A 71,395-nucleotide genomic window follows, 5' to 3' on the forward strand; every position below is an offset into this window, starting at 1 on the left:
GATACTTTCCCAATTCACTGCATTAGGATTCAGTTGCATCAGGATAGGACAGAGAATTGGACTTCATGAGGCTGTTGGGAGCACTGACATGCAAGCCTGGTAAGAACAGGCAGGACAACACGGCTGCACAGACTAACTATAGCCTCCAAGAAAAACAGACAAGCTCTACTTTAAAATTGCATTCACATATGCTACAGTTCCCAAGCTAGCTGTTATCCCTTCTTACCTCTTTTTTTTTTTTTTCTTAGGGAAGAGAGAAACAGAGTAGAAGCTAATTTACTTCAAGGCAGTAGAAAGAAAAACTTGGACGCGAGACAAGGCTCAGCAGGACAAGCACAAACATCTGCTGGCAAAGAAGTCCCCCAAGATGACCATCGGAGCTCTGCTGGGGAGCTTGAAAGGGTTGCTCAGCTTATCTTGTTCCAGCAGAGGCTAGGTGCACTGGACACAGAACAGCATGGCATGGTACAGAGGCCACTTCAATGATTTCCTCTTAAACAACTAGATCAAACAACCTCATTTACACAAATATGTATAAACGGTCATCACAGCACTGATGGTATTAGTCCTCCAGGTGGGAGTGGTGGCACACAGATTGACAGAAGAAACAGAAGACAGAAGAAAAATAGGGTTTAATTCTATTTGTTAAATATATACTCACATACATTATTTTTTTGCATTTTTATCATTACTGAGAATATTTGCTGCTTCACTGCTAAGTGTCTCTGGCCCACCTGAGCAGAGGACCACTTGTGGAAACCTTCCAAAGTGCTCACAGCCTATCCTGCAAGAGGTCTACAAGCAACCAGCTCTGCCCTGCGTGCAAAGCCTGCAACCAGGGAGACAGACCCCAGCTATGCCTTCAGCAGAAGAGATATGCATAAAGCAGAGTTGCCCACCTTGGAGGACAGAAGAAAAGCCACGTTGCTACTGCTGATGAGCTGACACAAGCCAGAAGCTCCTGAGTAGCTGGGATAAGGACCTCAAATGCATCCAACAGATACCAGGCTTAAGGTCAATGTCGTTCTTTCACCACTGGGACCTCCACAAAACCCAACTGGGCTACAGCTGCTCAAAACCCATTCTCAAAGCAGCACTGGAAGATTCAGTTGCTCAATAATGTATAAACTCTCCTGAACTCCAGCAAGCCACAACTGTTCCATCCACAGAAAAGTCAGCACTACCATGACCTCAGATGGCAGCTTAAGTACACATTAAAGGAAGATACAGTTCATGTCCCATACTGCGCGCCTGACACAATCAGTTATGCCTATGCAAAGCGAATGTAAAACATAAGTGTGTCAAAACAGCAGGACTTTACAATTATTTTGGGCATTGTCTAAATCCATCATTTATATGTACACACAAACAGTTCAAGTAGACTCCTTGAGCAGGACACAGTGTTGAGCAGACAGGACAGACTGCAGAGAATGATCAGTGATGGATCTGTCAAAAGTTACTAGAATCTTGCTAAATACTTGGCAAGATCCCAGTGACTTTACCAGAACTTTGCAGGGAAGAAGGAGGGACAGTGAAAGGAGTAAAGCAAAATGAAGCATTATGGCAAAAAAAAAAAAACAACCACCTTTTTTTTTTCATCCTTATTAATATTACTTTTCACTTGGAATCCTCTTTAGTTTGGCATAGGAATATGCCTTATGACAGCAGATCAGAAATTAAAACGCTGTTTTCACTGATCCCACACAAGTATTCTCCTTCTCACCCACCCCAAAGAGCCATCTTCCAGGGAAACTTGAGTGAGTCAGGGGCTTCCCTGCCAAACTTTAAAGTTTCAGTCAGTTTCATATCAAATACTTTCGAGGAACTAGGATCCTATGGGACAGAGAGGACATCTCGGGTACGATGACATTTTAGCTGTACACATGCACCCTTGGCGCTGAACTCTTATCAGGACACCCCAAAAACATGCAATGTAAGACTGGAGCCCCACAGGCATTATTTTTAAGTATATTCAATTATTATCTTCTACAGTTCCACAAAACAGATTTACTTGAGAAAAGCTTCACAGCACCTGCCATCTATAGTTTCTCTCTATTGCAGGCACTCTGATGTTTCTCAGCAATTCTGAAACACAGCATTACTCTAAGAAATAACACACTATCAGAGAACAAAGATAAACATGCTGTTATTTAAGGCTACACAAGCAAGTCCAGCAGAATGCCTTCCCCCTTCACCATGGGTGTAGACAGACTGCCTGAAGGAGGACTTTTCCTCAACCAATTATTGGTACCAAGACAAGCATGGTGGTGCTGGCAGATACCGTCACAAACAGCAGCCACATGATACAGATGATCCTTGGTGAGATGTGAGGGGGAAATCTAAAGGTAGCACTGGCCTGAGCCATGTGAGAAAAATGAAGATTGCTGCCATGCCCAGCCTGCCTAAGGCAAGCCAGCTGCTGGCAGGGCTGCTGCTCTCCTGCCTTCACACATGGAGGCATCAATCAAGCCAGTTCAAACAACAGCACATCAACTAAGTTGCCATCCCAAAAACCTTAACTATTAATTCATGACCCCCTGGAGTGATCTGCGATCAGGAACAAGGACTCCTCATGCACTAGCATCCTTAAGTGAGGAAAAGGGAGAGAATGAAGAAAAGCAAATTAATGATGCAAGAGGTGCCTCAAACTCTGAGTCTATTTGTTATGACAGCCCAAGTTGTGAGAAAACCCTGAGGTCATCTGTGTGAGATATGCATGCAGACTACAGAATAACACTCAAGAGAGCTCTTGCCTTCATTTCAAGAGCTATCGTGTTATTTGTGGGTGGGGGGAATAGTTTACCCTGACCTATCCTTCTGGCCTTTGTGCTCTGCAACCCCACTGAGCTCCTGGTGAAAGCTGACCCGTCCACACATTCATCAGGGACCTAACACACGTATGCCAGTGGCACACAGTTAGACAAGTACTCCCCCTCTGCTGTGGCTGGGAGCAGTAACTCAGAGTTTATCCTGCACGTCTGAAAAGGAAATGAAAAAAATGACTAATTGCTGACAGAAGATTAATGGCACCCTGTCTCTTAAACCCCAAACCACCAGAGGAGCTGTGCGCTTGAGATGCTGCTCTGCCTGCATCTGCTGTGGTGCAACAGCACCTCTAAGGGAGGAGCCACCAACATTTCTCTTTGGCCTCACACTACTCCATGGCTCTTCAGCTGATTTGTCTTCTCTTTTAGAGAAGCTTTAGCAACTCCTAGCTCTAGGTCAGCCCTTTCCACTGCAGCCCCAGCCCAAGAAGCAACAGGATCAGGAGCTGTGGATTGCTCAAGCTGGCTGTGGTTGACTGGAAGAAGTTTCTCCGGGCTGTTTCCAGGGAATCTGCAGCAGGCAGTTACACAAAGACCCCACTTTGGGCAGGATCCCAAACTTCCACTGGGAAAGTTTCAGGGTTCTGCAAATTACAGTGAATTCAAGCCACTGTTTTAAAGCAGCCCTGACTGTTCTACAAAATACTCTAAACAGCATTTCCTCTTCCCCCCCCCCCATCAGAACATGGAGAATAGCCACTCCTTTGATGGCACTAGTTGAATAGTTATTTCACATAGGCCCAAGCAGGCACTGTCACTTCAGTAACTGAGGTTAATGGTTTGGTAAGTCAGCAGGGGCTAACATTTTTCTCTAGTGATGTTTCTTAGAGTGCAAGGGGCTTTCACTGGAGTAATTCAAACAATTATTAAACTATGTACTACTCTGGTAAAAAGGGCTTCAAAGGGTGTTTTTTTCTTCCTAAGCCTGTTCTTCACTATCACTGCAGGGCTTCAGCTCAGAGACCACTTGCAGAGCTCTTAAATGCTCATCCCCATCAAAATTCAGCCTTGAATGGAGAGTACCTGGCAAAGCATCTCTAGGCCAAATGCTCCCTGGGACTGCCTTCTGATCAGCCTCTCTTTTAGGAGTTTAATGAATAAAAATATATCTGGAAATAGAACAGAGTGGTGCCTGGAGAGTGAAAAGAGCAGCTCGCTTGAGCCACAGATCAGGGTAACACAACGCTGCTTGAACCGGTGGAACTGAGGCTGCTGGGCAGTTTGAAAGGTGTGACAGCACAGACAGCTTGCTAAAATGTTTGTGAGGAACAACGAAAAACATCCAAGCTGGCCAAATCATGAAACAAGCACAAGCCTTTTCTGGCTTCACACAGGGCTACTGAGGTCAGCATGCTTAACTCTGAAGCTTGAGTAAATTCAAATATTAAGGCACATGCCTTTTAGAACAATGGAGAAGAATACAGAAAAAAAAGTAAAAATAAAATGGAATTGAGAAGACAAGCAAATATACAAAGCAAAGAAAAACACTTATCTGATGAGAAAACATGGACAGAGCCCCCAGATGTCTCATTTGTACAAGTCTACAGGTCTACACTCAGTGAAATGTTAATCAAATGCTTGAAAGTGCCTTCACACAAACACCTACATTTCACAAGGACAGACACTTGCACATCAGCAAGAGTATTCAGTATCCATTAACATTAATTCTCCATTTTAAAACACACAGAGAACCCACAAAATAACAACAAAAAAAAAAAGGCAGATATAGCAAATGCTTTATGCAATCAATTACATGGCATGAATAGCAATAATCGGAGAAAACTCTTGGCAGATTCATCACAGATTAAATAAGTTCAGGCAAGTTGTGCAATAAAACCCCCCTCAGAAAGCCATTAGTGGATTGGCCTATAGATTGGCCACTTCATAAGAAAGGGCTCAGTTTGTTGAATGATCCATTTGCAATGAACTCTACCACCTGTAGTACCGAAGCACCTAACAAACTCTCAGCAGTGTGTTTGCTTTGAAGCAACACAGCAAGAACCTCTTGTACCCATTTGGATTGGCAGCTATTCTCTTCATGTAACGCGCGTTTCCTTTCAACTGGAAGAAGAGGGACTTCAACAAACTGAATATCCTAGTGAGGAGAAAAAAAAACAAACAAACCCAAACCTTCAAAATATAGAGGAAACACTTGGGCAAGATGAAAATAGTTTTCAAAACAGACAGAAGTGTTAATAGATGCAGGACAATTCACTCTTTCCTTCTCTATGGTAAGGGGGAAAAAGTGACATGAACAAGTCTAACCAGCATGTTCAGTCAGACTGAAGGTGGAATATAGTATAGATATGGTATAGATCTCCAGGGCTCAAAACACAGTGATTTTTGTATTATACACATATTATACACCAACAGAAAGCAGCGTAGGACAGCTTGCTCTACACAGGGTTCACAGAGGGGACACATTACTATTTACAACACAGCACATTACGATGACAGTGACACACACCACTCAGAAGTGATCATTATTACTGGCTGCTTAAGGGATGATTTGAGAAATTATCTGTAAATTTAATTTTTAATTAAGCCAGAAGCCCTAAGGGCCTTCTAAGTTCAAGCATTAAGGGGTGAAGAGGGGGAAATCAATTCCTGGTGATGGAGAGGTCTAGCAGAATCTAATAGGCCTGGGTAATATATCAAGAAGCTTTTAAGATCAGTCACACAGCTCAACAGAGGAAAGCCTAAAACCCAATTTCAGATAAAAGAATACACTGTAAAGTGGAATGGATAGCCACCATTGTTCAAGCCTCTGGTGAGCTACTGTCTTGAGTTCTGACACACATATTACTCAGAAAATAAATAAATTAACTCCAGTGTGCAGAACTTCACAGGGAAGCCCTCACATTTAGCTCCAACCAGCTTGGAAAAGCAGCTATCTCCAAATGACCTTGCAATTCCTCTAAAGCTTCGGCATGGGCAGAAATATCTACATTAACTGATGAGAACTAGTCATCAAAACATCCTGGAAGGAGGCTAATTTGTGCCAAGAGACAAAACTAGTTCCCTTGATGAAGCACAGGTCTATCAGGCTCATTACAGTGACCGTGGCTGGAAGAGACATGACACTGAGTCCATCTGACCGCCACAGTGCACTTTCAGTAACAGTTACAAAAATCAGAAATGGAAGATTTTTCATCCCATCTCTTGATTCCGAGCTCACAGAACCAGATGAGTTGCACCCAAGAGTGCTGAAAGGACCAGTGCTATAGGAAGGCCACTCCTGTAATCTTTGAGATATTGTCATGATTGGGGAGGTCCTCAAAGACCAGAGAAAAGCAAGTGTTGCAACCATCTCCAAAAAAAAGGCCAAAAAGTCTGGGGAAATCAGCTTTGCCTTGGTTGGTGGGAAAGTCATGGAATCTTCTTGGGCTCCTAAGAAGGCAGCAGCTGGGACCAGTCTACCTGGACTGAAGAGAGGCAAATCATGCTTGACCAATGTGATTGCCTGCTATGGGAGAACCATTGGAACTACAGGTTTCATTTATGTCTACTTCCACAACATTTTTGACACCACCTCTTGCGGTCTTTTATATAACTTAGGTTGTATTAGTCTGAAAGGGAAGAGGAGACAACTAGATGGGCAAAAAAACAGGTTGGATGGTTGGGCTCCAGAAGGTAGGGGTTTAGGAGTACCTGGAAGCCAGTAGCAAGCAGGGTACTGCAGGAGTCTGTACTGAGACCTGTCATCTTCAGTGTCTGCAGGAGCTGATAAGAGCCCTCTTGCAAAGTTTGTAAATGACGCCATATTGAAGAGCTGGTATACTCAGGGGCAGGGCTACCACTTGGAGGGAACCAGAGCCACAGGCTGTCCTCTCCTTGGGGATACATCTTACTCTATATACATATTTTCTAGAAGAAAGTTGGGCAGAAGAAATGAGCAAATGAGATGAATGGTCTTGTTTTCACAAACCTTCCCTTCTAAGAAACAAGTCATTTATCAAAGTGCTGTAATCCTACCAACTGTCATAACACTTGGTCTAATTACATCTGGAGAACAATAAGCTACATGTTCAGGAAGAAACTCTCTGCAACAAGGTTGACAGAGAAGCTCTGCTATGCACAATCTTAGATCACAGGTCCAAATGCAATAACAAACACCACTAGGAAGGGATTGGTGACATTTGTGTAGAGCAGCTTTATTGTATTTTGCAATTAAAAAAACCCAAACCAAACAGGTTGGTCAATTTCCTATGTTTTCATAAAATGCCAATCCTAGTGCATTAATCTACATCAGGGAAGGGTTTTCAGATTACTTATTGGGGCGAAGGTACAAAATGTGTCTTCTGGAAGAATACAAAACACATTCAAGATTTCTTAAAAATGCTAAAGAGCTGCTTAGACTGACTTCACACTGCAGCTTGCCATAGACACACTAATGTTATTATGGCTTTGAACAATATAACCACCCTTTAACTCCACACCTTGAAGACAATATGCTTCAAACTTCACACTATAAAACATGCTGGAGATGAACCATTCCTGCAGTGGTTTCAGTGGGACTATTTGGGAGCGTACACCACCAAGTAATGAACAGCAGCACCAAGTCCACAAGAGATATTTTTAGTATGGGGAGGACCTGTTATTTCTGTTCAAGCACTGACGCTTCTGGATCCGACACCAGATGCCTGAGCCTGCAACTGTACCAAGACCACACATATATTTCATTGACACACTCAAAGTAAAAGACAGAGGGGGAGACCCTCTTACTCACAGCAAAGCTGGGCACTTAGGAAACAGACTTCATTTGGATTCTTGATCAGAGACTTTGGGACCACTTGCAAAACAAGGTAACACTTGTATCCTGGATAAAGAGTAGACAGGCAAAACCAAAATACATATTAACGGAAAGCAATACACACACAAAATATGAGCACTGGGACCAAAGAAGACTGATTTTGATAGGCAGTATCTCAAAGGTGACTGAATATCAAGTTCTTTGTACATCTGGGGGCAAGCAGCAGATGTGTTAGGAGAAGGTTAGGCTGTTCCTGAGGTAATGTTTTATACTTAGCTGAAAATTAAGAGGGGAATATTATTAGAGCTATGAAGTAGTTATGCAGAGGAATGCCCTAGCTGCAAATGGAATAATAAAATCAGGCATGGTTTTGGAACAAAACCACTGAAAAACATGCTTGAGCCCTGGAAACGGAATACACACTAACCCCAGGGACCCTGCCAAGGCCTCCACTAAGCTCCCCACTGCATCATCAATCCCTTCACTGGGGCAGCTGGACCTGCTTATGGGCTGAAGATACAAGAGGCTTTCTAATCCCCCCAGCTGGGCACAGAGGCTGAATCATAAGAAACCTTCAAACAGCCAAACTGTGAATCCAGTCCATGGAAAAACAAACACCCACACAAACATACATTGAGTAATGCTGGTGCCTTTGCAGAACATCAGACCAGCCCCCAGGTTAGATAGACCAAGGAACCTGCTAGACCCCAGCCCCATCGCTCTGCCCACAGTCACAGCCACAGGCAGACACACAAGAGCAAATCAAGATCCCAGCTATACAAACACTGAGTACTAGGTAGTTTGTTTGGATTTTCTTTTCCTTGAGGATAAACCAGGATATATTAGCTTATTTTGCAATAACAGAGATTTCTTTGTCCCAAACAAAAACAAACAACAGTGGCAGCAACAAAATCCAGAAATATTCCTTTGCTAAAGAGAGTAATCTTGAGGCATCTTCTCACTGAAGAGCTGGTGGGACTTTGGGGTGAAGGAGGTAGAGTAGGGAACATCAGGTATTTGCAAGGTTAGAATCCTGTCACTCACCTTTTTTGAAAGGAAATTCTGATTTTATTTTTTTTTGTAGGAGACAGAAGTTTTCCTTTTGATTATGTTTAAGAACACTTTTCACTTCATTATTTTTCAATTAAGGTGAAGGAGAAAAACTGTTAGAAAATCTGATAAGTGAAAACTTGCTTAACCTTTTCTTTCTCCATAATTTTATTAGATAGAAGCTGAGAATGCCTCCTCCATAAACCCTTACATTTACAGCTATTCCAATCTTCCTGTGAAAGCATGACGGGAGGAAGTGAGAAAAAAACAAGTCCTAGATTTGAGGCAAAAATAAGATTTCTACAAAAAATTTATTACATAAAAATCCTACATTCAAGTCATTAATTTTTAAATTAAAACCCCGTTACGTGATAGCCTTTATTTTATTTATAGGTGTTTGACTACCAGTCTGGTATTCACTGATGTTATGCAAATGTAAATTCAACAGTCTCAAGCCCAAATTTACGCCTTTAGAGCTTCATTTCAGATGCATGGTATTTGTCATTTGCTGTTGTCCTGCTACAAAGGTGTGCAGCATCCAACCAGGCAGAAAAGCATCAGACATCCCAAGTAATCAAACTCAGCACAAGCGTTAAACAGCCTAGCTGTCAGGAACAGCATCATTACTCACATATCCCATGAACCTTAATGTCAGAGTCAGATTCATGACCTCCCTCCCAAACAAAATATCTTGGTGACAACTTATTACAATAATAATTATTTTATGAAATGGACTAACCTGCCCTGCAGGTGCTGGTGCACTCACATGCAGCCCTTCCTCTGCTTGGGCTCAGCCTGAGCTCTGGCTGTAGGTTCTCCTCCCCCACTCATTCATTTTGTGTGATCATATCTACCTGATTGGAAACATGTCCATGGGTCATCTAAGAGCACAACACCTACACAACAGCAGCTGAGTGATAGTTTTTTTTTTTCCATTTAAAAAAAAACAAACAACAAAAACCCCACCATATTGTGTTTCAGCTGGAAGGAGGACACCTACAATGAAAACTAGATGATGTGCCAGCAGGAACTGTGGAGTCTGAGCAACACAGACTGAATTAACCTCCTGAGGTGTCCCCATGGGAAAAAAAAAATCCATAACCGTTGCTTCTGCTTAAAACCTGCACTTTCCCAAATACAGCTTTAAGATCATAGAAACGAGAAATACGCAGACGCTTCAGGCTGCAGTACTATACACACAGGGTATAGATGCAGTCTGAGGCTCTTTGCACAACCCAGCTTCACACTGAAGTGTAAATGAGAAGTTAGAAGGAAGTATACACGTGTACCACATCCATGGGTACGATGCCAGGTCAGCCTAGATAATGCAGGTCTTTCGTTCACTCCACCTTAACTGTAAAACTTTTTGACTCTAAGATTAAGTCCCAGAAGAGAAATCCCCAACCCCAGGGTTATTTTCCTTCAAACGCACACGTAAGTATTTTCCTTTAACAAGGATATGGAGACCATAAAATACTAAGTTATGCTGATATGCAAAGAGGCCAACATGTGAGAATCCCCTGGTTACACAGCATTAGTGTTGCAGAGCTTGTAATTAAACTTCTATTCCTTTACAACTTCAGACAAGTTCCAGACAGTGGGCTGAAAATACATCTCAAATAGATCTTCAACAGCCAGGACCATCTGTTTCCTTTTTGCGCAAAGTATTTTTATTTGCCACAAGTAATGAGCTTAAATAGATTTTAGGAGGTTTGTTATTAATAAAGGAATGTGAAAAATTTGCAAAAGAGAGAAAGAACCACGTTCTGCACCTGGGTCTGCTCAAGAGCCTGCTCATTGCTTTGAAGGCTCCACTTTCTGTTACATCCTTAAATTCAGATTAAGGTTTCTGAATAAAACAGGTTTCATCTTCAGCCTTCAGATCACCCTTCATATAACACTGCTTAGAAGAATTATTTCCACATCTGAATCTTCATTGGAAATACACCGCTTCACAGGCAGAATGTAATTAGGCAGGCTGGAGTTTAGCCAGGACATTAGGGTTAATGGCCCTATTACTGCCAAGTGCAAACAGCAGAGGACCCCACCACAGGTCCAATCCAGATCACGGCACCTCCACCTGCCTCCTTGTTCTCCCACAACATCCCTGTGTTGCCCCATAGGGGCAAGGGTTTGCACCAACAGCAAGCAGAGACAGCACAGACAGTGCTCCTTCCCCTTGAACCTGTCACCTGTATGCACCCAGATGCTAGATGATACCATCAATGATGACAGAAAGGAATTTAAGCGCGAAATATTTCCTATAACCACAGACAGTAAAAACTTATTTTAAATTATGCCAAGAAGCTGTATCATCACTGAATATTCAGCAACAGCTACACGCAAGCAGAACAACCCTCAGTCAGTGCTTTCTCCCCATGTCTATTATTAAAGCTCTGTTTTGGCTAAGACAAACGTATGAAATACATCACACCAACTGGAAGAAAATGCACTTTTTACATCATAAAAAAAAAAAAAAAAACTAGTTAGTTCCACAACAGAAGCCTTTTGTTCAGAACAGCACAAAGGATTGAAACCCTCCTCCACATGCTTCCCCCAAAACCGTGCTGTACCAATTAATCTCTTGCACTCAACATGCTGCTGTGGTTCAAAATTCTCAGCATGAAAGCCTAAGAGGAGGAAAGCCACCAGCAACAACAGAGCCAAAGCAGCATACGCTGAGAAGGGGGAAAACTGCTTATCTATACAGCTGGGTGTTGCTAAAGCTGCAATCACTAATATCAGGGCCAAAGTATCCTGAGCCCCATTACTTGGTCATTCCTCAGCACCTGCAGGGAGCCGAGCCACCCTGAGGACTAAACTGAACTGCACCTGAAAATAACCTCACGCAAGGAAACAAGCCATCCTCCAGCTGTAAAAATAAACTGACCTCCAGAAAGCCACACTCATCAACAGAAGGGGACTCAGAGGAGCGAAGCTTCCCTAAGCTGTCTTGCATCGGGCTGTCCAGACAGACAATTCCTTCTCATAGCCAGACAACAAACCATCAAGCAAGCACCTTCCCTTCCCAGCTCACCATTAGGCCCACCTCAGCCTCCTCTTACTCTTTTTCCCTAACACAAGGCTTCTGCCACAGCAACCCCCAAGTCGCTCACTCCTGACAGTTGCAGCCTCCTCTACCATATTTCCAAGGGATGCAGCTGAACAACCAAAGGTCAGTAGTGGAGCTCTCCCCTTTTCTGTAGGGGCAGCTTTGTTCCTCATCCCTGAAAGCAGCCATAACCCTGCAGAGGGTGCAGCTCTCATTAGCAGCTTCTCCCACAAGTAATGAGGCCCCACAGGAGCCACCTGTGGGATCTGCTCCTCTGCAGGGCACACAACACAACACAACAGAGCTCCTGCAGTCCTGGTACACTGCTTAGGAGGCTCACTGGCCACTAAAGCCCCTGGAGGTTCTGTGTTTCATTAGCCCCAGCTGACCCTCCGTGAAAGGGACAGATACCCCATTTCTTAAGCAAGAGATTTACCATTCAGTACCTATCACCTTACGGTGCTGGAGAGAGATCTCCTGGCTGTGCTGTACACTTACCCCTCACAGCTTCCAAGACAAAGGCACCATTCTCTCCTACCTCTGCTGCTGTCATCCTCAATGGAAACATTAGCTTGTGTGGGGGCTACTTTCTTTGTATCGATATCTGAGCACCAGGTTAGGAACCAAAATTAGCATATTGGTGCAATAGCAATGAAGTGCCACTGTTTAATGCATCTGGCTAGGCCATATCAGCCATTTATTTACTGTAGTCAGTCTCTAAATCTGAATTGCATCTGCTGTCTGCATAAATAGCAAATAAAGCAATAAATCTCATAGGATTACCAAGCACTTTCCCTCAGCTTCTTCTGAACCTGTTAAATTCTGCTGTGATTCATTGGCCTGGCTGTGCTGCAGAGAGACACTTCTCGTGGAAGAGGGAAGAGGTATTTCTGTGCACTACTCCAGAGCTTCCAAAACCAATTCCCTTCCAGCTGCAATCCTGCTTTCTCTCTCATTTTTACTGGGGCAGGGAGCAACAAAGAAACTTTAGGACTACAGTATCTTACCCTGCTCCAGGTAAAGGTCACCAATTTTGAGACAGAAATCATACACTTAGAGTAGGTTTTCTTTTTAATGAAAATCTATGTTGTCAAGTTTTCTTTCAAGGCAATGACACCAAAAGTTACTTGTCACACTGACATGGTACTGTGGGGACATGCCACTACCTTCCATGAGGCAGGACCCATTTCCAGGCTGCTTGCCAAAGGAGGCTTTGGATGACCACAGCTTTTGAAGGGCCTTTGGCAGCAATACTAGGGAAAGGCTGATCTGTATGAAACAACAAGATAGGACTTGGTAGACCTAATATGCAGACAGCCTTCAGATAAATAGCTGCAAATAAAATAATAATTGTAATAAAAAGTTTTAGAAACATGAAGCCAGATTTGTATCTGGAAAAGTCTCTTCCAGCTTCAACTAATTGCTGTTTCTTGATTGCATAAATCACTAAAGCTTTGGGACTGCTATAACGGCTTTTACAACAGAATGACAGTTTACTGTGCCATGCATTTTACCATTTTCTACAGTCCTTATGCTTTTTTTGGATCTCATCACATTCATGGAATACTACATGCTTGCTCCAGCTGACTTATTTGTTAACAAATCCCCTATCTTTGGCATATTCTTTCCATTTCTCCACTGTTGAAAGAAACTATCCAACATAGCAGTAAAATCACAGTTACACTAATGATCAGCTCTGTAGCATGTGTTTTTCTTGTTTTATCATCAGGTTCACATGCTATTTCGTTACCTCTCCAGTCATGTTTTTCTATTTCCAAATAATTTCTATTCTTCTTTTACCTCAGTCTCTGCCACTTTGCACCTTACACATCATCCTGTCATCTTCATTGTGGCTTTGGGGATTTTTTGTTGTTTTTATCCTATATTTTGAGCTGGCAGAGAGGCACATTCCTAGAATGTGAAAGACATCAGGACTTGCCTTTTACTCTAGAGCACCAGAATTTATTTTTTGCCATCCAACTTCTTTATACAGGAGAATAAAATGATATGCAACAGTGCACAGGCTGTCAAGGAGACTCTGACCTGGGACAAATCTCCAATCTGTACTTTGGTTTTGAAACCATAAACACAACATGCTGGGAGCTCAGTCCTGCTCTGTCCTCCAAACAAGCATCTCTATTCTCAATGGCAGATGCAATCTGATCCACCTGACTGCACTTGTTAATAATAAGGAGGTAAGGTGTACTTTGTCAATGGATGTGAGTCATTGTCCTCTTCTAGGAAAGTCCAAAATAGATTTAACCATTACCCAAGGAAATTTGCATTTCACTTATTCATAAAGGATAAAGACTCCTTTTTCCTTTTTCATAGAAGCATTTTTAAGCTGTCGAAGTCAACTTGGGAGCAGGGTAGAAAAGATTTATGCAAAATTCTTAATAAAATTCATTTGGATCTATTTGCAAGACAGATTCTACTTAGCAGATATTTTTTGAGAACCCACTTAGGAAAGCAGGAACTACAAACACTAAGCTTAAAAAAATGTAAAACAGCATAGTGTTGTTCCCCACATATCATCCTACTTAATGGTGCTTTAAATCTTTAAATTTAGCTGTGAAATTCTTTAAATCAACCTGAGTAAAATGGCATAGTCATTGCACTAATGCCCAGTGGGCTGGAAGACAGCTGACATTGTTCCACTCTGAACTGTTGACAGCAAATTTTCCTGCAGGTCTGAGACTGAAAAGTGTGCTACAGCACAAGGCGGGATGTTATCTTCCCACCCAGCTGTGCTCCCCACCATCTTCTCTATTCCTATGTTACCTGAGCCCAGGCTGTCCCAGAACTCTGCACATGCCATACGTAAGCAGCTTGAATCCAGTTCAGGTCTGAGACAGCTACAGATCTCAGCTGCCCTTAAGGCAAAATCTGGTCCCTTGTAGGAAAGGGCCCATCTTACCTGCTTAAGATGTAGAAAAAGGCCATAAGCAATGTCCTTTCTGAGTGTACTTTCAAGACCAAGCTCCATTGGGGTTTCCTCTCAGGCACTCAGGGCCAGCCTCAAATCCAGGCAGGGTTTTGGAACCATATGATCCTTAAGGTCCCTTCCAACCCAAACCAATCTGTGATTCTTTAAGTACTATGGGTAGACAGCCAAAGTGGCCTTCATCCAGCTCACCTCAGCACTGTAAATGAAACCAGGTAAGTAGGGAAGGCAGAAGGCTGCTACCTCCCCTGCCAATTCACTATATCTCCACCCTTGCACATCCGGGTGTTCTGTCTCAGCCCTCTACCAGGCCAGGCCCATGACAGCTTTGTGCTTCTGTCCTTTGTCTCTCCTATCTGCTTTAATCAAGCAGATAGCAACAATTTTGCACATGATTACCAGGAAAAGTCCTCAGTCAGTTTTGGACAATATTTTCCATTGTGTCAAGCTGTTCTACCCCACAAAGAATGTTAAACTCCTTCTTCCAGTTGGTGGATGCTGTGCCCGTTAGCAACTATGCTACACTAGAGGCATGCTTCATGGAAGCCATTAATATCTCTTAAACTAAGTACATTTTTTAATACTGACACTTTCTTTAATGTTTTTAAGCTCTAGAACTAACTTCCTTCCTTCCTCCTTCAGCACATATTAGCCTTTCCCTGCCAGATCTTCAGCTGGAATAAATTTGGCTTCCCAGCCATAATTCATTAAATGATGTGAACATGTGCATTCAGTTAAACAGGCTTTTCGTGTATAATGCTTACAGATGAATGTTTGGCTTATGTAGGCCTTCAGTTGCAATTCAGAGAAGCATATGCCCAAGTCCAGCCTGTTCACCAATATACCTGTGAAACAATGCGTTCCCCAAAGAAGTTGTTCTGAAATAGAAAATATCCAACTTCCCAGGCACTTGTTCAATTACTGCCTGATATTGCAGAACATAAACATCACTGAATAACATTATTCCTTCAAACATAGAACAGTAATGTTTGAGTAACTGGAGCACAAATATAGTTCACCTCAGGCAAGAGATAAATTACATTAATAAAGTGTGGTTGTGGTTTTTAATTAGTTTGATTAAGCACGACTGAAGATGGTATTGTTCAGAAAAGCTCCATTTTCTGAAGTAAGGAATTGTAGCTGTAGATCCCAGTCTGGGTTCTATTGTTTGGTTTGTTTTTGTTTTGTTTTGTTTTGTTTTGTTTTGTTTTGTTTTGTTTTTAAACTGGAGTATTGCTTTAAAGAGGATTTCACAGAGCAGGCAAACATCAGGTCATTAGAAGAGGCCAACTCCATTACACTTGTCATTTAGTGTCCATGACCCATTTCCTTTTCATACCAGGGTGCAGTTATTCTCTTCTCCTGTCGTGGTTTAAACCCAGTCAGGTAACTTGTTCACTCACTCCCAGTGAGTGGTGCCGAGCTGACAACAATCAAGGTCCGTGTTCGTCTCCCCCCCCTCCCTGCACCGGGGCTCTCCCCTTCCCCGCTCCCGGAGGAACGGGGAGGAGGATCGAGAGAGTGCAACTCCTACGGGTTGAGACAAGAACAGTCCAGCAACAAATCACCACCGCTACTATCAGCTAAAACAATGATAAGGGAAAATAACAAAATAACAAGGGAAGAGAATACGATACCACCGGCCAAGAAAACGAGTTCCACCCGGAAGCCCCTGTCCTTCCGGGTAACTCCCAGTTACCCCCCACCCCGGGCATGACGTGCTGTGGTATGGAATACCTCCCCGGCTAGCCCGGGTCAGGCGCCCCGCCTCTGCTTCCTCACAGCCTCCCCTCTTCCCTGGCAGAGCATGAGCCTCACAGAGTCCTTGGTCAGGGTAAACATCACTTAGCAACAACCGACAACATCGGCTTCACCAACGCTGTTCTCAAAACTAGAAGTCAAAACACAGCACTGCACCAGTTAACACAAAGGAAAAAAAACATGACTGCTACTGCTGAACCCAGGACATTATCCACCCCTTATTCCATACCATTCACGTCGTGCTCAGATCCCACATTTTCAATACACCATCGCTCTCCCACATATATACATCCATATACATACAGACCAAGAGGAAAAAAAAATCATTTTCTTAGTGCATGGACCAATCCCTATAATGCTGCCAAGTCCATCCGGTCCATGATGTTCCAAGTTCATTCTCTGTTGGGATGATGGCTGGAGGGAAGTCAGGGCCAGTCGCTGGTGACCTGGAGACATCTAGTTGATGGGCTATAAAAGCATTACACAGCAGGCAACAGCATACAATTGAGTTCACTGGCTGTTTTCCCCTAAAATCAAATCCCCTTGAGGTATACATCGGACTTCCCCATCTTCCCGCATTACCCACCAAGTATATCCAGGTCCCTGAGCAAAAGCAATCCCACGAGTGGGTTTGCCTTTACCTGAAGCAGGAATAACCCAGACTGTCTTCCCCAGCAAATTCTTCATATGCACCACGGGAACTTTGTCCCCCTCTACAATATGTAAAAGTTCTGACTGGGCTGGGCCAGCCCTGTTGGCAGATGCTCTGGTGTTGACCAGCCAGGTGGCCTTTGGTAAATGTGTATCCCAATGCTTGAAAGTTCCCCCACCCATCGCTCTCAGTGTAGTTTTTAACAGCCCATTGTACCGTTCGATTTTCCCAGAGGCTGGTGCATGGTAGGGGATGTGATATACCCACTCAATGCCATGCTCTTTGGCCCAAATATCTATAAGGTTATTCCGGAAATGAGTCCCATTGTCTGACTCAATTCTCTCTGGGGTGCCGTGTCGCCACAAAATCTGTTTCTCAAGGCCCAGGATGGTGTTCCGGGCAGTGGCATGGGGCACAGCGTATGTTTCCAGCCACCCGGTGGTTGCTTCCACCATGGTAAGCACATGGCGCTTGCCTTGGCGGGTTGGTGGCAGTGTGATATAGTCAATCTGCCAGGCCTCCCCATATTTATACTTCAACCATCGTCCTCCATACCAAAGAGGCTTTAACCGCTTGGCTTGTTTAATTGCAGCACATGTTTCACACTCATGAATAACCTGGGCAATAGTGTCCATTGTTAAGTCCACCCCTCGGTCACGGGCCCATCTATATGTTGCATCTCTGCCCTGATGGCCTGAAGTGTCATGGGCCCACCGGGCCAAAAATAATTCACCTTTATGTTGCCAATCTAAGTCCATCTGAGCCACTTCAATCTTAGCCGCTTTATCCACTTGTTGGTTGTTCTGGTGTTCCTCAGTGGCCCGACTCTTGGGTACATGGGCATCTACATGACGTACCTTCACCACCAGGTTCTGCACCCGGGCAGCAATATCTTTCCACAGTGCAGCAGCCCAGATGGGTTTACCTCTGCGTTGCCAGTTGCTCTGCTTCCATTGCTTCAACCACCCCCACAGGGCATTTGCCACCATCCATGAGTCAGTATAGAGATAAAGTACTGGCCACTTTTCTCGTTCAGCAATGTCCAGGGCCAGCTGGATGGCTTTCACCTCGGCAAATTGACTCGATTCACCCTCTCCTTCAGCAGTTTCTGCAACTTGTCGTCCAGGACTCCATACAGCTGCCTTCCATCTCCGATGCTTTCCCACAATACGGCAAGAGCCATCAGTAAACAAGGCATACTGCTTTTCACTTTCTGACAGTTTATTATATGGTGGGGCCTCTTCAGCACGCACCACCTCCTCCTCTGGTGACATTCCGAAATCTTTGCCCTCTGGCCAGTCCATGATGACTTCTAGAATGCCTGGACGACTGGGATTTCCTATTCGAGTTCGTTGTGTAATTAGTGCAGCCCATTTACTCCATGTAGCATCAGTTGCATGATGTGTAGAGGAGACCCTGCCTTTGAACATCCAGCCCAGCACGGGCAGCCGGGGTGCCAGGAGGAGCTGTGCTTCAGTGCCAATCACTTCCGAAGCAGCTCGAACCCCTTCATAGGCTGCCAGTATCTCTTTCTCAGTTGGGGTAGAGCTGGCCTCAGATCCTTTGTATCCCCGACTCCAAAAGCCGAGGGGTCGACCTCGAGTCTCCCCTGGAGCTTTCTGCCAGAGGCTCCAGGTAGGACCGTTCTCCCTAGCTGCAGTGTACAGCACATTTTTTACATCTGGCCCGGTCCGGACAGGTCCAAGGGCTACTGCATGAACTATCTCGCGTTTAATTTGCTCAAAGGCTTGTTGCTGCTCAGGGCCCCATTTAAAATCATTCTTCTTCCCGGTCACATGATAGAGAGGGCTTACAATCGAACTGTAATTTGGGATGTGCATTCTCCAGAACCCCACTGCACCCAAGAAAGCTTGCGTTTCTTTCTTATTAGTTGGTGGAGACATTGCTGTTATCTTGTTGATCACATCTGTGGGGATCTGTCTACGTCCATCTTGCCATTTTATTCCCAAAAATTGAATCTCCTGTGCAGGTCCCTTGACCTTACTCCGTTTTATGGCAAAACCGGCTTTCAGCAGGATTTGGATTATTTTCCTCCCTTTCTCAAAGACTTCTTCCGCTGTATCGCCCCACACAATAATGTCATCAATGTATTGCAGGTGTTCTGGAGCTTGCCCCTGTTCCAGTGCAGTCTGGATCAGTCCGTGGCAAATGGTAGGGCTGTGTTTCCACCCCTGGGGCAGTCGGTTCCAAGTGAACTGGACACCCCTCCAAGTAAAAGCAAACTGTGGCCTGCACTCTGCTGCCAAAGGAATGGAGAAAAATGCATTGGCAATATCAATCGTGGCATACCACTTGGCTGCCTTTGACTCTAGTTCATACTGAAGTTCTAGCATGTCCGGTACGGCAGCACTCAATGGTGGTGTGACTTCATTCAGGCCACGATAGTCTACTGTTAGTCTCCATTCTCCATTAGACTTTCGCACTGGCCATATGGGGCTATTGAAGGGTGAGCGGGTCCTGCTGATCACCCCCTGACTCTCCAGTCTACGGATCAGCTGATGGATGGGAATCAGGGAGTCTCGGTTGGTGCGATATTGCCGCCGGTGCACTGTTGTGGTCGCAATTGGCACTTGTTGTTCTTCAACTTTCAGCAACCCCACAGCAGAGGGATCTTCTGAGAGACCAGGCAAGGTGGACAGCTGCTCAATTTCCTCAGTCTCCAAAGCAGCAATACCAAAAGCCCACCGGTACCCTTTTGGGTCTTTGAAGTACCCTCTCTTGAGGTAGTCTATGCCGAGGATGCATGGAGCCTCTGGACCAGTCACAATAGGGTGCTTTTGCCACTCCCTCCCAGTCAGACTGATTTCAGCCTCCAGCACAGTCAACTCTTGGGATCCTCCTGTTACTCCAGAAATATAGATGGGTTCCACCCCTTGACAGCTTGATGGCATCAGGGTACACTGTGCACCGGTATCTACTAGAGCCTTATACTTCTGTGGGACTGATGTGCCAGGCCATCTGATCCACACAGTCCAGTAAATCCGATTGTCCCCTACCTCCACCTGGCTGGAGGCAGGGCCCCTCTAATGGTCGTCACAGCATTGGACACTTAAGTCGTGTTGAAAGGGATTATTCTTCGTTATCACAGGAGCTGGAGTAAAATCAGCTCTTCCACTCCATCTGGGAAACTGCTCACCAGAGACTGAAGCCGTAGCTCTCATGGGACGATCAGTCTTGGCCCTTGCTCCCCTCTTCAGTTCACTCACCCGTTCCTCCAAAGCTGAAGTAGGTTTTCCATCCCACTTTGTCATGTCTTCTCCGTGATCCAGCAGGTAAAACCATAGGGTACCCCGTGGCGTATACCTTCTGTATCTCCTCTCTTGAACAATAGGACGTCTTTTGTTAATAGCTGAGACGCGTGTTGGTACACGTGAGGAGCTGGATAAATCAGATACATCGTCCCTCAATTTGTCGAGGTCCTGGGACAGTTTTTTCACAGCTGAGATGATGGAAGGAGTGAGATTGTCTTCGAACTCTCGGAGTTTATGAACCATTTCATCCACTGTTAGTGGTACTATGTCATTCCAGGTCACTGTTGCCAATGAATGGGCATATGATGACGGTGCATTCCGTGTAAGTTTTCGCCACATGGGTCGTGTACATTCAACTTCATCTGGATCTATAGGTGTATCCCCGTTATTCGGCTTGATGTGATAGATCATTTCTACGATGGCCGATTCCCTCAGAGACTGGATGCCTTTGTCTATAGTAGTCCACTTGGCCGAACGACTCGTAACATCGTCCTTGTACGGAAACCTTTCTTTCACAGCTGCCAAGAGCCGCCTCCAAAGGCTGAGGGACATTTTCTCTCTTGCAATTGCTTTGTCAATTCCCCCTTCTCTAGCAAGTGATCCCAGCTGCTTGGCTTCTGTACCTTCTAGTTCGTGACCATCGGCCCCATTGTCCCAGCATCGGAGTAACCAGGCCATATTTTGTGCTTAAGAGATTCATCGGCATACAGATGCTACAAAGAACTGTCGTGGTTTAAACCCAGTCAGGTAACTTGTTCACTCACTCCCAGTGAGTGGTGCCGAGCTGACAACAATCAAGGTCCGTGTTCGTCTCCCCCCCCCTCCCTGCACCGGGGCTCTCCCCTTCCCCGCTCCCGGAGGAACGGGGAGGAGGATCGAGAGAGTGCAACTCCTACGGGTTGAGACAAGAACAGTCCAGCAACAAATCACCACCGCTACTATCAGCTAAAACAATGATAAGGGAAAATAACAAGGGAAGAGAATACGATACCACCGGCCAAGAAAACGAGTTCCACCCGGAAGCCCCTGTCCTTCCGGGTAACTCCCAGTTACCCCCCACCCCGGGCATGACGTGCTGTGGTATGGAATACCTCCCCGGCTAGCCCGGGTCAGGCGCCCCGCCTCTGCTTCCTCACAGCCTCCCCTCTTCCCTGGCAGAGCATGAGCCTCACAGAGTCCTTGGTCAGGGTAAACATCACTTAGCAACAACCGACAACATCGGCTTCACCAACGCTGTTCTCAAAACTAGAAGTCAAAACACAGCACTGCACCAGTTAACACAAAGGAAAAAAAACATGACTGCTACTGCTGAACCCAGGACATCTCCAAATGGATCCTACAGCTCTTCATGTTCAGGGAGGTTTCAAAAGCTGCACTCTTCATCTCATCATCCTCTCTCGCAGACTCGTGGGGAGACATCCAGACTGTGGCCAGCTGCCTACAGTCCCTCTTTTACAAAAAGACCAGTTCTAATAAGCAGAGAGAGAAAACTAGAAAATAGTTTCATTACCCATCAAGATAACTCAAATCCTTCAGCAGACTCTGCCAAGTCACTATGCCAAAACTCTGTAAGACGAAATTCATATATGGCTCCCATCTTCTCTGCAATTATTTATTTACTAGATTTACAGTGCCACTAGACTCAGCAAGACCTGCTGTGTTGCTCATGCTTTGCAAATGCTTGAAACTATGAACTGTCAGGTCTGGATGATCTATTTAACAGTGGCCTCGGGATGCCAGACCTGGCTGCAGAGGCTTTGCTCACGCCCTGAATCCATTTCTGTTTGGGTCATGTCCCTGCACCACACTCCCCTCTGCAGCCTTGGCCTTTGAAAAATTATGTAGAGGTTTCTAATTCGCTGATGCACTTGAATAAATTCCAAAACATACCTTTAGGTACCCAAATTTTTCTGTGTATCTACTAGGGTACAATCAGTGCAAATTTCTCCTTTGATTTTGCTGTAAGAAGAATCTTATTCTTTCTGAACTCAGCAGCTGGTTTTTTTATTGACTTACAAGAAAGTATAAATTGTGGCTAAAATTTAAAAATGATCAGTGTATGGTTCCAGAACAGCTCAAGTTGCCAGACAGGAAAGAGTTGGTCCTGCCAGAACACCGTGCTGTCATCAAACCCTCGTTTTGTAAGTCAGCTTCACTAAGGTGGACAAAGTGGTCTTTCCTGCCCATTGATCACACAAATCCAGTCTGAAGACTTGTTTACTCTACATGACAGTTACAGGAGACAGACCTGATTAGATATTTCTGTTCTGATCAAGAAGCTTCTCACAGGCAATCCTGTGACTGTAAAGCAAATCCCTCCTCAGAGCTCAGCTGCACGCTCTGTCTGATGAGCTGTGCTTAGCTATGCTTCCTCCAGACCTGCAAAACAATATGCTTTGATAACGATGCACAGTGTGTTTTGAGGTTCAGGAAGAGACATATTCACCTTCACACTCTTATTCTTGAGATCCAGCAACGATTGTTTCCAATCGAAGGACACTCAAGTTTTTCACATCTTCTCTGAAGTACATACAGACCAAGTGTTAGTTCACTCCTGCACATCTCTCCCTATTGCCTTCCAGTTAAAATGCAGACCAAGTACTTTATTAATGCCCAAACAGCAATACGTCAAGGCTCCATGTGCTGTCTGTTTATTAAGCAGCTCCAAAGACTGTACTAACAGGTCTAACAATATTGAATTTGATTTACATTTCAAGTGCAACGTGTTCCCTACAGGAATGCTCTGTAACAGGTCTTTTCATGGCACAAGAACAATAACTGATCAAACACATTTCTTGAAGCTATGCCAACAGTTATTTATCTGTTGTGTTTGTGACTGCTTAGTAGCAGAAATTATGGCCTCAATGTTGCTCTCTGCTGAACAACTAAGGATTAACTCCTCTGAAACCAGTGCAGTTACCTAGCATTACATTTGAAAACAGAACTGGCATTAGCATAGCTGAATAATTAAAGTCAAATAAAGGATGGCAAAACACATAGAGTTTGCTGTTTCCTCCAATATGCTGTAGTGCAAACCCTTTTGGACCAGTACAACTCGAAATACTCTTCCCACAGGCACCAACCAACGTCATTGCTCTTTGTCTGGTCCAGAGTGTGGTAGCTCAAAGGTAACACACACAAACGCAGCAGAGTGAACTTCCCAGGGTGGTCACAAATTGCAGAGTGCATTCTTGTTTGTGCCAGTCAACCTTTGCAACATGCTTAGCCCACTGCTAATGGTCCAAATGGTCCAACAAGTCTGACAGTCTTCAGCACAAATCACTTCTCTTGTCCTTGAGCTCCTTCTACAGTATCATGACCTCTTTTCACCTCACTGTGGAACATCTGAAATGCTCCATGACTCGGTTACTAGGTACATATTTTGAAAGAAAATTCTCCTGAGAAAATTCACCTTTGCAAAAGTTCCTATTGGAAAATTTTAGAGTTCCCAATGGAAATAAGGATAGTAGGAGGAAAGCAGATTTTGTGTTTGCTTTAAGTGTTAAATAAGCTTTTGATTCAAAGCCAAGTGGTACATTGTCATAAATGGGAACACAATTTTAATGACTTCTTTTTATTTTAAAAGTTAATTGTTTTCCTTCCAAAATACTTACTTTGTTTTCCCTAAAACTACATTTTTAGGCACAGACAAAAATAACAGCCCCCAAAACTCTATTTTCAAAAAAGAAGACTCGCTCTCCTTGGATTTTAACTGGAAATACTTATGACTTGTATTGACAGAAAAACCAATAAAGGCACTTTCTGCTTATCCCTTGCTACCCTTTAAAACAATCTGTCCACCAATCCAATTGCTCCATCTGTTTTAAAAACAAAATTGCAGTTTACTACTAGGATATTCTCTATCCAAATGCTGAACAGCTTGTAGCTAAGTATTAATCCATAAAAAACTGAAAACAATATCTTATTAATTCACAAAAATCAATATTCCCATACACATTTTGGAGCAGGTTCATTACAGTTAAGCCCAAATTTATGCAATGGTCAAAACTATCCAAAATGTACCTGTTTACCTATAAAGAGACAAACTGGTTGCTAAACCTCATTCTGCCAAAAACAAGTTCTGTGAGAGAACTCAGGGGAAAAGAAAAAGTTACCTTACAGTGTATGTCAACTTTGTGCAGTAGTTGTTTCTTCTTTAACAGAGAATAACCCACAGCTGGGATAGTTAAAATAAAATAAAATTAAAATAAAATAAAACAAAATAAATAAAATATAGTAATAAAAAAATAATAAAAATATAAGATATAAAATACAGAAAAGAACTGAGCTCTGTACCTATTCCAATGACAATTCTTCCTGAGGACTGTCTGCCAATTCAAACATCCTTGAAAAGGATGTGGCATCAGAACAGGCTTAGTTGCATCAATCTGGGTGTCCCATAGCATTCCTTTGAATACTGAATCCTATACAGGCTAATTTCCTCAAGTAAGTCTAATACCTTAAAAAACACATGGGACAAAAAAACAACAACTTTCAAAGCCTATGGCTCTTACAGCGGTGGTTTTACTAGCAGTCCAAATGCAACAGCCATTGATAGTGATGGGAATTCTTCCACTGGCTTCAGTACATACCTGATCTGAGATCCTAAAAATAAACAAAGCCTGAAATTCCCAGAAGTAGAAATCTATTGTCATTCAACAAATACATATATGTACATAGATATGTATGCATGCATGAATATATGAGAAATTATATCTCATTTGCTAACAATGGGAAAAGTTTATACATTTATGTTTATTTATAGATATAATTTTTTTCATTACTGACAATTAAAACCTGACCACTTTTCACATGGTGACATTGGGCTATAAGATTTCCCTCTTTCTCTAGTTCCTTGAAAGAAAGTGGTTCATGAATCATGAAGGTTAAATACAAATAACCTGCATTACCAGTCACAGAAGACATGTGGTTAATTGCTGTCTGCCTTTATTGCTAATTGCTGAACAACAGCACACTGGCACACCTACCACAGGCTTCTGAAGATAAAAAACACAGCATATGCACCAATTGTTTGTGTTCTCTTTACATCACTTTTCTTCCAAAACCAGATGGGTACAATTCACAGACCCTGCCCCTTAATCTCCTTTCCCTTACACTAAACAGTAATTCCCCTGGCTGATAACTCCTGTGTTAAGCCAAGTCAGAGAAGAGTCAGCCCAAACAGACAGACTTCAAAGCAGCTCCAGTAAATTAAGTCATTTGCTCTCCAAGACCAAGATTACCTCTCCACCCCTTTCCCATACACAGGGTGGGTTAATATCTCCTCTGCCTCTAATGAAAAAGCTGAGCTGACGTTCCTTCCAACACCAGAGTATGAGATAATCATAACAGACATACCCTGCTGTAAAAGGAATCCACAGAATGGAAAGAAATAAATAAAATTTCACACCATAAGTGGTTTAGGGAGATGGAGCAGTTCCATCATTTGACAAAGCAGTTCTTTCAGGTTTAAGTCCCTTGGAAAGGGGAAACTTTCTGTTGAGGAAAGTGGTCACCCTGCTTCACTGTGCCAGTGCTCACAGCCCTCCCAGGCTGTCTGGGCCCTTGCCAGCCCTTCTTAGGTTATCTAAGAGATGATGCATGGGTGTCAAGAGAGAAAAATATGGGTCAGTGGGCCCCCCTGAACAAGGACCCCCAACAGCATATCATTTATATTGTGAGACTGAGTCTGGCTGGCCATGAAGGCAAATCTTCCCTTTGGAAATACATATTGATCGTGCAAGGAATTGTCCTCTACCATGCAGTGCTTTAGCCTTCCTGCAAATTGTAAATGCCTCAGCAGCCTGAAGCACCAGCCTCTGAGTATGAAAATGCAATTTGATTCATGAGATGAGGTGCATTGTCAAAGGTTCTCTGAGAAAGAGGATGGCACAGATTAGACACAACACATTTCTCAGATCAAATCAATGGATTCAGACAGGAAAATAGCATATTTGCTGGAATGATATACCGCCTGTGTGGTGTTCCTCTTGAGTTCCCATATCACGTTCTTGTTAGCTTCCCCATTGTTACCCCTCACAGACATTTTACTTTCTTCTCCTTTTCTCATCACACCAAGTTCTGCTAGAGAGCACATGTTTCTTCTCATTGAATTTCATTTTCTCTCTGTAGAAACAGATTAGCAAGAACCATATTTCCTGGTCTATTCTTGGCCATGCCATGTTCCTGACACTCAGGCTAAAAACCTAGAAAGCAATAACCTTGCCAAAAAATTCAGGTTGGCATGCAAAGGAGATAAAATCAGTAACAGAGTGATTAAGGAGCTCTAAGTGATACTTTACAAGGAAAGACTGAAAAAACGAAATCTATATAACTGTGCTGAATGATAATTAAATCAGCACATCTACAGGCTATTGAAGTATTAAATAAAGGCCAACTCTCCAGAGACATGGAAATCAAGAGGATTTGGGCACCTGAATGCCTCTGCAAAGCCAGGTGAACAAGCCAGAATCTCACACACACATGCGCGCACACACACACTCCCCAGGCTACTGAGGAGAATTTTTAATTTCAACATCACGTCACTGGAACCAGCAGAGTTCATGGAACTTTAAATAACTCCCTACTTGCTATGGGAAAAGCAACAGAATTGAAGAAATCAGAGGATATTTAGGGTGATCTAGAGAAATGCTGCCAAATAATGGGGTAAAACTGAAAGGAAAAAGTCAAAGGTGAGTGTCTCATATTTGCAGATCAGTGGCAATGGAGGAAAGAGTAATAGTGGAAAATGAAAGCATCAGTTAGCGACACATCGAAAACTGGAGTGGCCAAAAGATGAGCAAAGAGAGTGTTGCCCTAGCAAGTGAAAGAATGTTTATACCCAATTTATGTTTTGCATTTATTAACTGCTGTATCACACAGGACAGAGTAACCAGGAAATTAGAGGCTTATCATTTCTTTAGAGATAGGAAGAAGGAAAGAGAAAAGAGAGAAAAAGACAGAATGAACCCCTAGAAAACCAACAATCAAGAGCACATGTATGAGGGGCAGAAGGCAAAGATTCAGACCCCCACTCTTGCACTGCACAGAACCTTGCTCCCTTGTTGGAGAGTTTCAGAGGTCTCACCTCTCCATTTTCCTGTAGATAAAATGAAACACTGGACCTTGCTGTTCCTTACACAGCAGAATTCCTGGTTCCTGGCCAATCCTACCTCACAGTCTAACTAGCTTGCAAAGCTGGCAAGTATCAGTATTTCCACTGCCCAGATGGAGGCACAGAGGAGGGTACACTGATTGACCAAGGTCACCCAACAGGCCAACAGCAGAGCCTGCAAGAGGTCCCAAGGCCCCAGAGTCCTGCTGTGAGGCATCCTGTCTCTTTTTACTGGTTGTTTCCATTGCTGGTATCCATCACTCATTACAGATGTCATTAAAACCCAAATAAAACACATCAAATACTTATTATTAATTAAAAAAAATTATACAGGGCTGTTTTTCTCATTGATTCCTGGCAGATTCTTTCTTGAAATTTGCCAGATTGGTATGAAAGCAAATTCATATAAATTAGCAATATACAACATGACATGAATGAGAACACTCACTCTCTTTAATCGTTCCCACAAGCATTTTGTCATTTTTCTGTCAGTTTTGTTGATAGGAAAGGAAACTGCTTCACAGTTTTTATCTCTTTTCCCTGAGCACATTTTGTTCTTAAATTTATCAGATATAAAGCTCATGTATTGGAAATGGGAGAGGCTGGTGAGAAATAGGGAAGAGATCTCTTTGTTTCTCTCTATTTAGGAGCAAATAAACATCCATTGGCACTTTTGCAGTCATCTCACTCCTCCCCCCCATCGCCTCACCTCCTAAAAAATATGCAAAGACATTTTCTCTTTGAACTTTCCTGAGAAGGAAAAGGACAGATACTTCAAGTCAATCCTCTTCATTAATCAAAAAACTTTCAACAGCAGCCACTGGCTTCCTCTGCATGACCTTGATGTCAGGCTCAGAGCTGCACAACTGTATTCCCACATTTTCAAAACTGGACCATGTCAAAGGCATCTATACATTGCCTTCATCTTCTTTTTCTGGCCCCAGCCAAATGAAGAATAGAGTCACAGAAGAAATAAATGCTGAGCTCAAGAGCTGGTGATGAGCACCACAGCCATGCCATCCTCCCTGTCCAACCCTGAGGAAGTTTGTTGCCACATTTGGATCTCAATTTCATATCTGCTTTCTTGCACACTACAAAGTAAGCCTGGAGCTCTGCACATTGTGTCTAGGGATAATCAAAACCAACAAGTTGAATTTATGGCAGAAATTATGCAATTATGCAATATGGTATGTTGCAATGACTATTACATTGCACAGAAGGAAACAAGAATGGCTGAGAAAATACAAAAGGATGCAAGAGGCCACTACTTGTTTGACCGGAACTGCATAAGATATCACAAGTAAGGAAGAGATGAGGAACTTGTGGCCCAAAATTCAGTGCAACTTGCAGCAGCTGCAGCAGATGTTGAATAGGGCAGCAAGTGAACAGTGAAGCACTAATGACTTGATTAATTGGGCCCAAAAGGCTAGTGCGGTCTTTCAGAGGGAAGTCTAGGTCCATGAGATCATGAGTCAGGGTCCATTAGATACAGAATTAACTCTTTAGAAAGGAATACTTCTATGTAACATGTCCAAAACATGTTTTATAAACTAGACAGACAACTAGCTCTTGTAGATGTTTAGCCATCGACAGATCAGAGACATCTCATAAAAATCTGCTCTCATATCAGTTTACATCACACTTCTTGGCTAGAATCCATTTCCTATGAATATAAAGTGTGTGGTTTTGCCTGTTGCTTTATCTTTTTCATGCCTTTCAGACCTAGCTATTATCCATCTTGCCAATAGTTATTTATTACTTTGTGATTATAAGCAAAGTAAATAATGACCTATTAAATTACAACCCAACACTATCACCAAAACTAAACTCAAATTGCTAAAAAAGAATCACTTAATTTCACATGTGGTTAAGCGTTTACTTTTTTGCAGAAGAGATAATAGATGGTCACTGCAAACCTTTTTCCCAGGAAACCAGCACTTGGAGTAAGCACTCTATAGCTCATGTTTAAACTGTAAACAGAAGAATTGTTCTAGATACATATTCTAGGCACTGAGCTATATCCAGGGTAGCAGAACACAAGAGTAAATATGGCTTAGGTTTTATCTTACAATGCATTCTGAAAGAGTGGTGACATTTGTCAACAGTCTGCTTTCTGCCTTTGAACAGCTAGAGGTGGATTATGCAGACAGGTACAAGGTAGATGACACTTACAAGCTTCCTCCACTCATTTCAAATTCTCCCCCAAAACCAGGCATGACTGCCCTGAATGAGGACCATATCTAGCATAGAAATGGACACATTCTTCCACTTGCAGCAGGAGAAACAATGAGGCAAAAAGGGGTGTTAAACCTTAGCACTGTTTCTCCAAGGAAATGCTCCTTTTTGCCAAACAAGAGCCAAGCATTGGCCTGCATCATCACTTGCACACTTATGTTTTTGTGATTCTTGATGAATTATTAGTATTGGCTCTGAAACGTACACAAAAGCATATAGTGGCAGAAACAAGCCCTAGCAAGGAAACAGCAAGAAAAAAAAAATGATAGCTATTCAGATCAGACATAAACCAACTGTATATATTCTACATGAGATACCATACGTAACTGGTAATTAATTACCCAAGAGCCTTGGCTAGCCAGAGGCTAAAAAAATTTTACTTAGAAAGAATTCAAAATCAAGGCCAAAATAAAAAGAAAAGTGTAGTTAAGTTCGACATACTTACATGAAAGACTTTTGTGATAAGCAACTGCAAGTCTTCTGCCAAGACCTGACTGACTGCCAAAAGGTCGTGTTTATAAAGGTTACAAGCAAATCACTGGCTCAGGTCTCCTTCCAGAAACTGTGAAGTTGAAGTCTTTACAATGCTCAGTGAGGCACTTTCTCCACTCCCAAATAGCAACCAGTGTAGCAAAAACGTATTTGTTAAGCAACACTGGAAAACACCAGTGCAGTTGATAAAGTCATCATATAATATCTGCACATAATACCTAGTTCCTGAAGTATAACTAAAACTTTTCAAAGTCTCTCCTGTGGCAAGGTGATTCCTAAGGCAGCTGGTTGCTATCTTCCTTTTGCAGTAGCACAGTACTCACAGGTCAGGATTCAGTCAGCAGTAAAGCCTAATTCAAGCCACGGCTGTTTTGGCATAAGCTGCCTCTCTGCTGCCTGGCAGTTCTCTCCCTACTCCACCTCCCCACGGTGGGTTTCCTCCCATCTACTTTTTCGGCAAAAACACATGGACCCCAGTGCTTGTACACACAGAACCCCTTCAGTGTTAGTTTTTCCTTTCCAGCTTAAAGAAGCTCTTCCAAAATCAGTCTCAGCCTTCTTCTTTTAAGGCTCAAGCTTTTGCATCCTAATGGTAGAAGCCATTGCCTGGCTACATTTAGGGAGTTTCGATGCACACCTGGGCATAATGAATCACATGCTGGTACAATGGAGGAGTTTTCACTATAATATGCCCTCTTTTTAACAGAAATTTCCCTCTTGAGAAAGAAATGTTCATGTTTCAGCCCCTTTGAGCCCTTACATTTATCTTCCCTTTCCTCCACCAGACTGTTCTGCTTGCTTTGGGATCCTCTTGTCTCTGAAAATCCATCTCTAGGAAGGGAGTCGAGGGGTTTTATTTTGCTTGAAACTGCAATGCTCAGACATGTGCAGCCTAAGACAAAAAAAAAGCAATAGAGCATTATTCCTCACCATGTTTGATCCAGCTCTGCTGCTGTGGCAGCATGGGATTTGAAGTCAATCCTTATGCTCACTAAAAAGGCTGAATCCTCAGTTGGTATGAGCAGGCACAGCTCTGCTTTCACTTAAGCACAAGATGTCTGATGAAAACTTGTCTTGATAGCACTGGAACCCAAAGTCAGGTGTCCCTGTGTGACCCCACATAGTCATGTAGGGAGAAGGATAAACAATACATTTTCCTCAAATATGCTACTCATTTCTTTTCCAAGAATAGCCCCTATAGACTATCCATAAAATAGCTTTTTCAGAAGCCGTTAATTGTACACAGAGATGCAGAAAATCTCCAAGGTACCATCAGAAAACAATGACGAAAGTCCTAAGCCCAAGAAAGCACATAAAACATGTCAGTTACAGCATGTGGAAACTCCTGCTGACTTCTTTCTGAAGAGCCCAAATCGTCTTAAATTCCAGGAAACTATTTGCTATTATGGGTTTGCTAATACTGATGAGAGATCAGGGTGCTTTGGGCTTTGCCTGTGCAAGACCTAACGGAAAGCTTTAACTGTCCTTCTTTTCTAGAGCCAACTGCTTGTTTTAATTCTCCTCATTATAGGCATATTCAAAAATGAAGACCTAGAAGAAATGTGAACTAAGGGTTCCCAAAATCCTGCAGCTCAGAGAAAAGTGCAAGAGAATTATTAGTCTTGCTATTTATTTATTTGCCTTGAAATACTGCCCAGAATGTCATACAACATGATAGAATGCAGGATCTGTGCAGATAATAATTCACAGTCTAAATGAAAAGACCAGCCAAAAGCCTCGCTGGGTGCTCACATCATGCCAGCCACTTCTTAGACGCTATCAACCTAGATGCCATAGCCAAGTCACAGTAAACACTGATCTTTTCCTTTTCTTCGTCCCCTCCTGCTGATTTGAGTTAAAGCCCATGCTCTGAAAGAGACACAGTGGAGACTGGAAAGAAAGTCAGACTGGTGACGCCTAGATACACAGGCTTTCCAGCCACAAAGCAGGGGCACTCCCTGAGCAATCCTACATTTGCAGGACTGTCCTGGCAGTTCTTTTCTGTCTTCCTTTATAAGGAGTTGGAAGATCTTTCTTCCCAGCCAAGGTTATGTGGAACCTGGGCTTGCCATACAGCAAAGAAACATAAAAAGTGTATTGTCCATTTTAAATGGGCTATATAACATTCTCTGCATGAAAATAAATAGTCTCAAGCATCAATAAAAGACCTTTACTAGTTATGGAAATGCTATTTACAACATGTCTTGATAAATTTTGTCTTCCCACTAAAACAGGAAAAGTGATGTGAGCTCAGGAAAAAAAATGGAGAGAGTTTATCTGCATCCTGCAAAGCAATCTCCCTTTTTGCTTGTTGCTGGCTGTAAGCTTTGTTAGGTGATTCATTGGGAAATATTTCAATAAAAGTATTTGCCAGGACACTAAAAATGTGTTAGATTTTGAACAGTACTCACAGAACCTATCCAACTGAGAAACAGTTGCTCTGAGGAGTTCAAATTCAAAAGCCATAATATTTTGTCTTAGAATTTCTTAAGGAAAATTTTAAGTGAAACAAGTGGCACTGAGGAATAATATGTATGAAGCCATAGGAGCTCAAGCCTTTTGAATTCCAACATGTATTTGCGGAGTGGCTCAGAAAACACATACTTGGAAGGTAATGCATCATGTCACTGCCCAGTTCTTCCAATTTCAGAAAGAGTTTCTATAACTATACCCTTTCTAGCCTGGGGATCTATACACTACTGTATAGCACATGCTCTAGATAACGTTCTAGACAGAAATGTTCTAGATAGATGGCCCAAGTTGCTTACTAATTGGGTGTATGCTGCATCATCACTTGTGAGGAGTGAATGCCATTGTACATAATTTGCAGTCCTAGAGCAGGTGACAGCTCTGCTCACAGTTTCTACTGCAGTTCTTCCCACCAGATGTGAGCTGGTCTTCAGGGTACAGCCCTATAACTTTCTTGCACAATGGCTGCGTAAGAGGAATCCCATTCTGGCAAGGCACAGGGCACTTCACGTCTCTGTCCCACTTACACTGCCTTTACCAGCTGAGGAGGCTTCAGAAGTAGCATTCTCCTACACAGGAATACAGACCTCCTACAGCAAGGTTTGGGGCAATCAGGAATCTGGCCAGAGGTCAGGTTTCACCCTTGCATGCTTTCTAAGTACATCCAGGACAACACTGAGGCCAGAGAGCTTAGAGGAGCTTTGCAGTCCCACAGGATAGACACAGCTTCCGCAAACACCCCAAAAAGCTCATAAACAAACAAACCAAGACACACAGACAAAAACCAAAACGCCACTTATTTCAGTCTTCACCGGGTCAGTGTATAGCTATACCTCTTACAGGTTTGGCACCACCAGCTAGGAGCAATGCCTTGTTGTAGACCCAGTCTATTCCTCTCAGCACCCTCACTGTTCAGTTGCTTGGATCCAACTTTCAAATCCAAGGGTACCAAATTCCCTTTAAAAATAACCTTTTTTTTCCTTTTTTTTTTTTTTTTTTTTAGCCAAGGCAATTATTACTTGTCATAAATCAGAACTGCCAGCTGTGAAAAACATTCAGTGCACTGTTCTAAAAATGCTTTATAATTGTTTCTCTCTACAGCAAAGAATTTTCTAAGTACTCTGTGGTGCACCCAGCCAGTCAGCAGATGTAGTGGGAAAAGTACTGATAAGACAATCTATTGCTATCAGTGAGAAGGGATGGAGCTCCCAGAGTGCACTCAGTGAGCAGAAAGTGCAGCACACTGGCAAATCTTTTAGGATTACATTAGAGATGAGGATGTTCAAGAAATACCATCTCATAGAATAGAAAATATGGTATCCAACAAGTTAAAATAATGCCTTTACTAGATCTAGGATGTGTTTCTTTGCTTTTAAATTTTCATACCATAATGAGGATGTATTCATGTGAAAAGAACAAAAAATTTTCTTTAGTAATTAATGCGTAGGAGAGAGTTGAGAATGAGCAGCAAGCCTGAAGAAGACATTGCTCCTGCAGATGGTATTGCCTGCAGATGGAGGCTGCAAGAAAGAAGCAAGTTGAGAAAAAAACCTCTTGCTTTAAGTAACTTCCTTGCAGTGTCTGAAACAGAGCTGGAGCATGGATTGATGAGCTGCTCGAATCTCACCTGTCAAACAATACACATGAATTCAGACAGACTTTGATTTGCAAGAGTTTCACATTTCCAGACTTCCCCTTTTATATTTTTAGTTCCAACAATACTAAAATGAAAAGAAAAAAAGAAGTCTTAAATAGGTGGGGCCCAGTAACCAGGAAAAGTGATGTTTCATTCATCTTTTGAGGCTTCTCTGAAGTTTGAACTTTTGGGGAAAGCTCAAAATGAGAAAAGTTCTGGAAAAATGAGCACTGAATGGCTTCACTTTGTTCATCTACCAAACAAAAAGCCAGTGGGGTAGGTTGATACTCTGTCTGTATGTTAAATGTTATTCTAAAGGATGATGAGTTCCAGGTTATTCTCCACCCTAGTGGTTGAGGAAGTGGGAATGAGGATAAGGGGGAGGAGCAGGGAAAATGCTTTATTAGCAGCAAAGATCCTTTCTGGATACTAAGGAAAAAGATTTTCTTAAGGTAGTAAAGGATCAAGATATGCTGCCTTTGGGTGTGCAGAAAACCCTTCATTGCAGTTGCTGAGAACAGTTAAACTGTGGTATGTCTTGGGAGCTGCATGGGCTGACTTGATCCTTCCTTGGAGCAGTGCCTTGAGCTAGAAAGTCTCTGGAGCCTCTCTTCAGCCTTTCACTCCCAGCTTTCTATGTGATACCCTGATGCAACATCGAGCAGGAACATTAGTTCTGCCTTCCTGTGGCCAGAGTTATAGTGGTAAATATCTGACTAGGGAATTGAGATGAAAAAGTCTTCATGCCAAATGACAGCATGGATGACAAAGACAGCCTTCAGGCCAGGACCTGAGCAATGAGAGAAAATAAATGCTTAGAGCAAACCCAGCTGTAAAAAGCAGCCCACAGTCTGAGCATAGGCAATACATCTTCGAGGGACAGGATTTCTGCAGGAATTAGTACTGCTGTCTAGAAAGGCACAGCTTATGCTTAGTAAAATGAAATAATCTCAGATGAGGCCCTGATTCTTACAGACAGATTTTGGTGGTTACACAAATGGTTACTTACACTATTACAAAAATGCTGGCTGTGGAGGTAGACTGAGTGATTCTAACACTAGGTCCCACTGTGCTGTCAATAAAATCAAAATGCTTCCAAGGGAGAAGAGCTAGACCAGTGCAGCGGAGCAATTCTGAAGCAAACAGGATTTTTCTCTCCTGCGGCAGCAGGATTTTCAAGCACTGGCTTCCCTGTCACAGCAGCAGCCACCTTTGGTGTCTCACCACTTTGAAGTCCTGCTTCTTTCTCACAAAGCACTGCGTTCATACAAGTAGTTGCTGACATTCAGTCTTACTTCTCCCCCAGGAAAGGAGAATGGATGTCACTGCTTCTTTGCTTGATTGCCAAGAGGTGGTTGGCTGTCGTTGTTCCTTCTTATCACTGAGCTCTTCTCCTGCCCAAACCTGTCAGCTCTTGTAGGCTATTCTGGTTTTGACAAAACACAAGCAGAAAGCAATCCTTCCCTCATACCAGGTAGCAGAGTCATGGTGCTCCTAAACTAGCTGTATCTTCTCACAAAGTTTTAGGATGAAAGGAATACTAATTAATCATTTTAGCATGACTAATGGCTGAGAGCCAGTATTTTCCAAAGTAAAATGGAAATTTGGACATTCCCAGGTGTGGGAAATACCTGGGAATACCAGCTCCATTCTCAGAAAGATGTGAGAACTCATACTTTGGGGAGAAATACATTAGGATGTGTGTCTGAATGTCAGAGGCCATTAAAAACTGAGCACTCCAATGCAGAGTTATTCTGAAGTCTAAGCACTATAGGCAATAAGCACTAAATCCAGACATTTCAGGTGGAAGAGCTACTCCAGGAGAGAGCAGCAGGCACTCCCTGCAGCCCTCCAGCAATGCTGACAGGCTAGGGTGCATGATGTATGGTGTGCTGTTAGCAATCAGTGTCAGGGCTTCAGCTTTGAAATGCTCATCAAACAGTTTAACACTTCAATGGAGCAGCATAATGCAATTCATTTTGAAGGTGCTCTATTCCCATTCAAAATGATGTCTGGGCCATGTTTATAGTGAAATTGCATTTTTCCTTATAGAACATGCTTTCCAGATGCTGAGAAAACGTAAATTCTGTGTCAGATGCTAACTCTCAAGATGGGTAATTTGGCTGCAAGCTGGCACCAGGCATGGGGATACATTAAAGACTACAGGAGAGCTCAGCACAGTACCGACGAAGGCAGGTCAGGCTGTGAACCTTCACACTCTTTCTCCCTTTCTGCATTTCTGCTCCATCCACACCACAGCCCTCTCGCCCTGTGCAGAACTGAGCGCTGTTCAGCTGCCAGAAGTGTCACACACAAAAAATAGCACTTACATAGCAGTGATTTATGCTGAGTATTCCCAGCTGTGGAGATCACACAAACGTACTGACAATATAGGATCAGCTAAACAAGAGCAAGGAGTATTTCAGCAATGATAATACAAAGCATGGCAAAAGAGAGGACATGCACAGAAACACACTTTCTTGCTGAGGAACCACAGAACATGAAGAAAATAGGTTAGGTATGTCCAATGCAGAGAAAAACATCTTAGTAATATCTCAGTTTGGCTCCATTGGCAGTCACCTGTTGATTCATCCGCATCACTCTTCCTCTTCATCCCACAAGGTCCTCATGCACAGGTACCTCTTTTCAACACCTTCAATGCTCTGTTTACCTCTGCCTCTCCATGCCTAGCTTCTCCTGCCAGGCTTCAGGCTGACCACACACTTCACACACTGAGGACACTCCTGTTGTCACAGAGTCCACCCACCCTCTTTTGTTCACCTTTTTCAGCTTATCCTCAAGTTTACCCCTGTGTTCACACTGGGGTGCCTCTGGAGAATCATTTTGGCCACAAAGAGACAAGAATTGCATACAAATTGTTCTTTGCCATTCCATTTCTGCTAATCCCTACCCGCTGCTCAGTGGCCTTACTCTTCTCTGGGCTCCTTCAGACCATTCCTACATCCCTGAGTCAGTTCAAACCATAATCAGGTTCCCACCAGACCTCCAGCTGCCACCTCCACAAATTCTTTTCCCACCTCCCATTTCCTCCTCTGCTGCATTCTATTGGCACTGATGGCCATGGTTTGTCATCCACACTGCTCACCTAAAGGTGCTTTATGAGAGAATAACAAAGCAAACAAAACCCAAAACTGAAACACACATGAAAAAAAACATGAAAAAAACATGAAAAAAAACCCACAGAAAACCAACAGAACTGCAGGGGCAATATGGACATATACTATGAGAAAAAGAGCAAAAAATTAAATGAATGTACAGATACTTTTTTGATACAAAATATATGTGGAAAGGAAACCATCTAAATTGAACATTTGTGCATTGAGAGGGTGGCTGCTCTGTTTGAGGCTGGGTTACTTGTTGCAGAGGCCCCTCTGTGAGAGTTCCCTCAGTTAAGGCATATAAATTCTCACAGCCTAATTTCCAGGAGTGCTCATCACCTCTCATTGGTTTCACAGCTTTAGGGGGACCTCTGCCATACTCAGTAAATGCCTAACTTTCAGAAAGGCTTTCCATTTGTCCTTTTGTAGACTGCAATTTGAATCCACAGCCTTTGCAAGGCTCAGAGGGCCAGAATTTGCTCTGTCAGACAGATGCAATTAGTCCCATCTGCACCTGCAATTCATTTACAATTTTCTGTGATTTCTAGTGCAAAACTGGGGGGTGGGAGGAAGGTTATTTGAGAAAAATCATTGTTGGGAAATAGAATTTTCTTGTAACATTAAGGAATCAACCATCTTGGTTGACAGGACAGGGAAATCAAATACCACTGTGCAGTCAAACCTACCCAGGAAGCAGCTAGGACAGTCCTTACATGCATTACCAGACCTTTCTTAAACATATACATGCACAAAACCACATGGCTGATGCTAAAAACTGATGCAAACAATGCTATTATTCCATAGTAATGCCCTCTGGAGTGACCAAGCTCATCTTGTATTTTGTCTACACGACCCAGGATCAATCTTAGTCTATTCCTGACATCTCTGTCTGCTGGTAGCAAGCATCAAACAACTTATCCTTAAACCAAGACAGTAGAAATGAGCAAGCAGCTGCTTGGTACTTAGTTGCCAGATGGGGTTAAACCATGACAGAGGCAATAGCATGATAATAGCTTTCATTGCCTTCCAAGGAACCTCATGCCCATAGTGCTATGTTCAGGTGTAGAGGCCAGAAATCTAAATCTTGATCTGTATTTACAAATGGATGCACAAAAGGCTGTATGTGCATGCCAGAAAATTACAACTGACTTCTGCTCTGCTGCTTGGGAGGAGTGAAAGGGTAGATGCACATCCTTGTACACCTTAGATCTACTAATATCTCTTCTGCAATTTGTTTTGTAAATCAAAATGATTTCACCAGATTCTTTCCTCACCCTACAAAGAATGGATCCTATCACATTGTCTTGCTGCAGTACAGGATGGGTGCAAGTATGTGGAATGAAAAGTATGAAGGCAACTCACATGATCACTGTAACACCATGCAATCAATTGCTAGGTAGTTCAGAGTGTGGGAAAGGTTCACCCACCTTCCTAGCACTGATTCATACCAATTTTAGTGTTAAAAGGGACTAGAATGGTCACTGGTATGACAGAATTTCACCCAGTAAAGCCCTTCACCAGACACATAACTTCTGAATGAAGCTGATCTTATTTTTAGAAAAGGCATCCAGTTTTGATTTAAAGACTTCACGTGACAATGAATCCAGCACAAGCCAAGGTAAATTGTTTAAATGATTAATTCCCCTTGCAGCAAAAACATACACCTATTTCTAGGCATAATACATCTGTTCCTCTTTCACTGGTTTTCCAGTAATCAGGGGAGATGCTCCTTTTGGTGAAATAGCTTTTTGAGAGATAAAACATTCTCAAAGCCATAGATATTACAGTCTACTCATCAATAGAATGGTAGATGCCTGGTTCGTATGGCTTGGTGCCTGCGGAGCTGAATCAGACCCGATGGGTGCTTCTTTCATGAACTGACACTGGTGTGGCCACGATTTGTACATTGCAGGGGGGAAAGGGAGAGGCTGGGGGGACAGAGCAGGAGGTGGAGCTGCCCACTGAGGGGATTCAGCATCACAGCTCTCTGGGGAAGGAGATGAGCATGGGAAACTGAACCAGCAAAACCACCTACCTTGCTTAGGACAGGAGTTCCTGAGCTGTTATCACAGCCCCCCACTGTCCATACAGTTCCGATTTTGTGACTTGACCAGGAACAGATTCAAACACAAATGGTAGGAAGGGTATTCAAGGGGCTGGAAAAGCTCTTAGCCCTGCACACATCACAGGACGTAAAGCAACTGCCTGCACAGTCCTGACGTAAAGGCTACAGTCAAGAAATCTGCCCCTCTTCTTGCCAGGATCTCGCAAACTTTGTCCAGAGACAAGCCAACAGCCTTACACTAGCAAGCATTAAGGGATGAAAGCTCAAAACTTTTCCATCTTGACAACAGCAGTGATTTACAACAGCACAAAAGCTCTGTAGAACAACTTAAAGCAAGGCTCCAAGGAGCAAGATTAGTTACCAGACAGCAGAAAATAGGAGCAATCAATTTTGTTCAGCCTAGGCTGAAGTTCTGCAACTTTCCTGAGGACTGAAAGAAACACAAAGGTGTTTGAACATCATTTTTTTAGCCACTGAATAGAAGATGTTCCAAAAACTCTTAGGGAAAAATACTGCTTGGCTTATGTTTGGCTTGTTGGGATGTATAAACAGAATTTAAATAAACAGAGATTAAGACAAATGAGGATGCAGTTAAGATTTTACTGTTCCTCCTGGGGCTAGTTTTTGCCATGCTTACTGCCATTAAATAGGACCTTGCTCCTGAAAGAGCTGACTGTGAACAGCAAGATTATTCAGAGAAAAAAACACTTTATACAAGAGCCTAGATCAGACTACAGGAAAAGAAAAGGCAGGATTTGAATAAAAGAGTGCTTTAGGCAATTGGACTTCAGCTGTGCTGAACTATATCCTTGGTTTCTCACTGTTCAATGTGTCGTCTTAGTTGCATATTGTCTCATTTTATCTTCAGTAGGTGATCCAGAAACAATAGGAAGAAGCAGACTAAAGGAAACAATGAGTGATGATGAGAGCTTTGAAGCAAAAGGGGTTTATAGTTGTGTTTTTTAAATAAAATGCTTTCACAGAAAGGCTTAACAGAATTCACCTAGGTTGTAATACCCTGCTAGATTAAAGGCTTAGGCACATTTGCAAAACGGAAATGAAACCTCTGTTTAATCATTGTATTATAATATTCATTAATATTACAACAGTTTCGAATTATACAATTACACAAATATTTTGCATTCTATGATTTGATTCAGTTATCTCATTTATTTCAGATTTTATTAGCTGTTTGCTTCAAATTCATTCAGTCAGATACTCATTTGGTTTGCAGCAGCAGTTCTTCATCCTAATGGGAAGAACAGAGCCACCTCTCGTATTTCAGTGCTGCTCGGGAGGCTAAGTCTTTGTTCCTTTCACACAGGTAGGTAAGTTACTCTCCTACCTTTCCCTAATTTTCTTAGAGGAAATGTCCTGGATAAATAACTGGTATTCTCTGCTTGTGGAAATCTTCCCAGCTGCTAAGGGTCTTCCTGCTCCCTTCTCTCATCCCTGAACCTGTTGCTGTAACACAGCTGGCAATTCCTGTCCTCTTCACTGGGCATCTCCCCCACCTTTAATGATTTCCTCTTCTGTCCTCCCATACTACAGTACAGATTAGAAGAAGGGGAAATGATGCAAATGTCTGCTGCTGAGGCCACTAAGATATGAAAAAGAGCATGTAACTAACTGCTTAGACTGTTTATACTGGTGCTGTTTATATGCAGGGTGAAAAGGAGGATTCCTCAGAGATTTGTTCAGCCCAAGCCTTGGAGAATTTTTTTATTATCTGTGCAAAAGTTACATACTCTCTCCTCCCCAACCTCCTCAATACACAGGGATTACCCAGTTAAACCCAATTATTTTAGGTTAACAAAACAAGTGAACAAAAAGAGACCAAAATGAAAGTCCCCATCAGGAGACCTCCACAAATACATTCTTGCTCCCCAGGAGTCCCTGATCTGGGAAGCAATTTGTTCTGGCAATAAAGTATGGGTTAAATACAATATATTGAAGTGTGTCTGTAAAAGCAATAGTTCCAATTTCCTTGTCCATTGCTGAGACATCTCCAATTTAGAGATGACTTGAGTATTTGGAGCCAAAGATCACTAGGTGTAATCCCTCTATGGTCTTAACTGTATCTATAAACAGATAAGGCAGATCCTCAAGAAAAGGTCACTCAAGTAGATCAACCTATGCAGACATACACACACACACACACAACCGCAGACACACACATTCTCTGTTCCAAAGGTTCAGAGCTAGAGGTAGGATTAAAGAAAAATTTAAGTTCCCACAGCCTTTTCCTGAAAGCGAATATATGATAACAGTTTGAATTGAATCATCAAAAGCAGTCAAAGTTGAGACTGAGAACAATAATAAAATGAGTGCTGCAGATTCACATGAGTAATAATTCACATGATTAATTCTGTTTAAGGGTTAAAAAAAATGGATAAAGCAGGATTACTGTAGCCAGCCTTAGGCTTTGAAAGATTTGAAGGCCCACAGAGAAAGAGACCCATTTCCAAGGTAGAGGAGTTCCTTCCAACTTGAACGGCAGAGGGAAGAAAATAAGAAAGAGTAACAAATGTGATGTTCTAATGCACTGCAAACTCAAAATCTTTCCTTTTTCACTGCAGAAGAATAAACCTGGAGTCACAATGTGATATAACCACACAAAATTAATAATACCTGCCATCCAGTACTTCAGGGGCTGAAAAAATAAAATAGCTCCTTCAATGCCATGTTGGCAAAGAGGGTCAGGCACATAAAATAACTGAGAAATACCAAGTACCTGCTTGTGAAAATTTCCTACTATTTCTCAAATAAGGATTACATTTGGAAAATAGCTTATACACATTTGGAAAAACAAAATCAGCTTGTTAAACCAGTCACAAAGATGGGATCTCAAAACAACTATTTCCACTTACTGCTAAGTATAAAACAATTGAAGATTTTAAAGCCTATGTTTAGACCTCATCTATCAAAGGGTTCTCAGAAAGAACAATGTACATTAAAGATATTAATTTATACAAGATTAGTTAAAACCACATTACACCACTGAGTTCATCAAAATTATTTAAGACCATTTTTATTTAATTAACTCACTTTGGTAATAGATTGAGAAACTGAAATCAGGGTACTTGTCAACAGAGTCTGTATAGGAGTTTAATCCAAACTTTCAAGCCCCTTTAGGTATTCCTAATACAAAATAATGATGCATTTCCCTAAAATAGCTAGGCTATATACCTCAGCCTTACACACACACACATAGATAATGTGAATGTTAAGCAGTGTGCAAAACTTCTTGCCGCCAACCACTCTGTCCTGCATAATGGAGAGGGTACAGTGCAAGGGCTGACCCTGCTTCAAACGCTGCTGGCACCAGGCACCCTGCTGTGCTAAATTGCTAGCAACCTGCAGTGTTCACTATCACCTCAGCTTCTGGTCTGCTCAAAGTACCTAGGTCACCTACCTATTGCAAACCAATTTCAGGAAGCTGCTAAGTAACCAGTCATCCAAACTGAGTTGTCTAGGTCACCTGCAACAGCAGCTTTGCTGCTCACCTCCATCAGCATGTCCCATTGCAGCAATAGCACCTTTCAGAAAAACTACAGACAAATGGACTAAATCTAATGCACCTTCTAAGGGAAATTAAAATCTCAAAGAAGGTTTGGAAAGACAACAGTGCCTGCCAATAATGTCTCAATTGCTGTTAATGGAAGGCTATACCACTGTGGAATTTTTCTTCTCTCTTTTATCCTCTTTAGGGTGGTTTTCAAACCTGCTCCCAGCACAAACTTGTGGTAATACAAAGATGTAGTTCAGAGGGTAGCAAAGGGCTCAACAATTTCCTCACCACTGAGGGAGTTTAACGTGCTTTTGGAGGCAGTTCTGGCTACCCCCAGGAAGATGGCTCACTTAACCAGCTTAGCAGGCCATAACAGCATCTCTCAAGTTCCCATTGAGGCACTGAGAGAAGAAAAAGACTACCAATTCCAGCCTTTCCCTGCTGCTGCCAATCTTTTCTGATGGCCTCCCAAATGAGGCCAGTACACCCACCACAGTGGGCACCTCTGTTATTCAAAATCCCCACTCACCATGGAACTTGGTTTGCTCCCCCCTGGCTCTCAGAACCTCAGGACAGGTCAGGTTGCTGCTGAAGTGTCATTCCCTGTGAGCAAGTCCTTTCCCTCTGAAATAAGACGATTTATAAATATGTAAGTGTGCAGCATTTATCTAAAATCCAGACAAACACAAACAATTGCTACAAGGTCACTTGGGTAAGAATTACTAATATTTTGCATCACGTTTTTTCACTGCGTATCGTTAAAGAATGGTTATTACTGCCTTTGCCGACTAGTTTTAAATGGTTCAATTCCATTGGGTTTGTACATAGAACATTGCGTTTTGAATTATAAATAACACCAAGATCAATGTAAAAGATCTATTTCTTGAAGTTTATTTTTTTTTACTTGCAGACCTGAAGTCACTTTAAAGCAGGGAATATCTTCATATCATACATATGGACCTTAGTCATTTCCTCAAGGAAGTGAAAAAGACCCCAATACCTGTATAGGTGAAAGGGTAGTGTCTCTGCGAGTGATGTGGGGCCTTTAGGACAGATCTTATTAGATACAAGAAGTGGTGACTGTGGCTGAATGAGAATCAGGCCTATTAATTTTGTCATTGAAACAAAGCTGCAAAGTTTTTGATGCATTTAAGACTGCACATTTTGTATCATTTCCTTTCCGCTACACATCTACAGGATATTTCCTCTGTCAAAGCTCCTTTCCTGGTCTGGTTGCCATAGTACCTGAGCACCTCCTATAGCAGTTATCCTCACAGCCCTCAGTGAGAGAGAAGTGCAATTACCTTCACTTTATACCTGGGAAACAGGGTGCAGTGAGGCTAAATGACTTGTTTGAAGTCATGCAAATACTATACTGAAGGACTATGCTGTATTCTCATCAGCTGTACAGTACAGTGTATCAGCTTTAACCATTGTTTAATGGTGTTTTTAACAGTTGGACTCAATCTTAAGGGTCTTTTCCAACCTAAAAGATTCTATGATTCTGTGCAGGACATGTCTGAGTTCTAGATTGCTAGCATCAGCCTGGAAAATCCCTTCTTCACCTTAGCTGCTCTTTATAGTGTATCGTCCAGCCATTCTCAGCTGAGTCTTACAAAGAAGGGAGGCAAGGCTTTCAAGAAAAGAAAACAACTGTGCAATAGAGGTAGAGGGTTGAATCTAACAGATATCTGAACTAAAAAAATACCCAACACCAAATTAAAATTAAAGCTACCTTTTTAAATTTCTAATTGTCATGTGATGCTGTGCAATCGTTTTTAAACCACCAGCACCTTCCTTTTATGCGAGACTGTCCTGGGTTCAGCAGTAGCAGTCATGTTTCTCCTCCTTGGTAGCTGGTGCAGTGCAGTGTTTTGACTTTCGGCTCGGGAACAGAGCTGATAACAAGGATGTTTTGGTTTGGCCAAGGACTTTGTGAGCCTCATGCTCTGCCAGGGAGGAGGGGAAGCCGGGAGGAAGCAGAGACAGGACACCTGACCCAAACTGACCAAAGAGGTATTCCATACCACAGCACGTCATGCCCAGGATGTAACTGGGAGTTACCCGGAAGGGCTGGGAGTCTGCAGGGTTGGAGGAGGTATCGGTCGGAGCTTGGTCGGGCTTGGGGGGCGAGTTATCGGTCAGCGGGTGGTGAGGTGTTGTATTCTGTTCCCTTGTTATTTCCTTTATCATTATTATCATTGGTGGTAGCAGTAGTGATTTGTGTTATACCTTAGTTACTAAACTGTTCTTATCTCAACCCGTGGGAGTTGCATTCTTTTGATTCTCCTCTCCGTCCCTCCGAGAGCAGGGGGAGGGCAAGAAAGGGGGGGGGGAAGTGAGCGAACGAATTACCTGACTGGGTTTAAACCACGACATGGTGGATGAAAAAATGGGCTGAATACAAGTCTTTGTTTGGCTTTATTATGTGCTATTCCTTTTTAGCATTCTGAGCATTTAACCTTAAAAAATAGTGTTGTTTTGCTGCTGTGTTTTCTGATTGTTAGTCTCAAGGCATCTCGGTGGCATCTTTATAAATCTGCTTTAGCTGGTAAATATTTCTTGTGGTCCAGTGCTGAAGACTGAAAAGCCCAGATCACTTTTAGATGTCAGGCAATTAATGTAATCCAAAGGAAATGAAAGGTATGTGCAATTGGGACTGCTCTTAATAACAGAGGGTTCATGACTTATACATCTAAGGGGAAAAAGATGAAAATCAATAAACTATAACATAACATACAGAGGGAGCTGGAAAAGCTCTTGAGACTGTGAATGCTGATTCATTGTGGATTATGTGACAACTAATATCTGAACAAAAACCATGATAAATATTTTTATTGATCACCTGCTTCAAATGACAGCCATAGTATAGTTACACAAGGCTGCATCATCAGTTTCTAATTTTTCCTCTTTCAGGTCATTCCTGTGTTTTAAGTAAAGTCAAATACAGCAAAGAAATATTTGTGTTTAGAGATGCAATGCCAGTATTGATGGCTGTGTTCTTAGCCAAAATACAAGGGGAAGAGGGAGCTAAGCTGGTGAGATACAAAGGTAATAAGGCACAGGATCAATAAAATGTGCATATAAGACAAGATCTGAGACAAGTTCCAGGCTCTTCATGGCCACAGGGATGCTACTGCAAATAGAGCACAGGAGCAGGGATCTTAGCATTCACCCAAGTAGGCATTGCTATCAGAAGCAGCAAACACCCAGCAGGTACCACTGAAGGCCATGAGAGAAGCCAAGTGTTTAGCACTTCAAAAGTCAGACCAAAGTGTGTGGTAAGGATATGGGAATCTAACTGCAGGTCCCATCTACTTAGTAATCTTTTTATTTGGTCAACCATTCCCAGTGCCACAAAAGACACATAAAAGAAGCAAGCCCAAAAGCTTGTTTGGCATGGGGCAGTTAAACATGCCAGCAGTTTAGAGGTGAGTAAAGCAAGGGAACAGGCTTTGCCTGCTTCACTAACATCCGCTAGCCCAGCTGGGGACATTACTGCCCTGGCAAAAGGAGGGCAAAACCTGGAAGGACACAAGAGTGAATCAACCTCCAAAGTCCCTCCAAACAGATGTGGGAGAGCATGAATGCCTGTATTAACAGGACACAGCACCTCTTCTGTGGATTTTCCACATCTCAGAGCCTGGTGAGTGTGTCTCTGCACAGTTCTGCCCTGACCCCTATTTAAATGGACTTCTGTACCATTAGCAGTATGTCTGCATGCATCTCTGCAAGCCCAAAGCCTCAGCATTCCAATTTGCACCTCCTGATTAGCTCAGCTTGAATCTAGTCTTTCTTCCTCTGGACTCAAGAAGAGCTCTGTCCGTATTAAGATGGCAGGATCAGGCCCTTTTATGATACTGCCAATATAGAATAATTAAAGCAAACTAAATGAATAATTCCAGCAGATGAAAATTAACTCAGCCACATAGACAGATAAAAGCATCTCCTGTTATTTGAAGTGTCTGTGGAGCTTCACCTTTAAACACCATGGCAACCAATGCCATTACTGAGTTCTTTTTAGGTCTCATTTAAAATGTAGGAAAATTGATGCTTTATTCACTCAAGGTTAGGTTTGGGGTTTGGTGTGGGGTTTTTTTATATATATAAAAAAATGCGATTTGGGTATGGTCCTGCTTTTAACAGATAATGCCCTTTCTTTGGATTAGCTTTTCTCATCCTTCCTCGTACAGCTTTTCCTTCTAAAGCTCCCTGCAGCATAACCATTTAAGCAGCACCAAACATTCCTCTCTAAGAACCACTTATCGATCTGTTTTCTACTCTTTTACATACCCTTTCCCAGTTCCAAGGACTGCATCTCCACTCAGGGCTAAAAGCAGTGGCTTAGTATGTTTTCGTCTTGGCACCTGATTCCCTAAAGAGTGCACAAATGCTTTGTGTTTTTCATCAACAAAACAATCACTCATTAATCCTCCCTACCAACTTGGAGCCAAGTATTCACATGGCTATAAAATAGCCATGCTATACTTCCTTTCATATACTGCAGGTGCAGGGAAGTGGCTTCCTTGGAATGGTATTACACAGCTTATTTGTTGATTTGTCCTGCCTGGTTTGTATGTGCAAGCTGTGGTCAGCCATTTCCTTTCAAAAACCAGCAAATATACAGAAAACCAAATTCTTCTCCGAGACTGACCTAGCTTTAAGCAGAGTAAAGCTGAAAACAGTATAAGAATTGCTGTATGGGATCAGCCGCTGATTCAAGCATCTAGTGACCAGTCCCAGACACCTCGTGAAAAACTGATTAACAACCTGCCATGGGAACAGGCAAGTGGCCTCTTCATCATACTCTGTTATACATGTCTACACCATGGCTGTGCTGGAAGTGTCTACAAGATTTAAAAGATGCATGAGAACTGCCAAAATGGATCAAGCTTCTGGCTTGCATAGGTCCTGCCACAGGTCACCAGGCAACTGCAGATCCATCAGAGAGAGGCTGCAGCAGGGACACAGGAGATAATTGTCTCATTCCAAAAAAGTTTCATCCAAGCTTCTAATAAAATTTACCCTTACAACCTGAAGGATGACATACCAGTTACCTTACCAAATCTGCTAACATCAGCCTTCAGGATGTTTTTGCTAGCTCAATTTCAAGTCCAATCCTCTTTTTAATCTTGCTGTACCTTGGTTGCAGTGGTGCTCCTCCAGGACTTAACTCCACTGTTTCCATACTTCTTGCTGTCATTATCTTACTGTTCACATCCTGTTGGAAAGGCCAGAAGTCTACCTTAGCACTAAAATATACGAGAAGCAGTTTATACCAGAGTAACATATATGGGCCCCTTAGGTCCAGCTACGAGCTGCAGTGGAGGCACCATACTTTTGAGTCAAACTGTTCATTAAATAAATGACTTGTTCAATAAATTTTGCTCTTCCTCAGTTCATTGACTGTCCCCCCAAAAAACATATTAATTTTTACAAGTTTGTTCATTACTCACAGCTGCTTAATATATTCAAGAGTGCAAACTGCTCACAAGGTGGCCATAAAGAGAACTTAAACTGTTGGTGGTTATTTGGTACTCTGTGTTAAGCTCTGTCTGTCAGTGGCTATTGGGTATTGATTCTCCCATCTGGATTAAACATTTCTGATTATTCATAAAATAATTTTCAGTTGTTCCTTATACACATTCTGTTTCATCAGACCGCTGAAAGAATTTGCTTTTCCTTGAGAACTACCTAAATTAAACTTCAGCCATAGAGGTGTCCTTGAACAGTAAATGGAGGAGGAACGAGCCTCTAGGTGCGTCTGGCAACTATGGGACCAACCTTGATGCTGCCACTGACTTTCTGGGTGACATGAGGCATATCATTTTACCATCCTGATTCAAGGTTAGAATGTATAAAAGATCTTGACTGTTGCATAAATCAGTTAGGATGACAATTTGACCCTGTAATACACTATGTAAATAGCAGGTACAATTAATGGTGTTGAACATATTAAATACATAATTCTACCCACCAACAAGTTTTACTCTGAGCCACCCTTCCATGGAACTGTTTATTGCACATGTGCCAGCACAAGAACCTTAGACAGTGAGATCCTTTAGAGGGGTTTAAATCAACAAATAATTTTGTGAGCTATACCTTTTAATGAAATTTGGCCTCAACGACAAATAAGTTACAGCAAAGCTCATACAGATCTATTTTGTCCTCAAGAGAGTTAAAAAAACTGCTGCACATTCCATGATTTGCACATTTTCACTCACTTAACATTAAAGTAATGACATTTTCTACTCCATTCTGCATACTTCGAGTCAAAGCAGCAATGTCCAGATCTGAGGTTTCAGCTCAAAAGACTAATGTCACTCTTTGCCACCCCTGTAACAGCAACAGGAATTTTCAGGGATGCAGTTAATACTTTCTGGGTTGCCTAGACTGCTGCCTGCTAGTAGAAAATATACCATTCTGATACAAGTGGGAGTTCTGACACAGGTGTTGAATCTAAGATGATGTATAGATAGACAGTTTTCCCACCAGTGCAAATGTTTGCTTTTCAGTAAACACAATGCTAGTGTCATGCATACTTGATCAGCCAGGATCTAACTATCGGCAAGACAATTAAAATCAACAACATTTAAGAATTTCTCTTGTCTCCAACTTCCAGGAAATCTGATTAGAAAGTGTGGCTGGAATAAGAGCCCAGTATATATAGTATATATAGAATAATGCAGCCCCGTGAAACATGTATCAAATTATAAGAACAAGGAAGAGTGCTGAGTGAAAACTACAGATTTCCTTTGAATGGTTGATTACTGCAGACTTATTATGAGTTACCCAACATGATATTGGATTGGTATGGGCTATGTTAAATATAGGGACAGAAAAAAACAACTTTATCTTTGCTATTGGAACAGACATGGCCAGTCCTACTGGGGTTATCTCAAAGCCATCTGCCTGCTGATGGCACTGGTGACATGGAGCTGAACTAACATTTTCAGTTGCCATAATTGTCATACACAGTATGAGTAACTTTTTCTCTGGAACAGCTTGTTTACCAGATGAGCTATTGCACCCATCTCCCAGCAGCATTTGAAATTCACTGTTAGCACGTTTTTTTAATGTCACTTGACTGAGTGACCTAAAATATGCTTGCAACCACAAAATGTACACACAGATGCATTATTAAAAAAGATTCTAAAAAACTGAGGAAAATGAAATATCGTACTATAAGCCAAAATGTAATCTTCACAGACACCATCTTATTAAAATCTGAGAAGCAGCCTTTTTAGTACTATTCCTTCTACTGATATATGGAGGAGTGCCTAGGATATCATATTAGCTCTCAGATTCATCCACTTTGTTGTTTTTATGCCAGGAGCAGCACTCATTCTCCCACAGCCAAACAATATATACAGCATATACAGCTGTTATATTGTGTGCACTTATAAATAGTTGGACAAGTTTAGCCCTGGAATAAATATGTCATTACAATTGCGAATCAACAAACCTGCCTCCTCCAAAAAGGATTTGTCCTTTTGTCCTTAAAACTGGATAATTTGCTCTAGAAAGTAACATGCTTTCATGGAGCTGGCTTTGACCCCTTGATAGAGAAAACAGGGGAAAAAAACAAAAAGTACTGAGCTCTGTATATAGCTGGTCAAAAATTAGGATGTTTGATAAACTGGTATCTGTTATCATTCCAAACTCAAAGAAAGAAAGGGATATGCCTTAAAAGAACAATTCAGAAGACTTAACTTAAAAAAAAGAGACTGACATATCTGATTGTATGCGTGCCCACACAGCTGCATACCTCCTGCTCTCATTCTCCTGTTCAGCCCAGCCTCTGGCACTGGGTTACATCTCCCAGACACATCACTGACACAGAAATCCCCCAGCTCCACAAGCAGAGAAATGTCCCACTACCAGGAGAGCCACTGGTGAGCTGGAAACCTGGTCAATGGAAGAAAAGGACACAGCTATCACTAAAAATAGATCACCTCAAGCAGATCATGTCAATATTGAAATGAACCATGATACTGCCTGGGGTTTTTTTCTGAGGAGAAAATTGTTTTGACAAAAATCATAATTTTCTTCTGAAAATATTTTGATTGTGTGGGAAGAGGAGCAAGTTGTTGCTTGGGGATATTGGGGGGTGGGGAGCATTTGATATTTACAGGAAACTTGCACCAAATGAATTCCCATTACAAATACAATGCAAGCAGATAAACAAAAGCCACGAAATCAGAAAGACATCCTTCAGTAAGCTGGTTCAATGTAACTTACTATAAAATCCACACACTATCTCACATAGGTGAAAAAAAATCAGTTTAAGTGGTAAGTCAGCTTGCTGACAGCTCTGTTATGATGTTCCTACTGCACAGAAATTCAAAGGCATTACTGATGTCCACCCTTTTCCATGTACTACATGCAAGTCAATCAGTCAGAATTAGTTTTGTCATCATCAACACAAATCAAATGAAGTTAAATTACAAACAGATTTCTATAATAAATAATTGAGACCCACAGAACAGAAAATGATTCACCGTTTGTATGTAGACCATAGCTATGTACCTTAATGAACTCCAGAACTGCACTTAGGCTAAGTAGAAAAGTTCCTGTAACCGATTAAGACTCATATGCCCTTAGTAACAAACATATATCAAATGAGGTAAGACAGAGCTGAGATTTTACAGGGACACAGAGGGATACATAAAAGGTTCTACACTTTTCCCCAGCCCATGCTAATATCTACCTCCACAGTAATTCCTTACTATCTTCCAATACTTTGCAAAATAAATGTGGTTTATGGAAGTTCCAAGACATAATTGCAAGAGGAAGGCTTGAACATGTTATTACAGTGCTATTTGGCCCTGATGGTTCCATTATTTCTCCAGAAGGCAACATACCTATCAATAAAACACCTTGCTATTGCCAAGATGCCTTACCCAGGATGTTCTTTCTAGGATGCTGGTGATACAATAAAGTGGGAACGTGACCTGATGACATCAGCAATGACAGACAAAAAATGATTCATTTATCACCTTTTGGGCTCCAAAACAAACAGTTTGGCTGTCAGAAATATTGCATTAGACAGCTATCAGCTTTTTACAGTCACACACTCAAAGCATGTAACAAGGCAGAGGGAGGCTTATGGGTATGATTAGGATACAGGTTACCAGCATCTCTCATGCTGGGTGGAGAACGAAGGGACCAGCTCCTGTGGGAAAGGGAAGAGACAAATCAGCTGCTGTGCAGAGCAGGATGAGGGGCTGAGATATCTTCCTCACCTCCAGAAAGGGATCACCACCTCACCTCCAGGAAGAGGTCTGATTCTGCCAAGGTCTGCCCCTGTTTGCACCAGGCAGTCCGACACCTTGGTGCCTAACAGTATGTCAGATAATTAACCTCCTATTTCCCCATGTGTCTTTTTCTCCTTTACCCTTTTAAATCATTCACTTGCTTGCTGCACCATCCTCATAAACAGCCCTGAGGAAAGAGTCCCTTCGCAATGGGATTTTCTGCCCTGACAGCTCACTATAAAGTCCCTCATCAGCCTGGCTCCATCGCGCCTGTGCCACTTCACAGCTTAAACAACAGGAATAAATCAAGTAAATGAAAATCTGCATCCTGCAGGCCTAATGCAAGCAATTGCATCCATTGTAAGAGCCACCAGCTCTGATTTACCTTCGAACCTTGCTTCTGCCTTGAGGGTGCCTCTGAAGTACCCCATGACTAATGCCCCTATATTTAGTTTTGTAGCAGAAGCCAAGGAGAAATTAGAGAAATAAAATGGAAAAAATAATGAGAGCTCATTTCAGTTTATAATGGTATTTTCTCAGGTGACTAAACATTCATTTGACTTTTGGTAGTGTTGAATTTGTTCTCCATTAGGGCAAATATGATTTGGAGGCTAGCTTGACCTCTGAAGTGTAGAACTTTATCTTTATTGCTGGCTTCAGTTATTTATCAGGTCAGTGTGTGTGTGCTCAGATTCCAGGAAAACTGAGCAAAGAAATGGAATTAGCACTGAAGACAAATACAACTGGAGAAGCTGGCTGTTGACTCAGATGAGCAATTTCTTTCAGGCTGTCACTAGCTTCAATACAAGATGAGATGCCTGTCAGAGTCCAGTCTCTGTCACCTAAAAATTCATCTCACTGTATGATAGGAGTAAGAAAAAGCATTAAAGAAAAAAAGAGGCCCTACAGCATACAACTTCCACACAAGACTGAGAAAAATAAAAATCAAAACCCCAGGATACGTATTTTTAGGAAGTAAGATTGCTGTAAAAAGCACACTTATTAATATATTTCATATAGAAGAAAAAAATGCTCTTCAAAGGCAAAGTCAACTAATTCTCTGAAGGTGGACAGCTTATTCTGGCTATTCATCTGCGAGAGAGAGGGACCAGTTCCAGATTATCTGCGCAAAAATGACAGATTTTTCTGATTCAGGTCAAAATACTTCTTTATCTCCTTGCCATGTGCAAGTACCCATGTTGGGTATTGGCTGCATTAAGGCTTAAATGTGAACACAACTCCTCTCTTAGCATTTTGCATATTATCTTTGTCACAGCCCCACTGTAGTGTACCAGTAAGTTTGAATGCATCTACAGGGGATATGAGATTTTGCTAAATAGAGCATTGCTAACTTATTCAGCAAAGTCATTCAGGACAAAGACCTTGCTCAAGTCTGTTTTGCTGAGTGCTTGCGTTATGAAGAGAGAGACTAAAGTGGGTTGGAAAGCTATTAGCAAATCTTCCTCTGTCCCTTGAGAAACACTAAGCCAGATTCAACAGGGCTAAGAAGCTCTATGATACGATTAAAAATGGCTTCCAGCTGCAAAAAAAAAAGGGGGGGGGGAGAGGGGGGCAAAACAGCACAGCACAACCTCAGCTCTGTCAGTGGGAAGTGCTCCATTTAGCAAATTCAAGTTTTAGAAATGCAAAGTGCAAACTATAATGCTCCCTATTGAATAAATGGTACAATTGGCTATGTTCAGTTGGGCTATATGAAAGGTGACATTTTGCCCGCGAATATTTCTCAGAAAATGAAGGATTTTTGGTGGTTATTTTTGCATAGATCACAACGGGAATTTCTGCACTAGTGAAAGGTGCCAAAAGCAGCTGCAGATAGTCAAATCCAATTTATTCCTCAGCATGAACAGTGAGCAGCAATGCAAACCTCTGCAAACATGCCTTGAAAATGTCCTTGAAAGGGCCCTTTCCAGAGGCAAGCAGGGAGTTGCAAGTCCCAGCTCCATGAACATCTGCCTCTCACACCCACTTGCCAACAAAGGTGTCAGGTGTCCAGTGCAGCCTCTGCAGGGCATGGACATACTCACATGGGAACAGGGTGACATTACAGCTCATTTCACTTGGAGCAGACCAAGAAAAGGTGTTTTTTATACACTATCCAAATATGCATGAGAAGATCTCATGCAAGCCAGGCACTGCTCATAGGCCGAGCTGCCACCTAGGTTGACAAGTTGCTTCTTGCTCCCTCTCACCCCATTCACCCCCGGACAGGGGAGAAAAGGAGGCTGTACAGTGTGAAAGGAAGAAAAACAGTCATTTTCATTAATTGAAAACAAACTGCATAAGAAATGATTTCTGGATAGCTGTGCCTCTCTCAGTACACATTACTCACCTGCTGGCCCTGCTGTTAGAGCTCAGTGGCTCATTTAGATGTAATGTTTTCCTCATTTTCTTGAAAAGATACTTTCCTATCAAACCAACAACTCCATTCTACCAAGAAATTTGTGAATCCCAGATCTTTCATTTGTTCTAGTAGTAAAGGAACAATGACAATTTCTACACCATGGTGTATCCCCATGCATCAAATATACCCAACTGTGCTGCTGATTGATAGGTAACATACAGCCTTCTTCAGCAAAGTGCTGCTCATAGGAGCAGAGGTGTTTTGCAATTAACACTGAAAGGATAAATGGGATCATCTTGACTGCTGCACCAAGGGCCAATATGTGACACAGCTTTGTTTGAGTTTCCCAATTAGAGAGAAGAGAAAATAATTTGCTCAAAAACATCCTCTCAGGACATCACGAACAACCAAAACGGCTATTCCAGCATCTTGTCCCCACAAAGCACAGTAGTGCACAGAGCAGTGAGAGGTAGAGGGTAAGATCCCCTACTCCAAGGGTGGACTCAAAAAGATCAGAAGAACAGCAGAACCACAGCAAATCCTGCAACCAAGACATTTTGCTTTTTAATCCCTTTCGCAGAACTGAGGATCTCTTGCATCAGGAATTCCTTTCTATGAAAACACTAATTTCTCATCTTTTCTTAAATTAATCCATGAAGGCAGATGTTCTGCTTTGGGTAGGATTTCCAGCTTTTGATAGCTGCTCCTTCCAGTTATTTAACAATGTAAATTATAGTCACAGTGCCACGTCTTCATTCCACCAGTCAAAGGATTTTGCCTCCCACAATGAATTAGAAAATGCACATTAGGAAAAAGCTGGCAGATAGATTATTGTGATTATCTTAGCAGCAGGTATTTAAAGCTCATTGTCACTTAAGCTTCTTGCCAATGCCCAAATTCTTTGTCACAGTCGTAAGGTCTGTGCTGCTGGGATGTTGCCTTGACAGACATCTCCTTCACTGGTAATGCTTCTTGTTTAGATCTTGTGAGTGTGGCTCAGCATGTGCTGAGGCAGTGCCACGGTGACACAGGCTATTCGTGTGAAGGAGATGTGACCTGCCATCTGCTCATCCTGTATTTTATGGTCTTCAGATTGCACTGTAATAATTTCCTGGCTGTCATCCCGGAAGGAGACACAGGCAGTGTCAGTTCAGTCAGCCAGCAAGGCAGAGGTGAGCAAAGCTTTCAGACATTAAAGAGGAGAATTATTCAAACATTAGGTGCTTGAAAGGTGCTTTCACGGTATACATGGATAAGAAGAGAGGAAAGGAATATTTTTCTGACCTCCAGCTTTCTCTTCAGTATTTGTCCATTTTGTACTGTGCTACAATATGAAGTGTTTCTGAAAGGGGGCACTCAGTGGACAGAGTTTAGTCTGGATCCCACTTAGGAGAAGTAGAGTGACAGAGTGAGATTCAACCCTTGAAAAGGGTTGAAAAAATAACTTCCCATCACTTAAATATCTGTAGTTTAAAAGTATGTTTGCTCTGAAATTGCAAGGCATATAAGAAAGTATAAGGAAGTTTAGGGCAGCTTTGATCACAGGATTATCATCTTACATTGACCAAGTCTGAGGTTTTGAATATAAACCTACAACCCAGGCACAGCTCCAGGGAATGCATAACACCAAGAGGCCTCTTGGGCACTGGAGGTTGAGCCACAAGATGCCTATAGCTACTGAATACAAACAGCAGGTCAAAAAGGCAGTAGGGAGGGGATGACATGAAGGCCTAATCAGAAAGAAGAGGCAGCCTGTTTGCCTCTACACAAGGCTGCAGTGGATTCACTCAGGAGGAGCTCTGTGCTCCCAGCGGCTGTCCCCCAGGCAGGGGTTAGCATTCCCAAGGGTGGAGATGACATATCTAAAAGAGCAAATGCTGGAGTCAAAGACTGAAGTCAGACAAATCAGATTATATTTTATGCCCTATTTTTTTCTTATTGAACAGATTAATAGCAATTGTGAAATTTCAAAAGCTAAAGGGTCATATTTTTAAAGAGAAGCAAGAATATATAAGTAGCTGTCTTTCACAGGAAAACAGTCTTATTAACAGTACAGACAATGCAAGCACTGGAACAAAGCCTAAAGAAGCAGAGGATGCTGGCAACAAAGTCACATCATTTGGGTTTCCTTTAGGTTTTCATTTCCTCTCCTCTCTGTGAAGGTAAATTGTTGGCTCTTAAGGACAAGAAAGTATTTTTGTTTGCTTCCCAAGGTAGACAGAAAGAAGGCTTCACAAGACATTTGTCCAGCAGTGGCTAAGCTCTACTCTCTGCATAGTCCATTAATGACTTGTTTACATATATATCTGTTCCTCCTTAACTCTTGCACTGCAGTAGTCTAGCTCAAGAGTGTGTGTGTACAGATTTAGTCAGTACCTGACCTCCAGTAGCTTTCACGTGCTGACAAGGTCATAGGGACAACAGAACTGGTGGCCCTCATCTTCTGGCCCCTCAGTTATTCCAGGTCATTGTCTCATGAAGGATTTTGCACCAAATTGTCTACCAGTGTGGGTGATACTTCCCTTAGCCTTCATTTTCGCACAAGGCAGAAATCACTTATTCAGAGTGCCTTCATGAGTGGAGCTGACAGCACAGCTGGGGTGATGACAGAAGGAAAGATCTGTTGTTTTTTAAAGTAAGATTTGGGGGTTGCAGCAGCAGGGGCAGCAAGCGTCCTATACAGGAGAAACCTTGACATGAGGGTCATTCCCCGGAGAGCAATCAGTATGGTAACAGCAGTTAATAACACCAATTTGTCTATTGGTGGACAGGGGAGTGCCAGGAGGCACTGACAGAAATCAGCTTTTTAAGGGAACATGTGGGGACAGGGAACATTTAAGGGGACACTAATGTACAACCCAAAGCACCATCACACACAGGGTAGCAACAAGAACTGATCCACTCGAAGGAAAATCAGCTGCAATATGATTTACACAGAACCTCGCTCAAAGAAGTAGGACCACCCAGGTCTGCCCATGGGGAGCAAAGTCTCAGGGGTGTCTCCCATTTGCACTATTTGAAGGAAGAGGTTGCTTCAGAGATCTTCATCACTGTGGTGTCCCCTGTGGACCTTATTATCACAGCCAGTTAGCCAAAGGCTAGTGGGTCAGGAGTCGAGAACCAAGAATGGAAAAGTGCTCCCAAATGAAGCCTTCAGACCATGCTCACTGCCAGCCCAGCTCCACCACTTGAGAGAGCACAAAATCTGCCCCCTCCTCCATTACTCATCACAGTCCCAAGCCACAGCCAACCAACATCATCAAAAATACTCCCTTGTTTCAGCAGGATTTGGATGATAGCCACTCAGTGCCTGTCCTAAACACCATTTGACACCTACAAAGAGGCTGGAGATACATATTCTTATTATTTGCCCTCATCTCAGTGTTCCAGCATGTCCCAAACCTGCTTAAAACTGCAATGAGAACAGTATTTGTTTTTTCTCAGTATAGACTTTTGCTGCCTCACTGGAATTTGGGTTGCAAGTCCATCACTTCAGCATCACAGCTTCCCATGCAGTCAGCACTAAGTCATTTCTTCTCTTTCACAACTAATTTCAATACCAAATCAGAAAATGTTGGTTTTGCAAAGGCTCCAAGCAGCACCACATGAAGGTGCAAAGGTTCTCAAATATGCTTTAGGAGCTGTACAACCTGATTCACTAAGATTTGACAGTAGAACTACTAATACTTAAAGCAAGTCTGACAATTTACTGCTTTGGGGGGGGACGGGGACTCTGAGATATAAATAACAAGATACTTTAAACAAAAACATCTAAATATGTCAATAACTCACATACCACCTGGGACCCTGCCACAGAACACTAAATATTGATTCAAATTGAAGTTTAGCTCCTATGCAATGAGGAAATACCCTCTCCAGACCTTAACAGTTGTCTGGGGAACTTCTTTTTCACATAACTAGTGCCTTAACATCCAATACAGTTGGCAATTAACTACTGTGTTTAATTTAATCTCCTGAAAATCTTGGTTAACAGGAGAAATGTCAACAAGAACTATTTTGGTAGAGGAGATGGAGAAAGGCACAGAGAAAGTGACTTTTAAACTCTACACATTTATTTAGCTGGTCCTATCAATAAGTTTTCAGGAAGAGCTGCCATCCCCAAGCATCTGCTTGTGCAAAAGGCTAAAAAGGCCAAAGAGTTAAGACAGAACTTTCCTTCCCAGCCTTGGTGCTTTTGCTCCATTGGTTCAAAAAGGAGCTCTAGCTCAGTCATAGTTTTATCACCACTGTTTAAGCATTTTCTTCTTGTTGACCTTTAACTGTGCACTTTTTAACCAGTGCTATCATGACATTACTAGAGCGTGTGTGTGAGAACAAGTTTACTGCCCGACAACTTCTACAATATGTTCAACACTGCAGAAAGAATGGGTACCCTTTCCTTTCTTGGGGCAGGGGAAATGCAAGAGGAGAATTAAAGGTCAAGTATGTTGCTGCCTCCTCTCAGTGAAAGGTACTAAGGGGTTCAGAGCCTGAGCAGAGCCTGAGAAGTATTTCTGAAAGGAAGTTGAAGACATCAGGTTTCCTTGCTAGGGCTCTTGGAATTCTATTGTACCTTACATTCTCCTAAATCCTAGTCATTTTCTCCTTACTGGGAGAATAATGATTAGGACATGAAAGTCTGCAAGAAAAACTTACTGGGAGACAGAACCTAGTTCACCTAATGACTGATGAATTCAACCAAGCCAATATCGCCTTGTATTTAGTTTTCTGTCTGCATACATCACAGAGATCCCTAGCAAGAGGAGAATGTGAGCTGGCACAGCATGCCACCACTGCTTTTCTTAGGGCACACACATCATCTTCTCAGAAAGAAAAGGGATTTCTTACTGCTATTTGGTCCATAGATTTGATCTGTAAATAAGATTCCAGTTAAGTCTATTAAAGAACACCAGGTAATGCCAGAACTACTTGACATATTCCATCTATAGTGCAGCAGGAAAATTTAGATTAGTAAAACAGCAACTATTTTAAATTAAATAAAATGTTCTTCACACATCAGCACTGGTTACCAGGGGATACCAGGCCAGTATCCCACATCCACTCTTTATTTTTAATAAGTGTTCTTGTACTAAGACAAAATGCCATGCCATTATACTCTATGACCAAAAACCATTGCAATGCAAGTAAAGTTTCTCAATACCTTCAACCAACATATCAAATGTACCTTATATTTGCACTGTATTGCAAAAGTCCTGTCAGTTCTGGCTCGTTATTTGTTTTTCTGTTTTGATATATATTCTAGGTTCATGTTAGAAGTCAGATTTTTGTCTCACTCTGATATATCAGAATCAAGAGGAAAATCATTCCAGTGTCACGTCAGGGTAAGTCGGACAGGAGAAGTGAATGAGGTCCAAAGACTTCAATATTACTGATTAAGTCAAGGGTTCTATGCAAAGGCATCTGAAACTGAAATGAGCTCAGATAGTTCAAAGGAAACCTACTGTCAGCATTAGCTTCTTCTTTAGAGTTAATGGTGTCTTTACACAGTCTTTGCCCATCAGACGCATCTCACATGCTTGGGCAAGTATTCAGATAAAGCTTCTTTATGTTATCTAGCACCTAATATCAAACAAGTAATAATCCTAATTGATAATCCCAATCCTAATTGATGTCAATTGCGAACAGCACAAGATTGGCATGCTGTGAACAGTACGAGAAGGGTAAGGAGCACAGAGCTTTCCCTTGTAAAATGGCAAGTCCCCATACAAGGACACATAGTCAAATTACACATTTGAAGGCTTTTCTTCAGGAGCAACTTGAGCATCCCCACAACTGCCTCTCCAGCAACATGGCAAGGCTCAGCCTACTGCTCATTTCGGGGCTGCAGCATCTCACACCATCCTGATGCAGCAGGATGTGTACTGCATTTGAAGGGAGCCAGGTCAAAACAAAGTCAGGTTTTAAGAGGGAGGAAAGGAAGGTGTAAATTGTGGGGTTACTGGTGTGCAGTTACAGAGCTGGGACTGGATCACTGCAGGTTCCATCTCCCACAAGTTCTCTACCCATCTCCTACTACAGGTCCTCCATCAAATAGTAATGATGGCAAACACTAGCATGTGAATTGCTCCTGTTGAATGAGACTTTAATTTTAGGCAAATTAAGAGAAACCCAGAGTGAGACCTCACAGATTATTGCAGCTGGGATAACTCTTTACCTTTCCTTGCCAGAAATGTCAACACAAACAGGATGAGCGATGAACTCAGGAGAGTCACTGGTATTTGCCAGGTGACTACATCAAACTTTGCATGAGATGTGATAGCAGACATGCCAAACTGCCTCCCATCAGCCAGCTTCTCTCTTCTGTCAGCCTCATCACAAGTAAAAGTCAATACTGTTTCAAAAAATGTATGTACTTACTTATTTGTTTCTTCTTTTTTGGGAATCTGTCCAAAGAAACCAAGAGCAATTCTCCTTGTACCTACCCTCCAGATACAAAGAGAGCAAAAGTGAGTAAGAATCCAATGCAAGAGGGATTCAGACACTAAAACACAGAAATCACCTGTCTTGTGCTTGATACCCATTCAAAAAGGGAGGTCAAGGGCAGGCAACCAATGAGAGATGCAGGTTAGCCTTCATGTAAGATGCAAAAGTGATTCAGAGAGGGTGGTTTACAGCACAGAAATTGAGGTAGCCCCTTTCCCCAGTGTCCTGGGTTTAGCAGTAGCAGTCAATTTTTCTCCTTCTTGGTAGCTGGTGCAGCGCTGTGTTTTGACTTTCAGCCTGGGAACAGTGCTGATAACACCGATGTTTTTAGTTGTTGCTGAGTGATGTTTACCCTGACCAAGGACTTTGTGAGGCTCATGCTCTGCCAGGGAGGAGGGGAAGCCGGGAGGAAGCAGAGACAGGACACCTGACCCAAGCTAACCAACAGCACGTCATGCCCGGGGGGGTAACTTGGAGTTACCCGGAAGGACACGGGGTCTTCTAGGTCAGACTCGTTTCTCAGTGGGTGGTATTGTATTCTCTTCCCTTGTTATTTTCTCTTATCATTGTTATCGTTGGTGGTAGCGGTGGTGATTTGTGGTGTACATTGGTTGCTGGACTGTTCTTGTCTCAACCTGTGGGAGTGCACTCTTTCCTCTTTCGATTCTCCTCCCCATCTCTCCAAGAGCAGGGAAAGGGAGAGCCCCGGGGGGGGGGGGGGGGGGGGGGGGGGGGGGGGTTGGCCTCGATTGCTTCCAGCCCAGCACCACTCACTGGGAGTGAGTGAACAAGCTGTCTGGCTAGGTTTTAAACCACGACACCCAGTCTACCCAACACCTCCTGCAGAGTCAAGGGCATTGGGCCATGCCCTAAATGACACGTGGTTTTGTGGTTTTGTCAGATGTCACCATCATCTGAAGTCCTGCATCCTTGTGAGGGCTCTCAAGTGCATCCCCATCTTAATGACCAAGTAGCTTGTGATGGAACTTGTTGTTTGAATTAATCCATTATTGCTGCATTTATTAATTTAGACACTTTAGCAGTAAACAAAATTTACAGCAGGATGTAGCACGATTTGTTTGTGCTTGTATTTACAGAATATGCTATGGCACATTGTTGCCTTTCCCAATAAATCATACAAACTGCTGCTGTGTCTCATGCCCTTCAATATATTAAATGCAATAGTCTCTTTTATATGCTTTAGCACAGAGAAGTACCTCACATTGGCCATGGAGATTGCTCCAAATGTCATTGAAAGTCAGCAGTCAAAATCCCTAAAGTACTGAATGTCATTGACAATATTACGGAGTATGGATAGATGAACATGATGTCAAGCTCGGTGTCTGCTCCAGAAGCTGAAAGAAAGGCATTGATCAGAGAACAGAAGCTTGTGTAGGATGGTGACTTTGCAGCAGAGGGATTCCTGGAGCTGCTCCCATGATAACTATTAAATCACAAATCCTCATTTTACAGCAATGCTAGTTAGTTTTCTAGGAATCATCCCTTAGGAAATGAGGCTCTCTCATCAGCAGTGCAGAACTGGCTATTCTTTTAAGGCCATATTGCAATTTTTGAAGTATTAAGAGAGAACACAGAACAAGCCAAGCTTGCACAGAAAAGCACTGTGCTGATCTCCACAGCATGCTGCCTCCATGCTGGTTCCCCCAGCAGCTCCAGTGCTCCCCACCCCTTAGAAATGCCCTAATGACCTTCAAGGAAATCAAAACTGAAACATCACCCCCTGTGCTTGTGAAGCTGAGCTGGGTACTTTCACCAGTTATCTTGCATGGAGGAAGATGTCTGTGGAGCTAATGCCAACTGCCTTGTCTGACTTGGTGCCTGGTCAGAGGTCACAAAACATCTTTAGGGGTTGGACCTTTCCAGCAGGAGCCATGTCAAAACAACAGTGATGTGCTCCCCCAGTCTGATCACCAGACACTGGCATAATAGAGATTAAGCTGGGGGAAAAAGTCCACCTGCCACTTACAACCAATGCGCTCAGGAGAGAAGCCAAGTACAAACACCATAACACCTTTCAGAGCTGTACCTGCACTGTTCACCTGTCACATAACCTCTCAAGCAGGTCTAACAGTGCCATCTACTGACTGCCGCTTCGACAGATTCCATTCCACCACCCAAGTAGCAAGGGACAATTCTTCAATTTTAATTCTTCACAAGAGAGATGGTAGAGATATAAGCTGCCACTGAGCCAAAGACAGCTGAGAAGCAAGAAATCTTTTGGGTTTCACTAATCGCTGCTCCTGTTTCACTCCAGATTTAGCCACCATTACACAGTCACAACACAAATCAGTCAAACTTCAGCCATGGAAACAGTGATAGACACAAGTATACTCCTAAAAGCCACAATAATATGAGATAATCTTAGCTTATTTTAACTAATAGAGGTAGAATGAACTAATTTCTGATGCCAGTGCAGTTGGTCTGTGAGCTGCACTAATCTAGAAAGACAGCCAATGTTTTGACAAAGTGAACATTGTGGCATATGCTACACCTAGGTGGTTTTAATGGGGGGCAAATATATCAAGACCAGAGACTAGCAAATCACCACCAGTCTGAATGCCAACACTTCCATCTTCATTAGCCAGTGCTCACTTTTGTGTTAATGGCTGATCATGAGCCAGCACAGGCAGACTGCAAAAGGGCCATATGCAACTCTTTGTAATAAGAAGAGTATAAAAACAAGATTTAGTGTACAGAGGAGAAAATACTCCAGCCAGCTTTTATACCAAGTCAGGCAACAAAACCACCACAGGCAGAAAGCAACAGAATGCAATAAAACAAAAACTGGCATCTCTCTTTTTTGCATCCTGTGCTGTTTCCAAATACCAAGAAGAGAGGAATGCAGATTGAGAGAGAGATCCGACAGCTGCCTGCAAGCAGCACAGAGGAGTTGTGGCTGCAGCAGTGACAGAAAGGGCTGCCAGGGTCACCCTGCTAGCCCAGCCCTTTGCAGTTGCTGGCACAGTCAGTGACATTTTCTGTCCTGCTCCCATTCATTTTTTTTCAGCTCCTGTAATATTTACTAGCTGGGTGATGATTTGGCAATCAAGTGCTTTGCCACACAACCTCTACCAGCACTACCAGACACAAGCTACATGGCCAGTCTGTCCTGCTTTCCCATCCTTGTGTCCCACTCCTCACTTGTGGGCTGCTTAATCCCTCACATCCCAGCCACAAACACTTTTCATTTGCAAGTTTTGAGACATGTCTTCTGCTGTTCACATTGAATGGGGAACCTCTCTCCATACATTAGCTAATGAAGAAACTAAGAGATTATGAATTCCACTCGCACATTGTGAACTATTTGTTCTGGTCAAATCAGGAATTATTTCGTGAAGAAACTCACCAGCTATGTAGTGAATTGTTTGAGAATTTAGCAATGCGCTCACAGGCCATTTCCAGACAGAACAAAGGAGGAATTCATCCAATAACTTAATTAATTGCAAGTTATTTTCTCTTTTTGTAATGGAAGGACTTTCCACTGAACTGTAGTTCCTATCCAAAAATTTCAGAAAGCTTTGCACACTGTAATGCAGCAGTACAACTATGCTCTCAGAAAGGAGACATTTGCTCTGTTACAGAAAGTGAGAAAAGTGAATGGAAGCTGGGCACTAAAAAAGTGATTAAAATAGCCAAAGTCATGAGATACTGGAAATTGTGACTTTCACATAATGAGGGCTCGAAAGATTTGTGTGAAAAACTCTTTTTATTTTTTGTCCTGGGCAGAGAAAGTGGGGAAGGGAAAGAGATTTGCCCTTCCTCAGTCAATCCCAAGAGGTCAGGTCAAGATCTTGACATTTTCACAAACAAACAGCAACAAACAATCAGCTTTGAGGAGTCTCATCTGTTATCCTGAACCATTTCTTGCAGAATCAAGGAGGTTTGCCAAACATTTTAAAATGGAAACTTAGAATCCTGTTCTTATAGTTTCAGATGATACCCAGCAAAATCCAGTTTGGAAAACCTGCAGAAACCAGAACTTCCTTGTGACCTCCCTTTCTGAAAAATACTGAGCTCAGTCTCTGCTCCCAGGGAAACTGATCCCAGAGATCATCTAGCCAGTAAAACTAACAGAGGGATGTGCAAGCCTGAGCATAGCCACAGCTATGTGTTCCTCTCAGGCCAGCAACTGGGAGCAGCATGGATGTTAGAAGGTGGGCCCTGGGGCAGGAAGATGCACAGCCGAGTTCAGAGCACAGCCTGCCCAGCTTCCTGCTCCTGCCACCCTGCAGAAGGTACAGATACTGCAGGTAGGTGTGCAGGGTTAGGTGTGCAAAGTTAGGTGCATGGGCCACCCACAGCCTTCAGCCGTGCTCAGCAAGCACTTGCTATGGTCAGGAGTGTCCTACATGTGCAGAATCTCACCCAAGACATTTCAGCAGAGCAGTTAACTCCGGGAAGGGCTTTGCTCTTTCCAGTAAAGTCGAGGTTAAACATCAGCAGATGCGTGTCTTGTTTTCTGAGCTGGCCAAGGCTGACGGCTGCACTTTACTGTGATCCATGCAGCACTGTGACAAGTGCAGGTTACCACAGCTGTCAGTTATAACAACCAAAAATAGCCATTTACAGCTTGAGCAAAGTCTCAGACAAAGCAAGGCCTTAATAACGGTTACAGCTGAATCCCCTTTCCAAGAGAGGCCTGTACAAGACAAGCAGATAACATTTGTGCTCACAGATAAAAGAGATGTCTCAGTTCTCTGCTATATGTGAAGTGTTCCGCAGAGCTAGTTGTTGATCACTGGGTAATGATGCAAACCTGACTCAGTTCAGTTACAGCTCAGTGTTGAGTTTGGATATGCTTATTTTGCTTCCCTGGGGAAGGAGGTTTGATTTTCCTCTGTGTCACCAAGGACTACTCACTTTCTAATGTGAGAATGCCAATTCGGTGCTGAGTAGCTTTACATGGAAAGGTGACAACATAGCACACAATAAACACAGCCAGAAGGGATTTTTAACCCTTTGAAGTAACACTACCAGACAGTTCAACTTCATTCAGGCAACTTTGAGAAATAAGCCCTAAAACATACTAGTATTCCCTTCCTAGTCCAATCAAAACTCCTCCAGAAATCTTTAGAGTCAGGCATAAAATAGAGTTTGCACAGTAAAGTACTCCTCTAAAATGCATTCTTGTATTTAACTTACTTTCAGAAATGCTTGATTAGAAAATCATGTCAAAAGATCATGCTTTTAGCAAAGTTAAAATTTCAGAAGAGGCTGTTCAGTTGTTTTAATCACTTAGTCTAGTTCTAAGTTCCTATTGTATAAATAAAATGTGTTTTAATTGTTACATAAATTAATTTCACATACAAAAATGAAATCAAATACTTCAATTAAGGTTTCTGTAGTAGAAATACCCTCATCTGGATGAGCTCAAAGGAAAGCATTCTCAAGACTTGGAAAATCATTTTCTGTATTTATCTCAGCATAGAAGGAACAGCTTTGAGATGAGGGAGAATGGAAATGTGCCACTCTAGCAGTTCGGGATGTCCTGTGCAGAAGTGGTGAACATTATGGACTTGGTTCCCCTTGGTTCCTCCACTCCTGGACTCCTGCCCTGCCCAGCCTCCAGCCCTCCTGCTCCTCGTCCATGGCTGCTTCAGCGCCAAGGCTAGCCCTCCACACTTGCCCCCACATCCTGCCGTACCAAAATGCTGTTTTATGAGACTCTACCTCACACCATTGGACCACCTCCCACAGGACATGCTCTGTCCTACAGATGCTGCAGCTGCCTTCATTTTACCCAGCTCTTCTCTCTGCCCCAGGCACATGTCAGGACATATCATCTGTAGAGAACACAAAAGAGCATGCTTATCACTTTATGGTTAATCATACAGAATTTAAGTTTTTGTCCCAGCAAAAATCCCACACCATCTTAAGCCTTGGCCTGAAGATATATGTGGATGCTGTATCATCATCACCTTAATATTCCCAGTTCAGAGAAAAATACAGTCATTTTCCAAAGAGCTACCACAGGATTTTCTTGGCAACAAAGCATAGGTGACATCAGTAGCCCAAGAAATTCCACAGACTGCAAACAAACAAACAAAAAACCTCTCAGAATTCAGCCTGGTTCTGTCTCTCAGAACATCTGCTTTAGAAAGGTGATTTTAGCAGCTACTTAAAAGCAGAGCAAACTTTGGTTGGCACACAATCAGCACAGCCAACTAAATTAGAGGAGCTTATTTATGTGCCTAACAAGTTCAAATCTGCAGAAAAACCTGCTGGGAGCGATTTGAAAAGACTAATGAGACTTTTCTCATCAGGATCGGGTATATTCTCCTTTAAAGGTTTATGAGCATGTCATTTAGTTTCACTACAGCTTTTGCAAAATCATTAATGAACTTGTGAAAACAATTAGAGAGATAAAAGGGCAAGAAATGTACGTGTTAGCCTGAAACCTGGGATATAATACAGAGTAGGCAAAGCAGAGGAGAAAGCACTGCTTTGAAGGCATCAGACGCAAGATCCTGATGTTTTATACCTGTTAAAATTATCATTTCTAGTTTTGCTCCTGATAAGGCTAAAGTGGAAAAATATCTTTGTAGAACATGGTCATGGAGACTCTGTTGCTTATTAAAACAAGAAGGACAGCAGAACAATCTCATTAGGGTAAAGAGAAGACATGAATGTCAGGCCATATAAAATGCACCTCATTAATATCTGCATAAACTGAATGGCAGGGGCATGAATGCTATAAAGACTGGATCCAACTTTGATCTTTTGAAGCTACCTTTGAATAACTACATATTGCAGAAGAAAAGCAATTGTTCAAAGGGAGAAAGGATCTAGAATCACAGACTCAGTGTCATGGAGGTCTTTTCTTATTTTGGGGGCACATAGGTTATTTTGGCAGATAAACCCACCGACCACTGTGATTAGTGAATACATCGACTTTTTTCCTCTTGAAAAGGCATTTTCTCCTTCTGTACCAAGCTTACAGGAATGGACATGGAGAAAGCCCTGTTTTGCTTTAGAATGTCATGTTCCCACCCTACAAGTGAACCCATCCTATGACCCCCGCTCTCCAGCAGCACAAATGCCCTTTGGCTTCAGGAACCATGGTCTGTGTGCATTGCAGCTCTGAGCACCAGCATATCAGAGGCTTCCCAATGTGAACCAAAGGCGTGGGACTGAACAGCATACAGTCTTGTCACAAGTGCAGCATGGGACCAACCTGCAGACAGGTGACCACCCCCACTCCAGCTATCAAACTACTCCCCTGCCTCCCCAGCAACTTCCAGCTGCTTGGCAGACCTCAGCCTGTCTCATACAGCAGAGGCAGTACCTGCTCTTCAGCTCAGTGCCTGTGCTCCATCCGAAAGCATAAACCTCTTTATTTATATCTATCTCCAGTACAAAGGATTAACCAACTAATTTCAGAGAGACTGCTGAGAGCAAAAGAGAAAGTAATGACCAGCTTTCTAAAATTACTAGCTTGCTCTTCTCATACCATTTTTTTCCCCTGTATATAAACACTACAGTATTCTCAGCCCTGTGCAACTGAGCCTGTGCCTCACCCTTTGCCATGCATTCATGCAAGTGGTTTCTCTTCTTTGCTAGCTTCTATGATCAGGACTCTGAAGCTCTCGGACTCTGAAGCTCTTGGACTCTGAAGCTCTCAGACATACAATCGTTAATTCAGAAAATAGAGACTGCAATCTTCACATCTTCCCTTTTCCCTTGGAAACACTGCAAGTTTGGCCAGCTATGTGGCAAAAATATAGCTAAATATAGGTCAAAAAAGCAATGTCAATTTTGGATGAAATGTGGAAGCTGAATATAAACTGCAATAGAAACTTGCCATGTCTGGGAAAGTCTGAAAATCAAGTCCTTTCTCTGGACATTAATGACCTGAAACTGGCAAATTGGGATTACAGTAGTCTGTCCTAGTCACAGCCTGATCGCTTAGGTAATGTCTGAAAAGCAGTTGGACCTCGGGAAGGGGAACATTTTCAGTGTGGTTTCATTTCTTAGGTGACTAAGTCACTTTCAGAAATAGAGTTTGGCTGCCTCAGCCATGCCATCATTTATAAGTGGTTTAACCTACTTGCTGGGCTCTCTTTTCCAGTAGCTATGGCCAGTTCCAGTTTGGGCCCAGAGTCCCAAAGCAAGTACAATGAACTCCTGGCTGTGAGTCAAGTCATCCTGGAGAAAAAGAATGAGTACAAATGGCTCAGAGTCAGAATACAGTGACAGAAAAAAAAAAAAGGACATTTTACTATTCCCTACATCTGTACTACCTGGATTTGACTAAGCAGGACTGGTCCACAGCCCAGAAAAAGTACTGGAAATCCTGGCAATGACTTGAGTGAATTTGAATCATGATCAAAGGCTCACAGGTTTTGGCGGTGAGTGAGAAACCCCAGCTAGAGTCTTCTGCCTCTAGGACACTCTTCTAGGAAGAGCCGCATTGTGTCACTTGCTGCAACAATCAGCATCTTGCATGGACCACCTTTGTGCTCACCATCTGACACTGCAATCACTCCAGAAACCTGCACACTCCACTGTATCAGCATTTGGCCCAGGCCCTATGTCTGGTAGGGAAAATTGCATTGAAAGATTCTACACATCAGCCGTAACTCCTTTCCCCAACACACTCCAGTCTTCGAATTGCCTTGTTTGGATTCTCCTCTCATCCCTCAAACCTTCCTGATGGGAATAAAATACACAGTAGGTGACAACTTTCAAGTCATTTTCATGTCATGCCTGATAGCTGCTGTAGGAAGTTTATTGATACTGCTATTCTTTCATTTCAATTTTACCTATACATTTCTGCCCTCAGCAAACTCTCTATATGGAATTATTTTCTGAACTGTTTTCAGCCTGCTCCTGATGTTACTCTCAGAATGATCTGAAGATGGATAATACAGCTGTCATTTCTCAAGGCTCCACTGCCATGCTTTGATAAAACCCAAATCATGGTTTTGATGGTGCCAGATTTTACAACCCTATTAAGCTGTCTCTGCCAACTGATGGTTTTCCCTTTACAAGATGTGGGCTGACACAGGGTTTCCATGCTCTCCACAACATTTAACATCCCACCTCCGCCCAACTGTCTGCCATTTATTGTTTTTAATCTGACTGTCATTAAGCAGACTCAAATGAGGAAACCTGCATAGCCATAAGGAGCAATCACCTTCTTTGTTCTCAAGCAGGGTGCCAAGGAGAAATATTTGTGTTTAAACAGAAAAACAAACTAACTCTGAAAAACAAAACGAAAAAAAAAAAAAGATACCCTGCCTTCTGGTTCAGATTTCTATATTGGCTCTTTTCTGGCAAAATATCTCCATTCACCAAAGTGTTTAAAACACATTTTAGTCCCTCCTAAATCTGAGAAATTAGAAACTAAGTACATGCTCAAGCACTGCACTGAAATCCCAGCAGCATTAGAAAGACACTGCAGAAGGCAGAGATGCAGAACAGGTGGGAAGAATGAGACCTGTTATTCCTTCCAGAACTGTCTCACTACTGTAAGATATTTACTATTCTGATGTGCAAACTGGGTCTTGCAGGCAATATCTGTCCTTCTCTGGTCCCTCTAGATTTTGGTAATGTGGGTTGTACTGTACAGGGCAGCAGACACATCATTTAACCTTTAATTTAACATCAAATCCAGGCAATGTCACTCACTTGCTGAGAGTTTTCAAGGGGTTAACCAATTCTTGTGGAAAGTGGCCAAATAACAGAGAGTTCATAGTAAAGAAAAATATTAATCATAAACAGAGATGGCTCTTCTGGACAGCAGCACAGCCTGCCCAGATGGTTGTTTTGAACGATATTCAGTAGCTCCTCACTGCAACTGCCTATAAAAGCTCATACGCCTAAACAGAGCCATCTCAGTGGTACCCTAATACCTTCATGGTTGATACTAGACCCAGCTTCCCTGCCACATTCCCATCCCCACCTCTCCCTTCATGGACAGCAAAACTCCAACAGAAGCAAGAGCAGTACACTTTCCTCACTTTTCTGAAGCCTAGCCAAACCTGAAGACATTTTCTAATGTTGACAAAAAACAATTAAGTTGCAAAGCAAATTGTTGTGAAATGGAGGTCATAGGGAGAATTTTCCCATTTCCATGAGTGCATCTGTTACTATAACACACAGACAACTGACCCGATAGAAAACAGCAACCTGGCAGGCTGTGCCAATATCCATGAGTGTCACATAGCCCCAGATCCCAACCAGACCTGCTGCACTGTTTGCAGAGGTAAGCACAGGCTTTGCTGGATTAACACTGCAGAATACAATGCAAAGCTGGAGATTTGGGAACCAAAAAGACAATGTGTTCACAGGAGAGAAAACAAGGACTCAGAGAAGAAAGTAATGATCTCTGCAGTGCTTATGCCATTCTTGTGTGACTG

At 42.5% G+C, this 71,395-nt stretch overlaps 1 long non-coding RNA gene across 1 annotated transcript; it reads right to left on the reverse strand.

Moving 5' to 3' along the window:
- Positions 1–21,637: 21,637 nt before the first annotated feature.
- LOC133279862 (uncharacterized) lies at positions 21,638–37,263 on the reverse strand. The gene is made up of 3 exons (XR_009746996.1): positions 36,836–37,263; positions 35,265–35,681; positions 21,638–21,778 (listed from the first exon to the last, which is right to left on the reverse strand). It is a non-coding gene; the product is annotated as an uncharacterized LOC133279862 (long non-coding RNA).
- Positions 37,264–71,395: the final 34,132 nt, after the last annotated feature.

This window comes from Pezoporus flaviventris, unplaced genomic scaffold, assembly GCF_033815535.1.
Source record: "Pezoporus flaviventris isolate CSIRO_AGI_PZ_B2104156 unplaced genomic scaffold, CSIRO_AGI_Pfla_v1 ptg000078l, whole genome shotgun sequence".
Classification (NCBI taxonomy): Eukaryota; Metazoa; Chordata; class Aves; order Psittaciformes; family Psittacidae; genus Pezoporus; species Pezoporus flaviventris.